Raw genomic sequence first — 72089 nt, forward strand, 5'->3', positions numbered from 1 at the left:
CTTCCCATCGATGCATTTTGTTGATATGCTTGATGAACTTTTCAGCTTGTCATTGAGTAACTTTCTTTTGGTGTTTCTACCACCTAGCCAAAGTACTTTCTACTCTGGAATCACATGCATGCCTCAAAGCTGAAAGGACAATTTACTAGTGGAGTGATGGATCAGTCAATTCTATGCTAAAAATATAAGAATTGATCATCTTCTATTGTCAAATGTTGATGGCCGTACATTCTTAGCAATCACACTACAGTCGTATAAGGTCCTATTGGCCACTTATATTTTTTCATGTGTTGGAATTTAGAAGATGAAGGCTGTTCCCCTTTTCAAATTGGTGTTTATTAATGGCCGTAATGCATTTCCAAAGATGTCATAGAATTTTGTTGTTTCTGTCATATTCAGTCGGTGTTAGTAGTTTGAAATTCACCCAAACATGCTTGAAAAATAGGTGTGCAGTTTGCTGCCTTGGTATGGTCTTCGTACATTGCCAAAGTGTAGTTGTTTTTCTTCCAGGCATTTGGCCCCACGATATAGTGTCATTCACATGGGATTAGATACATGTCTACTAATATAATAGCTCTTTTTGTAATTGCCTCCTTTTAAACTTGATTAGAAATTTTTAACATTACCATGAAATGACTCACAATGTTTGAGAGTGTTTCCAACCTCATCAGACTTCATATGGAGAAAATAGAATTTCATAACCCATTCAAAATTCAGCAGACTTAACAGTTTTCGGGATTTCAGGATCAACGGGATTGTGGCATTTCATTAGATTATATCATGTATGAGGATAGGTGATTGGCATTTAATCAAAAGCACCAAGCCCTATATGTATCCCAGTGTTTGGTGTTGATTGTTGAACCCCTTTGCCATGGCCTTAGCAAAAGTGTACCCTTCACTCAAGTCAAAATCATTGATCACGCATGTTAAGCTTTCTCTACCATATTATAAGGCTTGGATTAAGACGTTTGATCAAAATTGGGCAGTGTTGACTAATATCCCTAGAGAATTGAACTAGAGGCAAAAACTAGACAAGAGGAGAGGAATCTAGATTCTAGATGGTTGAATCTTGAATAATTAATCATTGATGTACAATGGATGCCATATCTATTTTGATTTATGTACAAATATGCATGTTTTCATATCTTCTACAACTAATTTGGCAGTTTGGATGTTTTTTAATATAAATGCAAATATATATATGTATACACACACACAACACACAAGACGCTTCACTTCTGAACATTTTTGGAAAATAACACTTCCGACGCTTTGCTTCCAAAAAACAGACCCGCTTCATCCCTGCTTTGAGCAACATTGCTCAAGGGCAAACCATTAACCTGATGCACTTCCTTTGGCTAAGCTACTGCTATGACAGGGACATATTTTGGTCAAAATCACCCAGACTTTCACCTTGCCCAGTCTGCTTCCTGCCATTGGAGAAGTTGAGGCCTGGTGCATGGTTTGACATACATCCATGTTCAACATCAAAATCTGCTAATGCAATTTAATATAATACATTTAAAAAATACATGATATATTGTAGACTATGATGAGAATGTTAGGATTAGAAAGCAAATGTATTAGGTACCCATCATAACCAGATCCTCCTTTAGTTGAAATTGCACTTTACCCTAGCTGCCCTGTCCCCTATAGAGTGAAAGAGCAGCCTCCTTGTCCATAATTTGAGGCACATTTGGTAATTTGATTTTAGTACTGCTGCTGCTGTTTCTTTCTGTGATTGCCCTATTCTGAAACTGTCAATCACACTTACTTCCACAGGGTTGCTTGAACATTATTAGTAGTGTCTGGACTCGTGCCATCATCTCATACTTCAAGTCATTTTTATGTCATGTATAATCGCTTTTCAGGTGAGGAGCCTTAGCAAATTTAGAGATTCCTGATTATGATCATGTCTGGTGGGTAAATAATTGCAAATAATGACTATTTTGTGTCTTATGCGCTAATACCCTCATTCTGCCAACCAAAGTTTTAACGGTGTGCACTCTCAAAAGTTCTGCTTGTTTTTGCACAAGTTAGCAGATGGATTGCTCTGCTTGAGACAATAACTGTTAAGGTTAAGCCTATATTTCAGAAGTTAATTTTCATCAAATTAAGTTACAGTTTTTGTTCCCAATTTTGATGGGAGGCTTTTCACACGGCGTATATTTATATCACTTATTTTCTTATGTCAACTCATGATGGATAGTAGGTTGAATCTATCGATTGTCAAGTCTGTGGCTAGCTCTGGCTAGTGGAGCTTATGATGCATGGCATTTTACTGTAGACTGTTTAAAGCTTTGTAGCTATTTGATTTTTAAGGTGTACCTCTTTGCATCCAATGTACAATGCTGCAGGTTTTCAGTTTTGTTTAATTTGTTTGCTTTGCTTTGATGCAAGTAAATTGTAATTTATAATTAGATCACTCATGACTTTAAAAATTTGCCCAAAATCACCAGTTCAAAACTGAACATCCTTAAATTTGTTACATCCAGAGTACTTGGAGCACTGACTTATCATATGTATGCAGCTTATGGAGGATTTTCTTTGTTAACCTAGGTTTTAACTTAGGATATCTTGAAGCATGCAACATAAGTGGTTCTGAGCACTTCTATAATCTTCATTTACAGTCAAAATGGCAAACAGAAGTTAGCAAGTGTTGCAAGAGTCAAATTCTTTTTATTATTTCTTTTGTGAGATTCTGGCATTGTATTGTTTTTATTTTTATCTAATAGCCATTTTATTCTAATGCACTGGTGCTCATTTTTCATGGGCCTTAGATGTTACCAGAATATAGATGTCCTATTGCTGTTAATGAAGTCTTCATGCCTGCACAAAACTTTGTGCATTTACGGAACTTCTTGGTAATCCATATCCCAAAGCTCCCATAATTGCCCTAATGGAGTATACATTGCAAACATCCAAAAGGAATCCCTTGAGCAAACAAATATAATAGGATAAGTCAAAGTTTTCCAGGCTTGAGTAAGAGACAAGCCCAGAGTTCTCTAATTGCCAGACCGAGTACCACTCTGAGGAAAGCCAGAATTGCCAAAAAAACACCTTCAAAATCAAAAGTCGAGAATGAAAAACAGCCCACAGAAGCAGACTAACAAAAATCAAAAGGATGTGATGCCCAAACTCCCATCTACAAAACCTAAACATAAAGATATGATATGTCACTAGGTTAGACTTAGGAATATACAGTATTAAATAATTGTTTTTCTGGCTGATGTGTTCTAACTTTTTCTCCATGATAATGCAGAACAAATTATAAGGAACCACGAGGTTCCTATAATGTGGTCACCAAATAGAATTGCAGGTTTTAACTTTTATGGCACTGCTGGAGTTTGCACAACAATAAAGAGTGAGAGAGATTTGTTTTCATGTGGCATACCAGATTCTGACAGTGTACTAAATCCCCATGGATATGTACTACCTTTCAATGAAGGTTATATAAAGGCAATATCTTTGAGTGTACCAGATGCCCCTGTGTACTTTCCACAAGCTTTCAGTTTTCATACGTACCCAGCACATACATTGAAGCAGGGACTTATTAGTCAAAGGAATTGGGACTACATGGTACCACCAGGAAGCAGTCTTCAGAATGTACCTTTTAAACTGCAACCTCAAGGGAATGCCCCGGAACTGCAACTACCTTTCAAACTGCATCCTCAAGGGAATACACAGGAACTTCAACTCCAAGATTTTCAGTACTTCGTTGTGATTGATTTTGAGGCAACTTGTGACGTGGGTACACGTCTTAGTCCACAAGAGATAATTGAATTTCCTTCTGTTCTAGTTAATGGCATGACAGGAAGAATGGAGGGGCATTTTCATACTTACATTAAACCTGTTTATCATCCTATACTGACTGATTTCTGCAAGGATCTTACTGGCATTCAACAAAGCCAGGTGAGTTTGGATAGCTTTTGAGCTTTATCCATGTGCACTTTCTTTTTGAATGCATCAAATATTACTGAATCTTTTGAAGTTCTTTTTTTCTATCTGTTAAGATTTTTGTTTAAAGTCTTTATTTTATGTATGAACCTTGAAGATTTCAGTACAAACTTTTTCTAATATTGTTGGGCAGAATACACATGGTTTCTTTATTCTTTGACATGAATTTCTTTATAATTTTTTCAGAGAGGCTGACTCTTCTGAAGTAACCGGCTGTTCTTCCACAGGATTTTATCGCAAGCTTAATCTGGTCTGTATCCAATTATATATATCCCGTTTGCCCCAAGAAGAGGGGCATGAGACTAAAACAAATTGGAGGACACATTGATGTTTAATGAGGAATTATGATGTATAGAAATTAGACAGTAGGATCAAATAGACAACACAATATTTACTCGAAGATGCAGATATACTGAGCTTCATAAGTACTATGCAGTACAAGAACCCTTTTTAATACAGAAAAAGATGTGACCACTCATTCATTGTGTAAATTAATATTAACAACCATATCCCACTATGTCAAGATCAATTATATTAGCTTACACCCCCTTTAAGATTGACCTGGAAGCAAGGGACATTTCAGTTATCCCCCTTTAATCACAACTTCCTTCATCCCAAGAAGAATGGAATTTGACAAGCTTGGCTTTTGTCAAAACTTATTTAAACAAATATGCAAATATATTAAATATAATAAGTGATGAGTACCAAAGGCTTGGTCAAGATGTCTGCAATTTGGTCCTTAGTGCAGCATTACTCCAAATGAATGATCTAGTCATGGATGAACTGTAATGTAATGCTGATGAACCTCTATGTGCTTGGCCCATTATCTAATGGTACACTGGGTGGTGAGCAAGCAGAATGACATCTTGGTTATTACATTGTACTGAAATTGGCTGCTCCTGACAAAGTCCAAGTTCATCCAATAATTTCTGATCCACACTGCCTTCTGTTTAGTTGTGACAATAACTCTGTATTTGGCCTCCATGGAAGATATAAACCATAGACTATTTATTACTCAAGCAAGCAACAGGCCCTGGGCCAAGAAAATGTGCATAACTTTAAGCAGACTTCTGTTCATCCTGATCTGTATTCCAATCTGAGTTTTGGTGTATCTAACCAAGATAGTCTTACCCCCATAAGAGTGCTGGATGCCAAATTGATTTGTAACCAGTCTTTCAAATTTGTATGTATTTAAAAAAAGCGATATTCAATCTGCTCTAAGTCTAATATATGAGACTGCCTGAAAGCCATACAAAGTGGCAGCTACCTTAAGGGAGGTACATGTAGCAGTATTTAGTTCTAGAATGGAAAGGGGTAGGGAAAGGTTTGCATTCGTCCATGCTTAAACTTTTCACAAGATAAAGAGCTTACTTGGACTGAAATGACAATTCCATCATCAAGTTTCAAATTACGAATGCTGAGAAAATAGTGCAAAATGCCTAATACTTTCACTTCAAATGTACGCATAAGTTTCTTATTCATATCAAGGATCATGGACACAATTCTCATAAGGATAAAACCATCTACATATAGGAAGAATATGAGGATTTCACAATCAACATGTTTTTCATAAAGGTTAGGATCTCATTGAGAACTATTGAAGCAACTAGTAAGGAAGTAGTGATCAATATTCACAAGCAACAAATGCCAATCTTTCATGCCACAAGCAACTCAAGCAACTTTGACTCAATCTTTCATGTCACAAGCAGCTCAAGCAACCCCCTTCATTAGTATGAGCAACAAAAGCATGAAAATCTTAGCAGGAATTAGTTCAAGTAAAACTCAGTGAACTTATGCAGTTTCACACTGACATTAGCATAGCCAATAGTAAATACCCACAACATTGTTGAAAATAATAGCGAGAAAGGGTTCCTTGACTTGTGCCTTACTCAAAAGGAACCACAACGAGTTTCTCCTTCAGCATGCACGAGTTCCTATGAGTTAGGAGCTAATTCCTAAAAAGTAGGACGTGTTCTGAAAAATTAGGTAGTGTTCATGAAGCAGTTAACTAATGTGTCAAAGTGGAAGGCCGAGTTATCAGTCTTCTAGTGCGAGTTAATTGAGGAAAAGAACTTGTGGTTGAGTCTCAAGAGATAGGACAAGTTGCATGAGCAGTTATCTCATGCTAACTCAATCAATCACAAAATCATTCCTTAATTAGAAATTTGCTAAACTTAGCCATTTGAATTGCTTTAAAAGGAGGAGCGAAGACACATTGTTACTCATTGTTTTGTGAGCATGGGCCGGTGAGACAAAGCAATAGGAGTACACACAAGGTTGTGTTGAGCTTGTGAGAAAGAGTGTGCAAAAGAAACTTTTGCACAGAATTATTGTGAGGAAGAGCTCCCTTGGGTAGTGCACATAGAAATAGGAGGAAACTCCCATTTAATAGGAGCACCTATTGTGCAGGGGATTTAGGGAGAAAATCAAGCTACAACTAGCGTGTTTTTCAAGCCTAATCAAGACAGGGAGAAGGGTGTATTCTCTATTGAAAACAAAGTTGTATTGGAAGAGATCATTCCTCAGTTTCTACCAGTAATATTCTCAACAAGCAGATGGTTTTCTCAGTTGTCTTGAATTTTAGTTATTTCTGTTCCTATTGCGCTGCAAAGTTTAGTAGAGAAATTCTGTGTTTATTTGAGAAGCAATTATATTTCAGATTGCTCATATTAGCAGATCAGAATTTCGTGGATTTTCTACAAACATTAAACCTGTTTCAAATGTTTTTCACAATAAAACAGTTATGCCAAAATTCAACCTCATTACCACTATGGGTTATATCAAAATTGGACATGATAAACATAATTTTTGATATCATATCCAACTTTAATGTTTTTTTGTTGTTGTTGTTGACAAATAGATCACATTATATTAACAGAGAAAATTACATAGAGTACAGGAAAACAGGCTTGGGGGGCCATCACCCATCGAGGTTTTCTGCCTCTGGTAGGTGAAACTGGTTTTTTACAAAAGTTTACAATTCAGAACCATTACAGTGCATGAGAAAAACAAAACTAGAGATTAGCAATAGATGGAGGAATAAAGTCACTGTTTAACTAACATTGCAGAGCAAACAAAATTCCAAAACGAACTGTGTTGGAGCGAATGATGAACCTGTTGAACTTAGCTGGCACCGCAAAGGCCAAGATAAACATTAACCTGTTGTGGTTGATCTCGTCCATCGCTGAGAGGGTTAGCATTGGCCGCTCCTGCAGGCAATTCTTCAATGGTGTAGCACCCATGCAGACTGGAATGAGGAGGGGAGAGCTTGGGAGCCGTTGGCTGAGCATCCTCTGGAGGTTCTATTGCTTCCTGCTGTCCTCATGCTGGAGAGGGACGACCACCAGTTGACAAGATGGTGGAAGGGGATACCGAGCCAAGAGGAACAGGGGAGGAGGTCGAAGGGCTGGGGGAGGAGGAAGGGGGGATGTTAGAAGGGAAATTAATGCCTATGTCGCTGGAGAGGCAGCGGAGGGATGTGGTGGTGTGACTATTGATAGTAGAGAGTTTAGCAATCCAGTTAGTTGCCCTGGATTTTTCTCATTCCTGAGCAAGGAGACGATGGGCAAGAAGGTTGCGGAGCGCCTAGAGTGCGTTTCACCCATGGCAAGCCTCCTCGGCTTCTAATTCGATGACCTGGCGCTGGATGTGAGCAGGAATGATGCTGTCATATAGAGCCCATTCTTTGTCAGCAACAGGGGTGGTGGGCAGGTGGCCTCTTCCCCTTCCACGGCCAGCACGACAGACTCTTTCTCGTTTGCGACTCATGATGGAGCAATTGGGATTTGTGTGGGATGTGCAGGAGGCACAACGGTATTAGTGGTTGCAGGAGCAGAGCAGGTAGGCGGGAGAGGCCAGACGTTATGCGAGGAAGCCGGGGAGGGAGGAGGGAAATTCCAGATGGTGAGCATGTTGTGAGGAGTAGATATGCTGTGAGAGACGTTTGAGCAGGCATTGATTCCATGCATGTGGAGTTGCTACGAGAGGCAGATCTTAATGAGGGACGCCAAATGGAGGGCTCTGTCATCCGGTCATTGAGCAAGTGGTGAGACTGATTGAGACACCCGGATCCGGAATATTCAACTTTAATGTTACTGGTACCACAAATGGATTAAACGCGCTAGGGTTGAAGGACGCCAAATGGAGGGCTCTGTCATCCGGTCATTGAGCAAGTGGTGAGACTGATTGAGACACCCGGATCCGGAATATTCAACTTTAATGTTACTGGTACCACAAATAGAGTTTTATTATTTTTGATATAGATATTCTCCTCACAATTTCTGTCAGTATATACAGTGAAACCTCCCTAACAATATGAGTATAACCAGAGTCAACAGTCCAACATCTGGAAGGATTCTGTCAGGCAAGGCTTTAGAACTATTTACATGCAAGGTTTTCAAGATCATTTTTGCTAATGATTGGACATAGTAAACTCCTTGATTTTCTAATGAAGGTCCTTCAGCTGCTTAAGGCATGGATCTTGAGGAATGCCCCAGTTTGCTGCTATAGCAACATGGTTTCTTTCTCAGTGCCGTGCTTGATGCTGTGAGTCCGCTTGGGAACTACTATTATGCCTCTTAAAATTATTTGTTCTTCAATCAAAGCTTTACAAAAAGTACTGAAATCCATAAGAGCAACATTACCAATCAAATCTTCTGTAGTCATTGGAAACAAATAACTCATATGGAGCATGCAGATTTTGGAGAACATGCTTCCCAGTTGCTGTTGAAGTGCATTGAGCTGGGCCAAGTAATCTTCAGTGTGGTCAAATTCATGCAGATCCAATCACATCAGCTGGTTCTCAAACTGAATAACTTATTCCTAATTAGGTTTTGAGAATCTCTTATTAAGAGTGTACCTTATTTTTGAATATGGAACAGAAACTCATTTGACAGATGGATGCCTATGAGGCCTGGAGCTTCATCTGACTTATAAATCCATTTCCTTCTCATTATCTTATTTGGTTTCCATTTTCCTTCTCATTATCTTATTTGGTTTCCATTTTATCACTCTTAGTAATTCACCATAAGTCTGAGGAAGCTTGAAGTTTCATAGGTGTCCATGACACCATGTGTCCAAATGTTATGAACTATGAAGCACATCTTCCGGTTTTTGCTTCCACATTCTAGTTTTGGCATGTAAGCTTAAATTCCAAGTTTATCGACCGCATTATGAAGTCTGAGCAAAGGATCTGCTCCAAAGAGTACTAATAGGGTCCCACGAGTAAAAAATAATATTCTCCCTTTGTACCTGGGAAAAATTCTTCCACCTCAAGGAAGAAATCAGAAGATTTCTTTGGGCTTTCTTTTCATGTTTTTTTCCTATTAACTTTTGATTTTTCTCATTTTCCCCTTTTTTGACTTTTACAATTCCTTCCGATACTTTATGTTGTAAAATGATTTTGTTGGCAGGGGGTGGGGTGGGGTCGGTAGTGAATATTATTTTCAGTTCATTGTTTATGAGTTCAAAAATAACAATTTAAAGAAATCAACCAGTGTATATTTGACGAGGGAGGGATTTGGCTGGGCTTTCTTGCTAGCAAAGTCATCCTTGATGAGAATGCTGGCAGGACGCAATGCAGGGTTCAAGATGGAAAAACAACATGAAGTTTTGCAGATGGGCCGTGGTTAAGACTGTAGAAATGCTAGGTGAGATGATGCCACAACATTCTCAGATATGTTGAACAATATGCAAACTTTTGCAAAGCTGTAAGGGCTATAGTTGCAGACTTGCAGTAGATCTGCACCATGGAAGGCCCAAACAGGCTTCAGATCTTGCTCAGAAGTTATGCCAAATTCTCAGGATTACTTGTAGCAGCTTCCCATGACCTGTCCAAAAAACTAAAATGTTCATACTGAAGAAACTGAGTTAGAGTTCAAAGGAAAATGACTTAAGAAAACATTGACCTGAAAACAAAAATAGTCTTCATAGCTGATTACACAGACTTTTAAACACGTAGAATGTTTGCATATCTTCAACAGGGTCAGGCTAGGGCACAAGTGAATTTATTCGCAAAATCATGCCTTAGTTAACTAAGCTTACAATGGAGGCCTCCTTTTTTGACTTGTTATCTGGAAATTCTGCACATAGAATGTTTGCATATCTTCAACAGGGTAAGGCTACGGCACAAGTGAATTTATGCCCAAAATCGTGCCTTAGTTAACCAAGCTTACAAAGGAGGCCTCCTCTTTCGACTTGTTATCTGGAAATTCTGCTAGGGCCTTAGGATCCTCTTCGCAATGATGAAGCAAATTATCTCCTTTAACGAGCTTTAAGCACCAGGAGCCTGGGCTTGGCAGTCTAACTCCTCAGTTATGATGCCGTGTTAGAAATACAAACTAGACACTAGGATCAAATAGACTCCATACAATATTTAATAAATAACGTGATAAGTACATTTTAGTACAATACTGTTTTATGATACATTGAATGACTTGACACTTGGTAACTATACAATGACATCAATATTTACATTAACTTCCCACTCATTCAAGATTTTATGTATTAGCACTATCAGTTTATTCAATGCTTCATCCACAACAGAGGCACCCTATGCTGATTCCAGAATCCAGATATTAATGTAGTCGCAGAGTATTCAATATTTGGTTGATTGCTTTGCAATACCTATTCTCTTCAGGCCCACCTTAGCTGTATTGTAGAGTTTCATTCCATTCATGCCTGGAAGTAAAAATCTGTCGAAAACTATCTGGTCCTAGTTGCCGTGTGAGGTTTCAGCTTTTTTGGGAAATGAGTATGACTACTAATCTGAAATGCCCTCCAAATATCTCTCATTTTATTTCTGTTTGAAGTGGAAAATTAATACATTGTAATGTTCTTTTAACGCTTAACATGAGAGAAGCATTAAAATAGGAGGTTATAATATTTAGAAGTTATAGCCATTATATTCTCAATGTCCATTTGTTCATAGTTGACGAAGGTGCAGAGCTTTTGGAGGAGACATTAAAAATGAAGCTCAATATAGCTGTGTTCGAATGCTCAGCTGGCAGTTTATTTATTCTCTCAATGATCAAACTTGCAGTAAGTATTACCATGCGGGTAAACAAAAGGTGATCCTTTGGACAGAGGTAGATCTCCTAAATGGGAGGAAGCTCTCATATTCAAGATCAGTGACGTCTTCATATTCTTTGCACCAAGAGAATCAAGGTGTACTTTACAGCACAGCCTGGAAGAGATGTGTTGTGTGGGTGGGTGGGAAAAGCGAAAATGAGAAAAAATTGATGTCTGACAATGTCAAAAATAAACTAGAATAGATCCTTCTTAACTCAGGATCTCTTAAGTGCCAAGAGGTTTGTACCTGCTTTATTTTATCCCTTTCGGTGCTGAATAGATTCAGAGTTAAAATGGAGTCCTGCTAGTTATAGCATTACCCAGCAATGTGTGTGGTTTTGGCAGTTTATGTCCAGTATTTAAAATGGAAGTCTGTGTAAGAAGAGATGGCAATGTTGATGCCTACAATAGATTGCTTCAGATATTGTCTTATACACCAATTTGGTGTTTGGCTTGGCCGTGACCTTGAAATTAGATTATTATTATTATTATGCTACCCATACAGTTGCATTGTTGGTTTATTACTGGGAATTAATGAAAAGGAAGATTTACATACAACATCCTTCACCAACATGAATTTGTCAAGAAATGTAGAGATTGTTCTTGTACATATAATATATTTATAAAGAGCAAACACTTTAGACCATCTAGATTCTAGCCTAACACTTCTAACATACGAAGATCTTTTGAACCTCTAAACTGCCAACTGCTGCCTTTGATGATTTTATTCGAGTTTCTAACTATCTTGATGTGCATGTCATAACATGGATGGTATTCCTCCAAACGTCAACGAGTTACCACCTCTATGACTGCCTGCTCAGCACCCATTAGTTGCATAATCCTCAACCGGTGTTTTTTGTACGGGGGACTACATCTCTTCAGATTTCTTATTCTGCTTTGTGGGCCACTTTAGAAAGTTGCACAAATTTGAGTCCTATTAAAGAAACGGGGATCTTTTATGCTTGTCGCACTCTGAATCACATCAGGCATTCCTAAATTGTTATCACCAAGTAAATAAGCATATCTCCTTTTTCGTCAGACACAGATACATGAGAAAACACAATTCAGACCTTCATTTCATAGGCCTCAAGCAAGGTGCCATAATTTCACCCTATGCTTCCAGCAGAAGGTTGCAAAGTTACACAGGACTAAAGAAGTCGTGATGGTGGGGACAACAGTACAACAACTTATGCTTTACATGATATGGAAAAACTATGCTAGACAAAGTTACAAGCACCGCTTCAGTATTACTATTTCCTAAATAACTAAACTTACAATATCTGACCTAAGCTAATTTTTTCCTTTAGTAACTTCATCACAGAAAAGTAAATATGAATTTCTGTGTAGCTTGCCATTCTATTTGATGCTTTTGTCCTGTTTCTCCTTGGGAGGGCTTGCTTATTGATCCTGGCAAGACTCAGAAAGGACAAAATCGATATGGAAGGTTCTTTAACTATACGAATAGTTAGATATTATGGTCATAATTAGGATTTGAGTGTACTTTTGACATGTAATAAAGGCTTAGATTCTACATAATAAAAGTAACTTAATGATGAGTTAATAAATGTATTTTTTTAAAATATTAGATATTTGGAAGTTACACACTGTACTCTGCTTTCTCCATATGCAATCAATGTAGATCCATCTTAACTTTGGATCTTTCAAGCAATGAGAGTTTTAAAAAATAAATCAAAATACAAATCTCTAGAGATAAGAACTAAGATGGATTTATGCTAGATTTTGTGTGTGCGCGTGTGTAGACTGTAGTGTGTACATGTTTTTGTCTTTATTAATGCTTGGTATTCTTTTTATAATATATATATATATATATATATATATAAAATGGATTTTAATGCTTTGTCTACTTTGATTAATAAGCATGGATGCTAACATGTCATCTATACTGGGTTGTAGAATGCACCTTTCTTCATATAGGGTTGTAGAATTCAGCTTGCTTCTCAGTGCAATCACTCAATAAAAAAACAGTTTATTCTCTCTTGTTCTTGTGTATTTCTCTTTATGATATTATGTGTTAATTTGTTATGTTAGTAGAGCTACATTATGTGTTAATTTGACATGGTATCAAAGCCACATAGTGGAAGTGGGTGAAGGAGCCAAGAGATTGTTGTGCTCAAAGAAGCCGTTGAGGTACTGCAAACACACATGAAACTGATGTTGGATAGAATGGCAAGCTGACCTTTAGAGGTATTTTGTTTCGAAATTCAAGGTGACGTCCTTGAGAGAAATTACGTCCTTGAGAGCAATTATGTTTTATTACTTGATAAATATTTATAAAGTTTCCAAGCAATAACTGTTAAAGTGAATCATGGATTGGAGAAGCATGTGAGATGTAGTAAGTTAGTTGTAGGCTTGGCTACATTTTAGGGGCAGTTCATTGCTGAATTGAGGTCTATTTCGTGGTCAATAAAGTTGCCACGTACTGGTAGCAGAGAGGATCGAGGTTCTTTGAGCATGGTTGCACCTGTCTCTGTTTGTGATAGAGAAGGCTGTATAAGATTGGATGTCCTACAATAGTCTGTAGGAGAAGATGTGTAAGCACAGTGGAGTGAGCCATGGAAGGTCACTAGGGCACATGGGTCATAGGGCCAATAATAAATATGAAGTCAAGGGCACATATTTTCAGAAGATAAATCATCACCAGTAGAGTAGGGAATCATATTGTGCAGGTACAAGAAGAGTTAGGTAAGAGCTGAGATACACAATTGGTCATACTTATCAAACAGATTATATATTTGGGCAGGTCTAAGGAATCCACATGAATTGCTTTATGGATCCAATCAGAGAAATTGACCCAAGAGCCAACCCAAAAAAACATGCATCTAATGTGAGTGAATCGGATGAGGTTGCTTATCAAGCCTTTGTAGAGGAAAGGGTATATGAAGGAGCTACTAGTAACTCTATTTTTTAATTCTCAGATTTTCAAGTGTCTACATTTTAGAATTGGTGGAAGGGTGTTTATCTAAGTATATATGATTTTGGAGTAAATGTTTTTAGCACTTAGATGATCGTTTCGGTGTAGAATGATTTTGAAAGCATAACTATTTTATGAAACTTGATTAACAAAGTAACGAGTGATTGTGTTTGTGATAGAAGTTACTTTTATCACTAGGAGTTTCAGAATGGTCAGTTTAGACTGTTGCTGTTATTGAAATTGATACATCAATGAGGCTCTCAATCACTAAGACATAGTAGTGAATTCAGGGTAGAGATTTCTTTTTAATGAATTGTTGTTTTCAATAAAGATGGAGGAATATGAGTCTCTTCAGGATCACTTACTGAAAATTAAAGATGTATGAAGAAGACATGGTAATAATTATTTTAAAATGCCTACCCCTTTATATGAAATTTTAGTTGAGACCTTGACTATAACCCTTGGACTAAAAGCCTTTTGCAGAAATATAGGTGAAAGAAGCATATTGGGAACAGTGGTGTGAAAAGTAGTCTTAAAAGCACAATTCGAGGGGAAAGGAAAAACATGAATGTTATCTAGAGTGTTGATTTAAAAATTGGTATATTGATTTTGTTGAGTATATATTTAACCATGATTTACGGTCTTGAGTGGCAGAGAAGAATACATAGTTGAAGGAAAGGAATATGAGGTAATCGGTTTGTGTGTGTCTGGTTCATAGGAACTTTTACTTTTTGTTAATTGGAAATTGAAACGTAGTCCACTCATAGATGTTGGCTTTACTAATAATACTAGTTTTATTGTTGACAAAAAGAGAAAATGGTGATTGCTATTGGCATGGAAGAAGCATAGTTTTAAAAAATGGAACTGGGTATCGAACCGGGCCACCTATCAAACTGGGGTTGGAATTGGAACTGGATCAAACTATAGATCAAACCAAATTCAATCATCTGGAATTGAAAAAAGTACATGAAATAATTATTTTTTAATATATATATATATATATAGATTTCAAACTATTAGAGACAAAATATGTAATGTGTGCTCATCTATATACCATGTAAGGGTGCATATATTAAAATGACATCGAGTGCAACACATATCATCAATAAAATACATATCAGTGAGGCTTAAAATGGACTGTAGAGTCCAAAACAATGCTACAACTCAAGCTGGCCTACTACAAATCACTGATCAAACATGATCACTTATCTAACTTTTGCTTGTAACTTCTGATTGTATGGCCTTTTCCCTGCCCTTTGCCTCAAAATTTGCAAACTTTTCAAGCTATTCTGGTGCAGCACATGGGGTTACTTGGTCTTTTATATCAGTGAAGTGTTGTTTCAACCTATTGATACCCCCCTCCCATTGGGTGCTTGCAATATTTGCACAACATTTTTCCATCAACAACATCGTAATGAATCCATGCAGCATCTTTGGCTTTTGGGGACATGGTGGGCGATGAAATTTCAGATTTGAAGGGAAAGATATCTGTAAATAGAAAAAAAATGCAACTTATTAAAATTCAAAGCCTATGATAAATTTGAAAACGAAAGAGACAGATTTAGTCTACAAAGAGAGGCTGTTTTTTACTTAAAAGAAAGGAAAATTAAAACCGCTGGAATTTTAGAAGAGCAAAATCATACTTTGAAATGGAAACCAGCTGCCAAAGCTTCCTCCCAAAGATGCCAACTCCCCTAGACAGCTTGAAGATGAGAATGAACCTCTAAACTTGCTGCTGTTGCTGCAAACCTTAGTGCTGTTTCGAAACTCTCCAAGCTCTCATATGCTGACAAAAACTGGAAATGAGAAGTGAGGAAAAAAGGAGCTCAATGCTGCTTTTATGAGTTTAGGGTGGCAGATTTTGGAGGGAGACTCCCTAAGGTTTCCTTAGAAACCACCTAAAAACACCGCCTGTGGGTCATCGTCCTTGCCATGTGCACCTTTAATGAATTATCCTGGTTTTTAGCGGCACCAGTTGGTTTGGACGGCTTGGTAGTGGTTAGGTACACTTAACTGGTACTAACCGGTCCCAAAATCAAATTCATTGGCTGGTTAGATGCCTGGAACCTCCTGACCGTCCAGTTTGACCAGTTACCAGTTAAAAATCGCTGGTTTCTAAAACTATGGGAAGCAGAGGGTTTGTTTTGACTAGTCGACGGTTATAGGAAAGAACTCGGAGAAAAGAAGTTATGCAATAGATTCAATATGCCTTATCTGCTGATTTTCATGAAGAGAGGAAGATCCTAGAGAGGATCAAGATGTAGTAGTGAAGTGGGTTGATGCTTCCTTAGATGAAAGAGCAAAACTTTGTTATGCTAAGACATCAAGATGAGGAGTTGAGTTTGGGTAACAAGCCAATGGCTACATTGATGGTTGGAAGCCCGACTATTCAGCTAAGGCCAGCTGTCATCTAGTTGGTGAGCCCATGGTCAAACAAAAGGATGGTGACGTGATTTGTCTTTCATCAACCTTACACGGTACAGTGCACTGAATTTTAGAGTGAGCTACACGGTACAGTGCACTTCCAGTTTTAGAGTGAGCTGCAAACATATTGCTTGTCTAAAGATTTTTTGTTTTGGAAGTAGCAAACTTATATAATATGACCACTATGGGAGGGTGTTAGATATGATGGTCGTCATTAGGAGTCAGGCATACTTTAGACATGTAATTGAGATATAGTTAGAGTCTTTACATAAATGATGTAATCATGAGTTAATAATTGTTTTCGTTAAAAGATCACGTGTTTACGGGTTATGTAATCTGTTCTTTCTCCTACCTTGTAATGAGACATTGCATCGCTCGATAACCAAGCAACCTCTTCTTTCTTATTTTTTTTTGTGTCTCTTTGTTTTTGATTTCACATATTACAATTGACAAAATCAATATCGAGCTGTTTTATACCAGCTTAGATCCAAATATCTTAAGATGCAAAAAGATTTGATCCCTCTCGGTGCTTTGTAGATTTGGAGTTAAGATGGATCTAGGTTGGTTTAATTCCCCCTTTAAATAGACTATATTCCACATGAATACCATGGGCAATACTATGGGTTTTCATAAACTCTGGGCTCAAAAACCACTGATAACTTGACCAAGTCAAGTTTACTTTAACTACCCAACAAAAATTAATTAAAAAAATAATAACGTAATTTTTTATTATTATTTTAATATAGGGTTATTTTTATTTCAAATTTACCTTAAATACCCAGCAAAAATTGATTAAAAAAACAATAACGTAGAATTTTTATTTTAACATTGGGTTATTTTTCTTTTATTTATTTTGACATTGTCAAAATGTTTATAGCACTATTTTAAAATTCGGCCGAATCGAATTCGAAACGGCCGAGTTGATCCAAGTCATTGAAGAATTTTATGACTCGGCAGAAAAACCAGTTCGGGAGGCTGAGTCATCACTGACTCGGCCGAGTTATTGCATGACTCGGTCAACCCGGCCGTTTCCGCATCTACTCGGCCGAGTCATTAAATCCGGCCAGTCACCCAAAAAAGCAATGATTTTTCTAATTTTTTTCAACTTTTTAACATTTAGTTGATTGTTGGGGACTCCAAGGTGTTTTCTAAATTGGTGAAGTGCTATTTGGGGCCATTCCCCTCTCCTAGTATTGATATGCTATCCAAATTTCATGGTAATGTTAAATTCTTAAAGTAAAAGTGACACTCTCCTTAATCTTCATTTTCATCCTTTTATTTAAATTTTTAACATTACCATGAAATGACTCAGGACTTTTGAGAGTGGTTCCTTCCTCATTGGATTTCATATGGAGAAAGTAGAATTTTAGATTTCATTCAAAATCCAGCGGACTTATCAATTTTTCAGGATTTCAGGATTGGAGGATTGCAATGTTTCCATTGAATTTTGTTATGTATTAGGGTATGGAACTCTTATTTAATCAAGAGCACGAATCCCTCTATGTACCTTGATGTTAGTGACATTGGTTGTCGAACTCCTCCGGGATTCGCTCCCAAACCAGGAGCTTCTGAAAATGTCGCTCCCGCTCTTGTTTTCGCTCTCGCTCCCCACTTTCGCTCTCGCTCTCAAGTAACACTGAGCTAAATGATGCTGGCAACTCTAGCGGTAGCCAGTGGTACTGGTCATAGACTTTTGTTGTAGAGGCCATTTATAGCTTCCTTGGTTATGTGTTTTTGTTTTGATCTCTATATCATCATCGTGTGTGTATTGGACAGTGCACTGGTGCCATTTTGATATAATGGATATATTCATGAGCCTACTTTGATCATTTGTTGTTTTCCATCTATATTCTAATGCTATGTTTGGAAACATGAATGAAAATCTTTAAAATTATGTGTTTTTATAAAAAATAAATATTCAATGTATTTTTTACAACGACCGAGTTATTGAAATCGAGCTGGCCGAGTCGATACTGAGTCGGAGTCGGAGTCGGAATTTTAAAACATTGATTTATAGGGCATGACATTACAATATCTTTTTATTTTAACATTGGGTTATTTTTATAAGACATGACATTACAATATCTCTTACATACTATGCTGGAGAGCAACTCTTGGCACAATTAAAACAAAATATTTATAAAATATTTTCATTTTGGAATAACAATGCCTTTTTACAAAACCTATTTATAAGTTAATAATATCCATGGCAAAATGGGTTGAATATTCATGGTTATGAATCTTGTTATATTGTGAGTTTATTGTAAATATGAAGTTTTTATGGCTTATTAAACAAATCCATGTTTTTTTTTTAGATTTAATTTAAAAAATGTTATTAAAAAAATTAAAATAAAATATTTATAAAATATTTTGATTTTGAAATGAGTTATGGTTTTTGGGCTAATAATATCCATGGTAAAATGGGATGAATATTCATGGTTATGAATCTTGTTATATTACAAGTTTATTGTAAGTATTAAGTTTTTATGTGTTTATTAATTAAATTTAAATATGGTTACATCATTTGTTACATTGTTTACATCAATACATCTCACCATACCTTCATACTTTTATGAAAATAAAATATTTGAAAAATGTTGACTTACAATCTTTCTTACATTACATCTAACATTTACACATCTCCTCTATACTGTAGAGCACCTCTTAACACAAGAAGTGAGAGCAAACTGCTGACTTTAGATTTAATAAAACTCCAAAAATGGCTCTAGCAAAATACTTCGACAAAACAAAACAAAATGGCTCTGGCAAAATACTTTGACAAAACAAAACACTCCCTAAATTTCGATAATGTTAAGGTCTTAGCTAAAACTCAACATCACACTTGCAGACTGGTAAGTGAGGTCCTAGAGATAGTGATGATTCTTAGGGACCTTAATGTAGAAGATGAGAGCACATTGCCGGCATTAGATTCGAGAGAACTCAAAATATGGCTTTGGTGGAACATTTTGATAAAACAAAACACGCCATTAGTTTGACAATATAAATGCCTTGGCTAAAAGCCTAAAACTCAACATCACGTTTCTAGACTGGTTACGGAGGCCATTGAGATTGAGAAGAGACTTAAGAACTTTGATGTATGGATTTAAGTTGAGCTCTTCCTGAAAACCAGATATTATTTTATGCGGAATAAAATGAATTACACATATTTCTCCTAAATTGGAATTTTTATTTACCTCTTTCTTTTCTCCGTACCCGGGCCTTTACCTCTCCCTTTTGCTTTGATTTTTGACTTCCTCATTTCTACCTTTTACCAAGTTTTCCTTTCTTGCCATTATTGAATATTGCTTTTCAAATTTGTATTTTTCTTGTCCCATAGTATAGATATCATGCACAGACGATGTCAATTTACAATCGTGGGCCAACTGACCCTCCACATGTTTTCCCATTCTATTATTTTAAATACATATACTAACTGTATGAATTCTTTTACAGCATGCATATTGCTGACGATGAGTGATGTAGGATTCACTCCAAACTTCAGGTTCAAAATCCCTTTAGAGTAAACACACTGTATTGAGTAATTGTTGATTGTAAAATCAATATCTCTCCTCTTGGGGAGAGGGAGAGCTTGCCTTCCTATCCGAATCTGTGTAAGAAATGTCCAGAAGACAATGTTATTCTTTTGGTGGGTATTCGTTTTGAAATTTCAAACTGGCTTGGTAGCTTGGAGCAAAATATGTTGTACAGGATACAAATGAATAGAGTTCAGCTATATTCAGTACCACGGTCTCGTAGATATCATGTACAAAATTCAAAAACATATTCTCATATATAATGACAAGTTACTAAGCAGAGAAGGTGTGTTAGAAGCCAGTTTCCAGTATACACAACTTTACACTATTGCTCGGGATTTTAGATCAAACAGAGTACTAAAATCATCTTTGATAAGTGATGTACAAGTTTGTTTGGGATGTCTTAACTTCAATCAAATATTGGATCTCAAATTTGGCTTTACATGATAGTACAAATGGTTTTTATAATGGATTTATTGGTTAAGGGCATCTGTTTCCTTATAATAGGTTACAAGTTCTAATTCAGAGGGCTAGAGTATGTACATCTCTGTAGACTTTAGCAATTAAATCGTTGCGCAAAGGCAGGTCTTTTGTCCCACAAACAAGGGGTCTCATACACCAATTCGGTTTGTAGCTTGGCTGTGATCTTAAAAATAAATTATTATTATTATAGATCATGTAGTCTCTCATTAGTGTATTTTGTAAATAGATTATTGATAATGTCCTGCTGTGTGTATATAAGTGTGAAAGGATGTTATGGTGTTGTTGTCCCATGCATAAGGCTGAAAATATGCTGCAAGGTTTTCCACAGTGATAAAAGCTTGGCAATATTCCAAACACATTTTTTTTTCCTGAACTCTAAATTATGCTGGTTCAATGTGATCTTAAAAAGAGATTATTATTATTATTAATGATCATGCAGTCTCTCATTGGTGTATTTTGTAAATAGATAATGGTAATGTCATGCTGTGTGAAAGGCTGTTATGGTGCTGTTGCCCCATGCATAAGGCTGAAAATATGCTGCATGGTTTTCCACAGTGAAAAGCTTGGCAATATTACAAACATATTTTTTTTTCAACTTTAAATTGTGCTTGTTCTATATGATCGAACTAGATGCAGAACATTAATTCAGGAAAAGAATTGTTAAAACTACTACAGCCCATATTGTTAAAATTGTTTGTTCTTTATTGAGCCTTGCTCTCATTGGTTTGGTACATTGTTGTCCTGTCTTTCAAATCATTTTGTTTCATGACATCCTCTATATCTGCTTACAGCCAAATCCATATTAAGCATATGACTCACTTGGCTGATTTATTGTTGAGCTATTTTCTAGGTCCTTGGAGGAGTTTCTTTGAGTGAAGCTTTGCTAATGCATGATAATTGGTTGGAGGAAAGAGGAGTTAAGAATACGAACTTTGCCGTTGTGACTTGGTCTGATTGGGATTGCAAGGTAATGTTGGAATCTGAGTGCAACTTGAAAGGGATCCGAAAACCTAACTACTTTAACAGGTAGCTCTCTCTGATCCTTGACAGATGGCATTTGGATTCTTCATATATTTTACTGAAGTATTACAGGATTAAGATGTACATGATTTGCCTCTGTTTCCACTTGGAGAATCTTTCATTGATTAGATGTAAGCATGTTTTCTGAATTGGATTCAAACTGACATATGTGATAATCTGTACCATGGTTTACAGATGGATTAATTTGAAGCTTCCTTTTTATGATTCATTTGGTCAACTTCGATGTAATCTCAAGGGGGCTGTGGAGTTTGCTGGGCTTATCTGGGAAGGCCGAGCTCACTCTGGTTTGGATGATGCAAAGAACACTGCTAGACTTCTACTAGATCTTATGAGGCGAGGAATTAAACTAACCATTACTAATTCTATGTTATACGCCTCAGCAAATGGATCAACGCTCTCACTGCCCATACAAGAGCCACCCAAGACCGGCGTGAGTAGAAGCTTGTTATCACAAGGCTCTGGGCAAAGCTTGGATAGTGGTCCATGGTTGAACACAACAGATGTAGAGAAGGACCCAGCGGCACTCTGCTTCTGTGGTGTTCCTAGCAATAAATGTGTAGTCAAGAAACCAGGGCCACGACGTGGAAAGACTTTTTTCGGTTGTGGTAATTGGTCCGTTACAAGAGGTGCCGCGTGTCAGTTTTTTGAATGGGCTGTGCCTGACATACCATTGAATGCTTAGATTCTTAAAACAGACACCTTATCTGGTTTAAAGAGGCAACGATGAGGGATGACACTATTGCAGGTGTATCCTTCCGCCAGGCACTTACGTAATTCAGTTAGGGGGATCTTTAATAGGTAAAAATATTATTTTAGCTGTTAGAATTCGAAGCTGATTGTTTTTACTGTTTTCAACTTCTGGTATTTTAAGGTAAAATTAGTGTTTTCTTATCATCTTCCAGGTCTTGTTAAACCACTTGTTTATTATTTCAAGTTTCAGTGTTTCAGGGTAGGTTGAGTTGGGATGTTTTATGTCAGTCTCTGATCTGGAAAACTAAAATCCAATGCATCCAACTTCTGGTATTTTATGGTAAAGTTAGTGTTTTCTTACCACATGCCGGACATTGTTAAACCGCTTGTTTATTATTTCGAGTTTCAGTATTTCATGGTAGGCTGACTTGGGATGTTTTATTTGAGCCTGATCTGGAGAAGAGCTAAAATCCAGTGCATCCAAAATTGTTAAATTTTTTTAATGATATCAGGAATTGAGCCACGAGCATTAGAAAACCATTTTCAGGCATCCTGCTGGTTTTGGGAGTCCATTGCTGGTTTTGGGAGTCCATTGAGGAGTGTAGGATTTTCTCTGCGAAAATTCACTGATTGCTTACTATTTTGAACACAGATTTTATGATATCAGTTGTACTTCAGACTTCTAAATGAGCCAGGATGCTTACTCTCAAATCATCAAATTGATAAAAGTTTACCGTTTTGTCAACCATGCCATTATAAATTTTAACAAAAGACTATTTTCGGGGTTTCTACTTGGGCACAGCTCTACATTTGATAATTGTAAGTACGGACAAGGAGGGGTGTGTATCTGTCATCTGTGATTATTTATTTAATGTTTTATGTATTGAGATAATTACTTGGCTGTTGAAATTGCAGTCTGTAACTTGTTGGTTACGTAGATGCTTTAAGTGCGCGACATTCTAATATAATGGGGATGTTATAATGAATGACCATTTTCCATATATTTTTGCACTTTGGCAGCAATGTGCCTTACAGTCTAGAGTAATGTGCGCTACATTCTAATATATATATTTTTGGACTTGAGTAGGGCAGGTAGCAATGTGCGTTACATTCTAATATATATATTTTTGGACTTGAGTAGGGCAGGTAGCAATATAAAAAAATTGGAATAATAGTGTTATATGTTAATTGTTAATGGCTGTTTAGTTTAAGTGGTAAGGATGATGGTTTGTGTTTCCATTTACCGGGTTTAAGTCTCTGGAGACATGAGTGGTGATAGTAACAGTGGAAGGATATGTGTCTTGTTGGAGTTTGGGATCCGAGCTCCAATTCCGATGGTCTCCAGATGTCTCGGTTCTGGTGTTTAGGATCCGAGCTCCAATTCAGTTAGTTGCCAGATGTCTTGGTTCTAAGCTGTACTATAAGTTTCTGATATATGTGGCTTGCATGCTGGAGGTTGCTAGTTCCCTTAACTTAAAAATCAAACAATAAAAATATTTTTATCCATTTTTTTCTAATAAAAAATTAGAAAAAAATTATTGCTTTACTAATAAATCAAAAACTTAAGATAAATCTATGTATTCCGATCTGTTTTAGCTTATAATGTTTCTTATTACATTTAAGTAAATCTACCTATACTACCTATATTGGTTTGTTTTAGCTCTAAAGATATTAAAAATTAAAAAATTAAAATTAATTATAATAATAAAATTTTAAATGTAATTAAAAAGAAGGTAAGAAAAACAAAAGTGTAAACTAAAATAAATTGGTATACATTCAATTTGTTTTTTTTACATTTTTTTTTTACAATACAGTTGGGTATTGATTATGTTGCAAAAAAAAGGAGAGAAACAAACTCTTGTTACATTCGATGGGGAATGGATTCAGGTAGAGCGCTGAAAATGGGAGCTGAGTCCTTATTTCTAAACTTGAAACCAATTTTTTATGTATTCCTTTGACTAACTTTGCGTCGAACATACTATCCTAGAAATAAAATAAAGTTGTAAAACATATAAAATTAAAAGATTTCACCAAAACTGGTTGACTGACTTCTCGTGTTGAGGGTGACTGCTTCTTGTTTCGCTGAGTGGAGGTTTTCCCTTGCTGGCTCTGATTGATTGACTTGATATAATCTACAACTTCCTCAAGATGCTTGCATTTGTTTTTGAGCTCTATTATTTCGGCTTTTTGCTTATCTATGTCTCTCTATTTACACATGTTCTCTGTTTTCATTTCTGCCTTGAGATCCTTGAGTGTTTGGTTGAACCTTCCTATCATGAACCTGTTTGCCCTGCATGTTGGACAACTCTCATTTTTTGCAACTCTTTCTATGAGATTACACTCCATTTTGATCCTCTGTCTTGCTGAGTTTTTTGTAGCTTTTTTGTTCTTTTTGAGCGTGCTCTTGCTAAGATTCTTATCCTTTGCTTCTTTGTCCTTGAAATGAGAGTTCGATCTGATGCAGCATGTTGCCTCACAAATACGCAGCTGCGCCCAAACTGGCCAAGAGAAGATACACTGGGCTAGCTTTGATAAAATACTATGAAGCTTGTTTGATGGGATGTCCACTGAGGCTTTTCTAGAAGCTGAATGGATGATGGAGAGGGCGCTATGATGAGGCAGATGAAGGAGTTGATGGAGATTTCAAAAAGAGGGAGACACCCTGATAATATGACACAAAGGAATGATGACACAGGAAAGAATGCTCTGTCGATTCAAGGGAGGGATACACAGGGAGTTATTGGAAACATAATGCTTGTTAGATGACACTGAAATCTTCTTGCTGTTGCAGATTTTGGGGATAGCTGAGAGACTAATGAAGAGCTCGCAGCAGGATGATGGGTGACCCGAATGTATGAAAGTGCCTGGCTGAGAGATTGCTTCACTAATGGCTTGACACAGAAAACTGAAGACTTCTACCTGAGAATTTTTGCTATTCGCTGTGTAGTTATTTAAGCTTGCATTGAGATTACTAGACTTGTAGATGAACGCTAGGATGCATGTCCTGTTGCAGTGTTTGAATATGATCATTCGACTGCAATTTATGAACACATTTGTTTCTTGTAACTTGACACTGATATGACAGATATCGACTCGATTCAGGCAGAAAGTATTTCTGTATTCCTTGGCATGCGAGCTTTGGATATTTTTAGATTTTGTTTGGATTTTTTGCTTATATTCCTGAAGGTACCAATTGAGTGCCTCTGTTAACAAATCTACCTTTTGATCGGTTGGTGTACTCATGTTTTTCTTCCATTTTTTTTTTCTCTTTCATCATGAGGGATGTTGTAAATTATGGGATGGAGATACAATAAATTTCATTGTTTTCCTTTACGCTTCCTGCTTCTCTTTCTGTAGCCTTATTGGCGAGGATATCAACCTCTTTATTATGTTCTCTCAGAACATGTTTGAAGCTGACCCTCCCCAATCCTTTTAAGTTCAATCTTATCCTCTGATATATTCTGTTGATAGCCGTATTATTGGGATTTTTACTATTAATCATTGCTTCAATTACAATTGCAGAGTCTCCTATTATCATAGGATCTCGGATTTCTTGTTTTTTTAAATCCTTGTGCCTAATAAAAGACTATAGGCTTCTGCTTTGTTATCTATGGTTTCTCCTAGGCCCCATTCGTATGTGACTATCTCTTTCCCATCTGGATTACTTATCACTCCACCTGCTCTTGCTTTCCCTTGATTGTTTTTCGATGCCCCATTGAGAAAAAGACTGAAACTATTTTGATTTTTTCCCCACTCTTCAAGTTTTTTTTCGCTCATCCTTAGTTTTCAATTTCTTGCTGTAGGAGCTTTCTTTGATCCTGCTTTCCCAGTGTTTTCCAATATAGCTTTGCCAATCCAATCTCTCTCCTCTTGCTGAAGATTGTTGTGATCCACAACTGACATTCCTTTAGTGTTTATAATTTCTGAGACTAAACCTCATGTTTTTGATAGGATTTTACTTGTTCTTGGCTTTTGTTCTTTGAAGATACTTTTATTTCTAGTTAGCCAAATCTGTCAACACAATACTGCTGGAAGGCATTTCCAAACCCTGATTATTGCATCCTTGTTTTTTTTAGAGTAAGGGTAATTCTTCTCCCATGTTTTATAAAATTATGAGAGAGTTTGTGAAGTTTAAGTTGATTTCCAGCGAGCTTGTAATATGCTTCCAACATTCTCTAGCTATCCTGCATTCCAAGAAGAGATGTTGGATGGACTCTTCCTCTATCAAGCACATGACGCATCTAGATGGGCCCTGAATTCCTTTTTTTTTTGAAGTTATCAGTTGTTAGATTTTTTTCTTTGAGAAGAGTCCATTTAAATGCTTTGATTTTAGGGAGACATTTAGTGTTTCAAACCACTTTCCAGAGACTCCACTCTTGATGGTTTTGCTGTTCTTGAAGTGCTTTGTACCCTGTTTTGACCGTGTATCCTCCTCCTTTTGGATCCCAAACATAATCGTCCTCTTCCTCGATACTTGTGGGCGCTGCCCCTTTGAGGTGATGCTTTAATTTCTCTCATTGTCCTTTTAAGTTTATTGGGATTGTTGGGATTTGCCACTCATGTCAAGTATGCTGATCCCATGCTGAGATTGAATGAAGAGTGCTTAACCCTCTTTCAACCATCCATTTTTGTATGCCAAGGAGGTCTTGTTGAAGATTTAGGGGCTCTTTTCCCATTATTCTGTCATCTTAGATTGCCACCGATTTCCCATTTCCTGGAGTTTTAGATATATGATTCTTGATTGAGGGGATTATTTTCTTTACAAGTTTCCAAACTTTCTTGCAAGGCCTCACAGGAATGATGTCTGTCAGTAACTTTGTTATGGAATGATTCAGGTATTTTGTGGCGAGGACATTTTTCAACCAACTTTCCCTTTCGGTTATTATTCTCTATATTATTTTCATCCCTAGTGCAACATTCATTTGGCCTGGTAAGTGTATAGATAGATCTCCCTGTTCATATGGAAGTGTGAATTGTTCCAACTTTACCAGACTGAATTTTTTATTCTCTTACTTTCCTCCTTACTAAAGAAATTTTTTTATGATTAGTTCCATTTTCTTGTGTGCGCTTGCCAAAGCCAAGAAAATCGCATACTGGTATATTGGAAGAGCTGATAGTAGTGCCTTAATCATAATCACCCTGTCTGTCATATTGAGCCACATCATACCCCATTTTTGTATTTTGTCCTTCATTTTTTCCACTTGTTTGCTCCATACTTCAACTTTCACATTCTTCTTGGCAATTGGAAGTCCTAGGTAGGTAAAGTGCGTCCATCTTGCTTGTGTTGGAATTTCAAGAATTTGTGAGATGTTTTGCATTATTATTGGAGGGGTGTTCCAACCATATATTCTACATTTTGAGTTATTTAAAAGCCCTCCGGAAACCTGTAGAAAGTCATCCAGAACTTTTTAAAATCATCTTGCTATGGCTGAAACGCCGCACTTAGTGTTTCAGCCATTATGATATAAAAAAATGGAGATAGAGGACATCTTTGTTTCAACCTTCTTGAGGAGCTCTGAAAGAATTTGTTGGGTCTTCCATTTATTAATGATGCTATCCAGGGGGTTGAGACAAGCCTGTATGGTTTCGATTATGTCTTGAGAGAACCTAAACTTTTTAAGAATTACTGTTAGATATGCGTGGCTGACTCTATCAAAAGCATTTGCCATATCTAGCTTTACAATAATTCTTTTCTCTTTCCTTTGAATGCTAGTATGTATTGCGTCTTGGACAATAATCACATTGTCAATTATTTTCCGGTTGGGGACAAAGCCGCCCTGGTTTTCACAGATTACTTTAGGGAGAAATCTCTTGATTCTATTGGTAATAATTTTTGTGAGAATTTTGTAGGAGGAATTGTAGAGAGATTGTTTTATATCTGTTGAAAGGGCCAGATATGAGGATTTTGTGTTTCCTCCCATTTTTTTTTGAATACATTTTTTGTCATTCTCATGAAATCTTTTTTTATGATATTCTAGTTCTGCGTATAAAAGGCGATTGTGAACCCATCTGGCCTCGGAGCCTTGTCTGGATGAAGATTCCATATTGTTGTCAACACTTCTTCTTCAAAGATTTCTTTGTTTATTTCTGAATTTTGTTCATCACTTTTTTTTTGATGTGTTGTAGAAAATCCTCATTATTCGCTGGCTATTCATTTGCTGTTAATAGCTCTTTGAAGTGATTATGCGCTGTTTTTTTTAATTCCTCTATTCCCTTTATTTCTTGTCCATCCACTTCAATTTGATCTATCTAGTTTCTAGCTCTTCTAATTTTCGTTGTATTGTGAAAGAAGACAGTGTTTTTATCCCTCTGCTTTCAGCTAAAGGCCTCTGGATTTCAACATGAACTCTTCTTCTTCCTTTCTATTCTGCTTATATATTTCCCAAAATAATTCATTTTCTTTCAGATAATCCTGCTTGTCTTCCTTTTTATTTTCCTTTTCTTTTTGCATGATGTCCATTTTTTTTGCAGCTCTATTTTCCTTTTTTTTTTAAATTTCGTTCTCTCTTGCCCATATTTTTAGCTTTATTCTCAAATTTTTCAATTTTTTTCCCATACATAATGGCGGGGTTTTATAATGTTTTGTGTCCATCCCTCTTTGATTTGATTTTTGAAATCTTCATTGCTGTTCCAGATCAAATTGTATCTAAACGGAAGAGGACTTTGGTTGTCCAGTTTGCCCAAAATAAGTGCTACTGGCTTATGATTTGAAGCTATTGTATGAATAATTTTGGATTTTACAGAGGTGTAATTAGTTGCTATGTTTTCTTGGATTAAAATTCTGTCCAGCCTCTCCTTTATATTGTTCTTACCCACTCTCTTGTTGCTCCATGTGTATTTCCCGTTACTTGGCATGATATCAATTAGATTGTGTTGCTCCATTATTTCTTCCAAAGCTTCTCTTGACGGATCTGTATGATAAGTCCCTCCAATTTTTTTCTATCTTTCTTACCAAGTTTAGATCACCTCCCAAAATTATTTTCCTATTTTGTCTTTCTGTTAGTACTTCTTTTACCGAGTTCCAACATTGTTCTTTTTCTTTATAATGATTTGAAGCATATATGTTTATGAGGCTGTAATTTTCCTTTGTGCTGAGATCCTTTAAATCTGTTTTGATCCAATGCTTGCTGATTTTTTGATTTGTCATTTCCCATTTCCTTTTTTCCCAAAGGGTGCAGATTCCTCCTGAGGCTCCTGTTGCCTCAAGCGCTATTCCTTCATAATTTTTTAACTTTTGTATCATTTTTCCAGTTTCTTGATTGTTTGTTTTGGTCTCTTGGATCATGAAAATGTCCGGCACTTCTTTCGTTAGGATGTCTCTTGCTGCATTTGCTTTGTAGGATGTGCCCAGAGCACGTCAGTTCTAAGAGACCACTATCATTATTTATTGGTTTGTTTGTGCGTGATGCCCATTCCTCTTTGCTGATTCTTCTCAATGTTTCCTATATTTTTCCCAAGGAAGGAGTCCATTGGTTGTTGAGTACCTAGAGCCATCTCTTTGGCCACTGCTTCATCCCTTATTTCCTTGTTGGATTTTCTGTCTGTGTTTTTTTTATGTTCATTGATTTGTATGGTTTCTTTGGATTGGTTTCTAGTTAAGATACGGTCCACTGGTGGGAGGGCGGCCAGGGAGAGGGGAACGAGGGATTGAAGGGACGGTGGAGAGAATAAGGGGGTTAGGAAAATGTGGTGGGGGTCTAGGTGAGGAGGGATCTGTAGTATCTTCTAGTGGCCCAAAGGGTTCGAATTCGTGAGGTGTGAGGGAATGGCAGTGGAGGGAGATGGTGAGGAAGTTTCATTTGATTCTTGGGGCTGCGAAGATGGTGGGGGGAGTTGCTTGTTGGTGGGTTTCTTTCTTTTTACTTGCTCCCATTTATTTTCTTGTTCCTCAACATTTTCACTTTCCTCTTTTTAGAACATCTATTTGCAAAATGACCATATTCGTGACATACTTTGCATTTGAATGGAATCTGCTCATAGTCCAGTTGCTGTATGTGCGTCCATTGGTCAACCTTAATCTTTATTGCTTCTGGGAGTCCTTTTCTTAGATCCACTTCCACGTGTATTTTGGCACATGTATTCATATTGTTCTTCGGCTCACATCTATATATATATTTTCCTATTGCATTTCCTATGGCCTTTACTGATTCATCTCCCCAGCAGTGTAAAGGGAGATGGGGTAATCTGACCCATATTGGCACTGCACTTGGCACATCCATTTTAGGATCGAAATCTTGGGTCCATCGGTTTAGATATAGTCTTCTGGTATCCCTGAAATATGGGCCATTTCTAAAAATCAAATCTCTATTTTCCTTAGTTTCAAAATGAAAGGTGTAGTATCCCTTCCATAGAACCTTATTGTGATTTTCCCATTGATGGTTGAGCTCCAGTTTCTTTTAACCCATCTTTGAATCGATTTGGGGGATGACCATAGCCTAGTGAACTAACCCACTAGACCACATTCAACGAGTGACAAAGCTGCTCTGCGAGGAAGAGCAGGAGGAAGGGATATTTCTGGGATATCATCGAGCTTTTTAACAAACTTGTTTACTGTTGGCCTGATTCTTGGAGGTCCTGTCACTGCTATGAGGGAGGCAAATGCTTTAGCAACTTCTTCATTTCCTTGGAGTCGATCTGATAGAGGATCACCCTCCTCTGAGGGGTCCATGGGCTCTAAAATTCCAGTAGCAGGAGGCTGCTGAGTGGCGGGTGCGTGCAAAGAGGGAACTCGCTAGGTCAAGCAACAGGCTTGCACGCGTAGCCTAGGCAACAAAAGAAATAAAAAAATAAAAAAAATAAAAATGGTGAACTTTATTAATGAGAAAAGGGAGGGTGCCTTTTCACCACTAACTCGGAGAGGTTATAACTATGCTCGTGGGTAATCTAGTTTGCTTTCTCGAAGATTAACATAATCTGTGGGTTTATAGAATATCAGTTCATTATAATTCCATATCAATTTCATAGCAATAAAATGCACCATAATAAATTGTGATTTTTTATAGTCAATGTTATTGTTCCTGATCGAGTGCTTGTTCTTCTTCCCCAGCCAAAATTGTCTCCCATTTGCTCTGTCATTGTTTTCACATCTTAGCCAAAATTTCAAAAAAAGACACCCTAAGTTTGCTTCCTCAACCCCTGAAGTGAGGGGGTGCTTTGCTTAGGGTTTTTTCCTCTTGCATTTATTTCGCAGGATTAATGATCCACACACCATTGCCCATAAAATCCCGCAAGGTGTTGCAATGGGACCTTGGCCAGGAGTGCTTCCAACTTTGCCACATTTTCTAGAGTTTTTACCTGATTTGCTTTTATTTCTAACTAATCCTTGACTTCCACCACCCTTTGAACACCATCCTTTAATCTCTTGCATTTTCTCTACCAAGAGTGCATGAGCCCATGTAAAGAGTTCCACGTCTCCTCCTCCTCGTGCTCCTTTTGGCTGACCTTTCGCTTCAATTGTCTTAATCTGTGCATGCAACAATAATCTTCCTCCTTGGCAACCATTTTTTCTATGAAATGCAACCAAACTCTTTACCAAAAGCTCCCTTGCTTCCCATGCTAAATCGCCGGTTCTGTATGTGATAACATTATGAGAGGGTAAGCTCCAGTACTGGGCATAGATTGTTCGTGTTTTAACCAATTTTCTGAGGGCTAAATTTTCTACGTGCCTAAACTAATTTGCGACTAATCTCATGCATGATCTTTGCTTTCCATCTGTCCCTCCTTAAATCCTCCACGATTATCGTACGTGTTGCTTAAATGGATGGCTTTTCTTGACAGTTTGACTAGGATGGCTCTCAATTCTTCAATCAATTGTTTCCTTAGTAATTTCCATATTTGTCTCTGTGTCAGTGTTGACGGGGAATGCCTTCCCATTGACCCACCTCATGTTTTCATGAATTCTTCAATCAATTGTTGCCTTAGTAATTTCCATCTTTGTCTCTGTGTCTGTGTTGACAGGGAATGCCTTCCCATTGACCCACCTCATGTTTTCATGATAATTATCTTTTTGCCACTTGATTTCGTTTGGGAAATGGTCTGCCACAAGTGGTGTTGCATCAAATTTCACAACAAGGGATCGTCAACCTCCTCCGGGGAGAAGGAAGGTGTGAGAGTGCATAGTTATCCAAGTGGAAGCGAGACTACCAGGTTGGCTTGCGCATATGCTAGGCCATTTAGATCTCGCAATACATGATAGTACCTTACCTCCTCAAATAACCTGCCCAGGGATCTCACCATAGTGATTAGGAACTGTAGTTTAGAGTTTGTAAAGTTCATTTGGAAATTTAGTTTGTCGATGATGATCTTTGAGTCTCCGATTACTCCTATAGCCCCCCTTTTTTTTGTGCAAGAAATTGCATCTCTATACAAAGCATGGTCAATTCTGCTTCTTTGTTTGTCACGGTTCCCATACTGAGTGGAAATTTCAAAGTTATGTTACCTCTTGGGTCCCAAATAATCCCTTTGACTCGAGTTGCTCCAGGGTTTCCTTTGTCACCTTGTCGAGGTGTAACCAATGCTTTCTCGTGCTCTTTCTCCATTTGGTCAATTTCTCCTTGCTTTTCTTAGTAGCCATTCAACTCTAGGTGCTAAAGGCTTTGCAGAGGCTACTTAGGGGGTTTGGAAGGTTTTCAACTACGTTTTTTCTCGGCTACTCAATTTGTGTTTAACTTGGTTGATTGGTCGTTTTGTGCTCATGGCATCTTTAAGGAGCTTGATTTCCTTGGCCGTTATTGAGGAGGGGAGCCTGGATTCATCTGGGAAGATTGCAACGTTGCGGATGAGCCACAAATTCTAGAGCAAGTATTTTGGTAAAGAATTCCATACCCTTTTTAACAGTGGTTTCCCTATCATAGTTAGTATAGGTGTTATATCTATTTTCAAAAATGCCCATTATATCTTGCGAAATTGGAACTGGGGTAAGAAGTCCTTCAAATGCTAGTGTCTGAACCTGTCTTGCCACCTCACATTCAAGGAAGATGTGTTGGGTCATTTCCTCTTGGGCTCGACAAAGCGGGCATAATAAGGGGCCTTAGACATCCCTTCTTTTTAGATTTTCTCCTGTAAGTATTTTATGATGGAAGACTGTCCAACAAAAGAAATTAACCTTCGGTATATCCCCCTTTCTCCAAACATCTTTCTGGCTACTATTTGCGGTAGTGGTGAGGGCTATGTGGAGCTTGTAGCCTTGTTTTATCGAGTAATGCCCCTTTGGTCCCCAACCTCTGCTATTTGTTGCTGTTTTGTTAATTGGTATCCAAATATTATGTAGGGTTTGCAATTTAGTCCATGAAGGTTTTAGTTCCTCAGGAATTGGGAGGTTTCTTCATCTTGTCCAAGTTTGCTCATGGCCTCCATCCCATTCCCCTAGGTCCATGAGTTTTTTGACCCCTACTGAAGATAGGAAAGCCTATAGCTAATTGAATTTTGGCAGTTCTGCAAGGGGGTAAATTCATAATCTTGTTCGTCCAAAGCCTTATTCTGGCACCATTCACAAGGATCCAATCAAGGTGATTACTGATTAGGGGGAAGGATTTTGCACACTTTTTCCAGATCATTGTTCCTTTTGTCACGGGAGTTTGTTGCTCCAAATTTCTGAGTTGACCTTTCCTCAAATATTTCGTAACTATCACTATTTTCCCACCTATAATTATCCTGAGCGTTTTTCCCCTAGTGCCTTGTTGCTAAGTTATAAGTCTCTAATGTTGAACCCCCCCTTTGGAAATTGGGTTTTTGACTTTTCCCCACTTGACCAAGTGCATCTTCCCTTAAATCTCCTTACCCCCTTGCTAGAGGAAATTCCTAATTTGCGACTTTGATTAGAAAATGACTCTCCTTGGAGCTAAGAGAGAAAAACATTGGTATATTGGCAGCGAGGAGACCACTGCTTGAATTAGCACTCTTTTCCCTAGGTAATACCAGGAATGAAGAATGAAGACCAAGAATACTCTGGTTGAAATCCCGATTTTCCTGCTATTCTTGCTAAGGTCCCGTTGCCACATATAATTTGTCCAACACCTACTTGAATCTATTAACCATTATAATAGAGGCTCCTCTGAGCATCAGAGTGTCTTCTGCAAACTGCACATAATTTATTTCCTTAACTCCCTTGGTTACCTCAAGTCTTGGAATATTACCACTTACTCTTTTCTTCTCCAATTTCTGGCTCAGTGTATTAGCCATTAGAGCATATAATAATAGAGAGGGGGTAGCCTTGTCTTATGCCTTTGGAGAGAGGAAAAAAGGCTCATGACCTTCCATTCACCAGAGGGGCTATCCAAGGGTTGCTTATACAGGCTTTGACCTAGTTAACAAAGGAAAATGAGAAACTGAAATGTTCTAAAATTTGAAAGACATAGGAGTGTATTACCCAGTCGAAAGCATTGATCATGTCAATCTTGAGAATAATTCATTTGTCTTTACTTATGTTGTTGGTGTGAATAACTTCTTAAACCAAGATAATTTTATCCAAGATTTGCCTTGTATAAATACTCCTTGGTTTTTAGAGATGCATTTGGTCAAGAACCCCCTTAATCTTCAAGCAATTATTTTGATCACAATTTTATATGAAGTATTGCACAATGAGGTGGGCTTGAATCGTGAGGAGTTAGGGTTTTGATAATTCAGGATTAGGGCCAAGAAGGGTGAGTTTGTGGCTCTGTCCATTCTTTTGTTCCTAAGGGTGTCATTTATCATTCGCCAAAGATTGTCCTTGATTATTTTCTAGCAGGCCTTATCAAAATTGATGGTAAACCCGTTTGGTCCAGGTGCCTTATCCAATTGTAGCTCATGAATAGCCTACTAAATTTATTTGTTCGAAATTTTGTCTGTCAATCCTTTATTGTCTTAATCTATTATTGTTTTGAGAATTCCTTGAACTATGATAATATTGGTAGTGTTCTTCTCCTTGTTGCTCTTGAATTATCCACAGTGCTCTGGGATGCACCATGGCCGCCTTGGAAAGTTGGTTGGCAACCATATTATGCTCCTTGTAAATATGTTGACAAGAAATGTAAGTAAATTGAGATTTTAGGAGCATGACTTCATCCAAAATGTTTCTGAGAGAGTGAAATGACATGCATATATGTTGTTGAACCAGTTTATGATGATTTTGGAGTCCCCAAATATCTAAATACGATTGCATGCATGTGTGAGGGAAAAATGGAGGAGGTGTCTAAGAGAGATTCATAATTGTTTGTCCCCATTCACAATCCCATTTGAATTTTGAAGTGATGATTTTCAGATTTATGCGATATTATACACCCCCCACATCCCTATGCTTGTGCTGCCCCATCAAAATATGCTCAAGATAGGTTGCAATCAATGACTTTAGGTGTCACAACTCAGCCAACAGGTGTGGGATTGTCTTCTGGGATTTCATGGTAGGCAGATACAATTTGGACAATAGATGATGGCCAACGAGCCGCCCTATCTCTGAAAATGATCTCGTTTCTATTGAGCCAAATGGTCCAGCAGGTTATCAACAGAAGACATTGAACTTTTAGGTTCGAGGACCCATCCCTCCATCGATTCCAAGCTTCTAAAACATTGTGTCCATGCCATGTTTTGGGCAAGGATAGTGTAGCTAGAACCTGATCCCATATGTGATTCACCAAAGGGCAGAGCAAAAAAAGATGATCATTTGATTCCTCTGCTTGTTGACAGAGCACACACCAAGAGGGTCCGAAGAAGGATCGTTTCATTAGATTAACCCCTATTGGTATCTTGTTCCTTAAAACATTCCACATGAAAGCTTTAGTTCGAGGGGGTGATTTTAATTTCCACAGACTGCGCCACCGATCCATTAACTCAGGCGGCATGTGGGAAACATGAATGATGGGATAACCGGCTTTGGGAGTGTATGCACCATGCAGAGCAGGGGCCCAAATAAGTTCATCGACTCCATCCTTTATTCGAACATGGGACTCTGTCAACGCGTTAATATATCCATCCCATACTTGTTGCAACCGCTTAAGAATACCCAAAAGCTCACCCGATTTCCATGCTTGTACAAAAACTGAGGTATTCACAAGGTCAACAATATTAGAAATCATGAGGATATCTCTGTTCTTGAGAAATTGAGTAAGGTCATGGGGGAGGCGATACATGTTTCCACAACCCGTCCAGGGGTCGATGCCAATTCGCACAGATAAACCATCTCTAATTATCCAAGTGAGTCCATTTCTGATGGCGGGTAGAGTATGCAATAATATGCGCCAAATCATGGATATCCCAATTTTCTGCCAAGTAGGTAAAAGAATCCAATCCATAATCTGATATGGCCAAATGTATTTGTAGTGAATCACCTCTGTCCAAAGGCTATGGGAGGTAAGGATAAGCCACCCCATATTTGCAACAAGTGCATGAGAAAAAGAGGGTAGGTCTTTCAATCCCCAGCCACCCCATTTCTTTGGAATTGCAATGTGTCTCCAGCCCACCTAGGCAAATGGTTTCCCTTCCTTATAACCATTCCAAAGGAATCCACAACATAGTTTTTGTATTCGGGATATAATTCCTTTAGGAATACATGCAAGAGACATCCAATATATTGGTGTACCCTCCAAGACTGATTTAATAAGGACTAATCGACCAACTCTGGATAAGAAACTGTGATTCCAGTTGAGAAGTCTTTTTTCGATTTTGGCCAAAAGCCATATCCAGTGAGTGATCTTGTAGCTGTTTGGTTTGATCCGGAACCCAAGATATTTGAGCCCATCATCCAGTTCAAGGATATGGAATGGGAACTTTTTTTGAGCAATCCGAGCTTCCTATGGAGTGCAGACTGAGAGGGTGATAGTGGATTTCAATCGGTTGGGTTCCATACATGTGGCCAAAGAGAAGAGCAACAAGATGTCATAGAAAGCAGTGATGTCTCGAATGCCTCCATTGAGAAAGATAAGCATGTCATCAACAAAGAGAAGGTGGGTGAGAATGCATTGGTCTGCTATATTGAGTCCCTGTTGGCACCCCTCTCGTTTGGCCATGGCTATTAATCTGCTAAGTCCCTCCATGACCAACATGAAGAGGAGTGGGGAGAGAGGGAAATCTTGTCTGAGGCCACGTTCTGCATGAAAAAAATAGGAGGCAGATCCATTGATCAGAACAGTGAAGGAGACAGTAGTGATGCAACACATGATCCAATTGATGAAGGTAAGGGGGAAGCCTAAATGGGTAAGAAGCACTCTGAGACAGAGCCATCTCACCCGATCAAAGGCTTTTGATAGGTCAATTTTGAGGATGACACCTTTAATATTTTTTGTCTTAATGGAATGGAGGGCCTCCTGAGCTGTGCCAATAGCTCCATGTATTTGTCTATTATGGAGGAAAGAAAATTGTTCTGGTGATATATGATTTGAGAAAATAGGCTTAATTTGAATGGAAATTATCTTGGCTATGATCTTGTATAGGTAGTTGCATAGTGATATAGGTCTGTAATCATTGAATGATAGAGGGGAGTCAACTTTGGGGATGATAGCAATGAAGGTAGAGTTGATTGCCTTGTACATTCTCCCAGTTATCCTGCAGTCCTCCACCACATTTAGGAGATCCTGTCCAATGGTATCATAAAAGGCCAAGTAAAATTCAATGGTCCATCCGTCTGGTCCCAGACTTTTGTCTCTTTGTGAACCATTTTAGTGTGCTTTCCAATTCTCCCATAGAAACAAGATTTGTAATATCCTCTACCTCTTCCGTTCAACAAACCAAGGGAAGAGACCAGTAGTCCGAACAATTTTGGCAAGAGAGGCAGTGGGGGGAGCCTTGAAAAGTTTCTAGAAATGAGAATTGCCCAGGTGTGCCAATTGTTGAAATGATTTGCGAGTTGACCATCCTCTGAAGGCATGTGCCATATGGTGTTGTTGACTCTTCTTCCCTTGGCATAATTGTGGAAAAACTTGGTATTCTCATCTCCAACCTGTAGCCAAATAGCCCAACTTCTAAGGCGCCATGTTTCTTCCCACTCTTTCAGAATTTTGGATATCTGAGTCTCCAGGTCAATGAGAATTGATTTTGCCTCTGCAGATATGAATCCTCGACCCTGCTCATCTAGGAGATCTGCCAGATTGGATTCAATGGAACTGAGAGTTTGATCATCCCGATCACGTTTATCTTTTTCCCATTTAATAGATAATTTCTTGATTTATAGTAGATTATGACAAAAACCTTTAGCAATGGTTCTCCCCATTGAAGGTGGGTGAGAGCGCCAATAATTCGTGACCAAGTTGATGTAATTGGGGTCCTTTAACCAGGTAGAATTGAATTTTAAAGGGGCCCTGGGCTTCTGAAAAGGACCCAATAGTTCCAGGAAGATGGGAGAATGATCAGATATGCCACCATATCCAACCCATTTTCTATAATTGGATATGGTTCTTACTAGAGGTTACTTGACGAGGAATCTATCCAATTTCTTGGCCAGAGAAACTTCCCCTGTTCTTCAGTTGCACCATGTAGGCAAAGATTTGTTCATGGGAATGTCGATCAAGTGGTGTTTCTCAAGAAGATGATCCATAGTGTTTGATAAGGGATCTACTTGTGCATTACAACCCCATTATTCCCCATATCCAATTGAGAAATTCAAGTCCCCACCCAAAGTAAGATTATCAGTTCTGACTAATGATGAATTGAGGAGGAGATTCTAGACCACAACTCTGTTGTGATAGGGGGCATATACATTGATAATCCTGAAATCCATACCAAACTCTGAGGAGTAGATGTCCATACCAATGAAACCAGATCCTCCCCAGGAGGCAATGAGTTTGATAGTGCGAGGGTTTATGCCCAGGGCAATGCCACCAGATCGCCCAATGACATCAAGAGCATGGAAGGTCCAACCAGGATTTAATGAATTTAGAACAAGAATGACTTGATCAACCAATCCTAGGGTTTCTTGAAGGAAAATTATATCAATAGTCTCAGATTCAAACAGTCTCCTGAGGGCTAGTTTTTTGGGAGGACTAGCCAAAACTCTACAATTAAAGGAGAGCCACTTTATGGGGGTGGCCGAGGAAGGGTGTTTGGTGCTCTAAGTACCCAATCAAGTGTATATTGTCTGCTATGCGCCACTTCCACTCCAACCTACCATATAACTTTTGAAATGTGTGATTGTCGACCCCTGGAGTTCTTGGAAATGCGGGGAGGGGAGGTCAATCCAATCCCGGCTTGCTGATGAGCATGTGGCACTCGGGATCGGAGATTGTATGAATGAGAGAGACTAGAGGTGGTCGAAGGATCTAGGGGGGGGGATGAATGTGCCAATCTAGGGATAGATGGAGGAGTAGTCAAAAAAACAGGTTGATGGAGGTCCAGGGGGCAGGTAATAACAACGGAAGATATGCCCGGTATAGATGCACATTCTGAACAAAACAATTTAATGAAATAGAAGAAACATAGAAAAAAGGTGGAGGAGTACCCGATGAGTGAGCGGCCGCGGCTGTAGCCCTGGATCTTGTCATAGGCGAGGAAGGAGGACGGGGGGAGGCCGAAGTTGGTAGCTGAGTCAATTTGCACTTTGTCGTTAGAGGATCTTTAGACCGAGGTATTTGACCTGCAGAAGATGTGGGTGCAGCAGGAGCATCATCCTCAACTTCCTTGGAAGGAGTGGAAACCAAGCAGATCAGAGGGCATTCTTTATAGAGGTGTCTGACCTTATGACACCTTCAGCACCTGAACGACACACCTTCATAATCCAGAGTTTGTACACGAGTGAATCTCTTCCAATGCAGAGTAATTTTCTCTTCCAAACCCTCTTTGGTATCCATGTATACCAAAATGCGAGCCATAAATCGATTGCCAGAGGTGGTGTAGGTCTTTTCGTAATCCAGAAAGGTCCCAAGCACATTCCCAATGCGAGTGAAAATATCTTCAGACCAAAAATGGAGGGGTAACCCTGGCAGCCTGACCTAGAGTGGCCCAGCACCAACTTGTTCCCGCTCAGGATCGAATAATGGGCTCCAACGCTTGAGAAGAAACGGGGCCATCTCAATATGCCAGTACTTGGAGAGTGCCCAAGAGGTGTATTCCTCCCTTTAAAAGCCAAGCACAAACCATCCCCGAGCCAGAGTAGTAACCTCTGGGAGTTTCTTGAAGATATTTCCCCAAATTTACATGACCCAAAGGCGAAGGCGTACAACAGAATAAGCTCAACCTCTGACTCTTCCTACTAATACCTTGCTAGTTGTATCAACAACTTCCCCCATTTGAACCCCTTCGCCAAAATTTAATGATAAATCCTTGCGGGAAGCCTTAACACACTTCAGTTTTTTGACCTTACCTGTACGCGGCGCGGTCGGATGGTCCTGCAAGGGGTCCTGAGCACCCTGATTCTCCTGCTAAGGTAGAGAGCTGTTGTCCTGGGGGTTTATCGTTGGCGTGACAAAGAAACCTGAAGGTGAAGTGGTGGATCCCTGATCTACCGCAAAATGGGTGAAAGGGATGGAAGATGGAAGGGAGATGCCCGTCGCAGTGTCAAACCCTATAGAGAAGGGGAGTCAAAGGGTACATCGTGAGGCAGAGTAACCGAAGGTAAAGGGTCAAAAGAGGGGGAGGGAAGAATGCAAGAGGCAAGTAGGTGAAGGGTAACCGGAGATAGGGTGGGTAGTCAAGGCCTGGAGAGTCAATAAACAGAGTGGAAAAAGGCAGATTGGACGTAGAAGGGTCGGGGTCGGAACAAGATGGAGGAGAAGCAAAAAAAGACGGAAATGGTGTACCCAGTGCCCGATCAATCATAGCCTCCGGCGGAATGATAGGGCTTGTCCAGATAGGCTCATAGGGGTTAGGGTCCATGGAATAATCCACCACGTCTTCGTCCATGCCCGACATCCTACAGGCAATTTGGAGGACAACGAAAGGTGCGTTTTGTTGACAGCAAACTCGAAGAGCAAATGTCGACCATGATGGTGTAGGTGACAACACAACTGTGAGGATGGAAACGATTACTGTGGAGATTCAGTCTGTGTAGTAGAAACCCTAGCCGCTCTCCCACCATTGATCAGTCCGGAGCTCAAGACAATTAAATTTTGGTGAGTAGTATATGATATAAAATTGTCTTTTTAGTTAAATCATAATTTTAAAAAAAATATTATACATTAGAAGTTTAAGAATCTTGATTATTATAATATAGGAAAAAAATGTAATACATGGCTATTTATATATTGAATTTAAAATTTAGGAAATCATATTACGAAGTAGTATGTTTGAAAGTGAATGTACTTTTTTCTTTTTGTTGGTTAAGTGGTTTTGAATCAATGATCTTAACACCAAGAAGTGCTTTAATAATACAACCCAATCACCATCTATTCAAAGTTGCTTGTGAAAAAATTGAATGTACTTTGAAGTGATGTAATAATAACAATATCTAAATGAGCTAAGCTACTAATTTTTATGAAAATATGCCAATATTTTGAATGGTCAATAATGTAGAATATTAAACTTATTATATAACAAATATTATTGAATTAAAAGATCAAATAATTTTTTTGTTTTTTTAAAGGTGTATGAAATTTTAAAGGTGTATGAAGCCATCCTGAAATTTAAAGTTAATAAAGCATATCTCTTCCTTAGAATATATAGATGGCAATTTGTTGGCTCAAACCATTCTTGTAGTAGTGGTTGGTGACCTTGATGGGCTCAATTGAGCTTAAGCGTAAACTATGGTCTTCTTGATGGTTCAATTGATCGAGCTAGTTTTTATTTGGAAAAATTTCATCCCCCCCTCAAGCACTAAAGCAAGAATGATGTTGTTGGTACCTTGCCAACCCTAGTTGGCCCCCGAGGAGCAAACATGTCACAAGTGAGATTTGAACTTGGTGGAGAGGATAACAACTCCTCTTAACCACCCAAACTAAACACAATTCACTTATTGTCTTATTTTTTCCTCGACAAAAGTCATAATTTTTATGTGAGTTGAAATGCAATTACATATCATACATGCTAATAACATTAGAGAAAAATCACGAAGGTTGTCTCTTTTAACATAAAAAATTGAGGCTTGCAATCACTTTTCATAAATCTCTATCCTATTATATATCAACGAAAAATTATTGTAGGAAAATCTTAATGCTTCAATAACTTGGTAATCATCCATGACAATACTTCGATAAGCAAAACAATTTCATGCTAAGCATTGATTCCAACTATTATGGAGCTTTTACAACTTATTTTTCTTTTCTATGTGGTTCATGAACTCTAGAGATTAGTGACCACTACATCCATGGAATATTTGTACCAGGAAAATCCACCTGAAGGGATCACTTCCTTAGAGCTCAACCACGAAACCTGACCCTGTGAGTGTCAAGAGAATTGGACCCATGGCCTCTCAATAGAAAAGGTGATTTAATTATGGATACTTGACCAATTATGCTAGCCCCGTGGATCTCTTTTAAATGTGGTTTACAGGCCCTAGAGATTGGTAACTGCTATGTCCTTGGAATATTTGTAGCAGGCCAATCCACCTGAAGTGGTCACTTCTTGTCGACTCAACCATTGAGCTTGACCCCGAGAGTGTTGAGAGAATTGAACCTATGACCTCTCAATAGAAAAAGTGATTTAACGATGAGTACTCAACCAATTGAGATAACCCTTGGGGTTGGAGCTTTTAGACCTTACACTGTATCATGAATAGAAAATAAAATTTTGAGATGTTGTGAAGATACTGGGTTTATATCCCATGTATTAAAATGATGCTTTGAGTGTAGATATTTATATTGTTGGTTTCTACTACAACTCAAGTGTCATTATTGAGTTGGATTCCCTCTTTTGATAAGGAATCAATATCAATATTGAGCTCTTTCTAGACACAAAATAAAGAAATATTAAATATTATCATCATTCTTTTCACTCTTTGAAGGATATGAATTTCCCATTCATCTAGTTAATAACCATTGAGGAATTTCCAAACACTTGGAACTTGGTCACACCTTTATTTATTGACCATTTCAAAAGACACATCAAATTTGTTTGAAATTCCTTTCCCATGAATTGGTTGTATACCTTGGTTGATACCATCAAAGTGTCCTTAGGCTCTTGAATTATAATAGGGTCACGAGTCAATTTTCTTAGAATTTGAATCTTTAGAGCAACTTGAAAACTTTAAAATATTGTGTTTAGTTTTGATGCACATTAAAATGTGAGAATAAATTTGTCTTCAAAGACTAACATTTTCAACAAGACAAATGTTGCAACATATGATCAAAGGAAGTGCCTTGCACTATTTTCATTCTTTTTTTCTATTTCCAATCTTTGAAGCTTTCTACTAGTCTCCCATTGCTAGCCACACTTGACTCTTATCATAGAATCCATCTTTTCCCATACCTTGCAGGTATTTGTAAATGATACTAAAATGAGATTTACAGCTGTTAGCTTTAGAGGTTACTCCAAAAGTGTTTCCACCATGCATGGGAGTGCATAATGTGATGTGAGTTGCATAGTGTGTTGATTACTCTTGGCTATTCCATGATGGAAATATACATTGGAGATAACATACTTATGGATTTCTATGCCTTTTTTGGTACTTGTGTGGCACGTTCCTTTGGAGACCTATGTAGCATGGTGGCTTTCTTCATTGTGCACACTCGGAGAGTTTAGTTGCTTTCTTAGAAAATGATTCACTTTGGAGGAGCATTATGCATCTTGGAGAAGGGTGCTAATCCCTATATGGCATGGGGACAATTGGTTTCTTGCATGGAGGATTGTACTTGAATTAATGATCAATGAGTTGAGCAATGATCATGTAAATGTGGTGGACCTAGAGGTACACACGGCTTAGGAGAAACCATTGGACCCTTCTAAAGGATAATTTAGCGTTGGATCCTTGCTTATTGGATGTGAATTCCTTGGCGTTTAAATGTATCACATGTATTTGGAACGATTCACATGTGGGCCTCTCTAATGAATAGTTAGGTTGTTGTGGTGGATCAGGTTATTTAAATTGTAGGCCTCTCTCACTTTTCATATAAATATAGGATAATGTTTTCATCACTTAATCATTGCTCACTCATGTAAACACATACTTGTGTTAGAGATGTGAGGGTTAGGTAGAACTAGTCTCCTTGTACTCTTATTCATTTATATTTGTTGCCTTTGTCTTGAATGCTAAGGTTCTTGGAGTAAGTTCAAGGGAAGTGTAACATCCCTAAATATCACTCCCAACCATAAGATGAGTAACTATGAATAGGGATATCAACTTCTAGGCCTAAGAGCTCATATACCCCCACAATAACACTAAGTCAACCTCCATACAAGGATTGGATTTAAATTAAGAAACATGTGTGATAATTAAAATGTGATAGAATTACACATGCATGGTCTAACATATATTCATGGAAACTAAATTTACATAACCAAAATCAATCTTATTCATACATAACATGTAAGATGCATAGTTTTTCATAAAAAATAACACATTTTGCATATTTGTAAGTTCAAGGGAAGTGTAACATCCCTACATATCACTCCCAACCATAAGATGAGTAGCTATGAATAGGGATTTCAACTTCTGGGCCTAAGAGCTCATATACCCCCACAATAACACTAAGTCAACCTCCATACAAGGATTGGATTTAAATTAAGAAACATGTGTGATAATTAAAATGTGATAGAATTACACAAGCATGGTCTAACGTATATTCATGGAAACTAAATTTACATCACCAAAATCAATCTTATTCATACATAACATGTAAGATGCATAATTTTTCATTAAAAAAAACACATTTTGAATATTGTAAATAATGATAAGGCACTTATCTTTTAGTTGAAGATTTTTTGTTGTTGGGAAATTAGTTGTGTAACATCAATTTTAAATCCAATCATAGGTTTCTAGTATTTATTTTACTCCCAAATTAGATATGAGGTCACCATGGGAAAGGAAAAAAGCTACACACTTCTCTCTTTTTAGCCCAACCCTTATGCTTTTAAGATTAGAGAACATGCTCAATACATATCATTACAAGCATGTCATCCAATGATCAAATAACCATGCCACCCTCTTCCATTTCCCCATACAACACAAGAACAATCTTCTCTATATGTGCCCAACGATCTCTCATAGATATTCTTCCTTCCAATGATATCTAGTGTGGGTAAAAATATCCCAATTCACTATATGCATTCTAGGATTTTTTTGCAAGATTGATACTTGGATATTAAACATCCAAAGAATAGGAAATGCATGGTGGGTAAAGGGTTACTAAATGTTTTTGCCCCTATGCTCACCTACAACCATCTTTTATCCAAATTATGCAATTTCCTCTTAACGGTATTGATTCAGTTACTTTCCATGGTGATAATGGATAGTAATGTTAATAATGAACACATCATGAGTGATCTACAACATGAATGTGAAGGGGATTTAATGAATTCTATAGTGAATGTCAATGAGAGGATTAATGGAAATGAGTGCTAATATTACTTCTAATAATGTGTAAGATTCTTACACTTCTCATTTTGATTGTATTTAGCCCAGGCTTCCATAACTAAGTGAAAATACTTAACCACCAATATGCATTCAATGATTGGTTTACTAAGTTAAAGAAGGTGGATTGCTTATTTAAGGGACATAGTGGAAAATAAACGAGTTCTAAGGTTGGCACTTGGCAATAGAATATTTACTTTCCCATAAGCCTGGGAACAAGTGGGATACAATGCATTGACAAAATATGTGAGAGGAACATCCATTTTAACGTGGTGGCTTCTATATCATGCATAATGGCTCTCATTTCAGTGGCTAAGGCGAGAGGGTCATCTTCCTTCAATTCTAAATTAAACAACTTGATCATTAATTGAAAAACTTCAAGCTCAGAGTGTGAGTCATATAATTCTTTCATCTTCTTTAAAGGAACAAAAGCATCTATAAATGGTGTAATATGATGACTCACCTCTTCATTGATTGATGCTAAAATCAAGGCATAGGCCTTGTTGTTCTTGTTTCCCATATGGCGATCTCTTTTTCTGAAGTGGACTTCTCAAGATGATTGTTTCCTTTTCCTTCACAAACTCCTTTCCACAACTCAATAAAAATCAACATATGTTTTATCTTCCTAGACCACTCATGGTAGTTCTCTTTCTCAGAAAGAGCTACTCCATCTACAAAGATGAATGAATGCATCGTTACAAAAGACTATATACCTTTGATTTAAAAAAAAACACATTCTTGATATCTTCTATTTAAGTAAAACACTAGTTTAATATGTAAATGGATTTTTTTTCAATAATTTAGTATTTTAATGTGGCGTACTTTCTATGCATATAATATATTACCACTCATAATATCTCACCACTCATATATAACATATCACCACTCATCACATATATCAACGTATGCACTTTCCATATCATACCAAACTTCATGCCATTCATATATCATCCAATATATATATTGTATATCATATGACCAATGCACAAGATATATATACCTTGGCTCATGGTTTATCACGGTCTTCACATAGAGAAATCAATGCACAGAGGATAGTTTACAATCTTCACATAATTCAACACAAAGAATTACATACATCATGTAACTCACTGCAGAGACCAACACAGGAGTAATCACACACAGATTTAAAAAAGCATACGGTCTTCAAAAGCAGTAAACAAAGAGCTCAACTCACATATTTCAATGTATTCTTCATGGATTTCAGGCATTCAAAAAAGAATTAACATAGAGCATGAAGCATGAATACAACCATTCTAAGACATCCCATTAAAAAAAGGAACTCGTGGCATACCATCCACACACAATCAACATTTTGATTCACGATATGTGGGAGTTATGGAATATAATACACGGTTTATATCAAATGAATTTATTTGCGAGGTGCGAGATATATATTGAGAAAAAAATGATATAATATATTGAGCATATAATAGGGGTAAAGGGTTTTAATATGTTGTGTATAAAAAATGGAGCGCAAATTTAATGAAAAATAGAAAGGTGTATACAAAATGTTAATGGAAAAATGGATACCTACAATATTTATTGAAAGTAGGGGTATTTTAAATTGGGAAGGTTAATTTGGTTCGTATTAGTAGGGGATTAAATAAAGTGTTTTTTAAATGTATTTTTCAATCTGTAAACAAACTACGAGTTTTGTTTAGTATGCCACAAATGCACGTGCTATGTCAGAGGTTCATTCAATGAAGCCCCCATGGTCCATACAACCACTACACCGTACACCTTCAACGCAGAGCTTCAAAACAATCAAGACAAAAAACTGTTATGCACACTAGCACCATATTTAACAATTGTCCATATGAATCCCATTACATTGTGTTTCTAACAACCTTCAGTTCAATGCAGAGAATAGGAACGTTTTGACCAAACACATAGAAAATAGGGACATTATATAGCATAGAATGGAAAGAGTTACTACAAAAAGAGGCTAATCTAGGCTTGCGCTCTAATACCATGTCAGGCCAGGTTTGTAACTGCAAATGATCTTTTTTGAGATTTGCATTAAGCGATTATTGATATATACATTGAAGGGATAATCCTGGAATTCAAATTCCAATGTCTCTTCGCCTTATTTTCCTATTTACAATGTTTACATAATTTCCTAATCCCAAAGACTAGACGTCAGCACCAATGTACTCTTGGTATCAATTTTTGGGGTGAAGTTAGGGAATCCTAAGCCATATTTGGTGACACCAACAAGATAAAATATCTATCATTTGTTCCAAATCTAAAATGTTAGTAGAATAGTGACAACAACAAGAAGTATCCTAAACAAGACATTTTAAAGCAAACCTTAAATTTGAAGACATCTTCTAGGAAATTACATTTAACTAATTCCTATATCAGAGTAAGAAGATCCTCACAAGGAAGTAGTAATATGAAACCATCAATAGACTTGAGGTATGACACATTGATATTTGAGGTTTACTTCAAGATTACTTAAGTTAAATTTGAATGGTTTCTTGGGCCGCAAAAGGGAAAAATATGGCATGAATAAGTATGAAAACACATACTCTGATCATGGCGAAATAAACTTGATAAATGATAATCTGAGACTGATTTGATACTAAGATGCATGCATATATATAATTGGAGGATATTATGATACTTGTCAGAATTTTATATTACCATGTATGGTCATGTGGCTAAGTGTATTGTAAAGGTATTAATATATATGAGAATTTCCAGTGATTGGTTGATCCTTCAATCTAGAGTTTGTGATACTGGTTTTTCTTTGTGGCATTGAACGCACAACTGTTAAATATATGACACTGCCTTGTGTGAGCACAATATGAGATTAAATACTCATATCAATGAATGTAGTTGTTGATCAAATTCATAATCAAATATGTCTACCCACTTTGTTCATGAATGATTAGAAAGAAGATAGTATATTTCCATGTTATGTCGAGTGTACTACAAATGTTTATTTGTACTATTATTGTTTCGAAGAATAGAGAATTACTGAAGCAACCATATATTTCTATGAGCATATGATAATGCTACAATATCCTAGTTTAAGTATGTTTACATGCCTTATTTTTTCTAGAGCTGATAATGAGATGCATTGTTTGTGGACAAAGTTTATGAGAGAATGTTGATGTATGCATATTATTATTATTATGGTTTGACAACTTAATGTTATTGATGGGTATAAAGTATTGTTGATAGCTCAATGTCTATGAAGAGTAGGGAGTATGGTTGAGAAGTTAGAGTTGTTGAGGTATAATGACCAGAGATCATTGGGCGCTACTACATTGTCCATCTAGGGTTTACTATTGATGTTGAGCATAAGAAAATTTGATTGTGACAATGGAATTGACTGATTTTATGCTACTGGGGTATGATTTTTTGAGTAGAAGCAAAGTTTCTCTCATTGACAATAGAGACAAAGTTGTTGTGATGCTACTGGTTTGTTGAATACTACTGGATTGACCAACTAGGGTTTGATCCTTGTGCAAAGAGAGTTGGTGTTATTTTCTAACGTCCTTGTGCCAAAGTTATAGATGTAGTGGGTTGTTTTGTTTCATTTTATATATTAATATTGAGCATAGGTGGATCCAATTTGAAAATATATGAAATGTGATCCATGGTGGTGAATTGAAGGTTAGAACCTTCAAGGAAAGTGGTGGCTTGTTGAGAAAAGTGGTTGGGTGGTGTAAGGAGAAGAGTGGAGTCTCCTTTAGGCTATAACCTAAGAACAATTCAAGGCGACAGGGTGGTGCTAGGGTAGGTCGGAGTATGTGCAGGTTGTTGGACCATCCTTTTAGTTGGAGTTGATAAAACTAGGGCATTGGAGCATCCTTCCACTTGGAGCTGTAAATTAGGGTATTGGAGCATCCTTTAAATTCGAGCCGATAAATAAAGGGGTTGGAGCCTCCTTCCATTTGTTTTTGAAGAACCTTGGAAGTTGGAGCTTCGTGTTGATGCAATCTTAAGATCTATATTAAAATCATTTTGTGGTTTTTCTCCCAGAAGGGATTCCACCTAAAAATATGTTCTGTATTGTCTTGGATGGTGTGCTTGCTGAATGTTGTTACTAATTTATATTTTGAAGTAATGCTAATGATAATTAATTTTTTGTGAATTCAAAATTAACTAAGTGAAATAGTTATTCAACCCCTCTCAATATTTTCAACAATTGGTATCAATGCAGGTTCCTTCATTTGCAACCTAATAGCTGGAAGGAAGATCTTAGAAGTGCAAAAATGGAAAGTCATAGAAGAAGACATCCAATCGATCAAAGGAAGTCTCTAGTATTACAATAGTCTCAAATTTTGTTATGGATAATGAAGAGAATCAAGTTGGTCCAACTCCCAAGTTTGAAGAAACCAAATATGATATGGGAATCCATAATGGAAGGCTATTTGAAATCTCATGGATATGATGTATGACACTCTATTTTTTGGAGACACATCTACAAATGAATCTAGAAGGTACAATAAAAAAGAAATGAATTTCATTCTAATATCTCTACCAGACTTTGTGAAAGCCAAAGTGGATCAATGCTCATCAGCCAAAGCCCTTTGGAAGAAGCTTCACAATATCTACTCAAGGAAGCATGCAGATCAAGAAGAAGATGATCATGATCACGATTCAAGTAAAGTAGATTATCAAGTTGAAGAATTTGATAATGATGAAGAAGAAGCATTCATGGAATTGGAGAGAGAATTGATCAATGCCTTAAGTGATCTTAGAAAAATAGAGAAGGAAAATTGTAAACTTGAATAAGAAATTTCTCTCTTAAGACTTCAAGTGTAGGAAGCATAAAAGAAAGATAAAACTTGTCAAGTCAACTAGAGTAATATATTGATAAGTACAAGGGGAAAGTTATTCAAAATAAAAGTGAACTTGGTTCAACTCCATATGAAATAAACAAGATCAAGGAATGGTAGAAGGAGAAAATGAAAGATGTCAAAAGGAAAAATCATCTCATTAATGAGAAGGATCGAGAAATTGCTAAGTAAAAAATGAAGGAAAAAGAAGCAGGTAAAGCTCCATGTAATGAAGGCACAAGCTCCAAGCCCCTGTAGATTAAAATTGGCAAGAATACTAATAAAAATATCCCTCAAAGGCCAAATCGAAGTGAAGGATAAAAGAATATTGAAAGCGATGCTACTCTAAGAAGTCATGTTGGGGTAATCAAGGACACGAAACAACAAAGGATTGAACCTCCTCCAAGAAAGAATGTCTTCAGTAGATCATCAAGGAAAGCCATTCCACCCATGTACCCTAGCATGTCTAATGGTTACTATTTTTCACGTACTAAATTTGGGAATATGGCTAGGGATTGAAAAAATTATGACATAGATGATTATCAAAGACATTATCGAAACCCTAGAAGAAGGGTTGCATGAACACAAGATAGATATTCTAATGGCTTTGTCAACATAGATTATTTTTTACTGGCTCCATATTTCAGGGATCATGTAGAATGTTTCAAATTCCATAACTATGGACATATAGCTCATGATTGCAGATATATGATGAAATATTCCATGAAGGAGAAATTTAATATCAGGTACAAGAATATTTGGAGAAGAAAGAAAAAGAAAGAGGATTAGGTGGATGAAAAATTCCTAGAGGTTATGCTCTCAAGTTTTGTAAATTTGAAAGGTCACGATGAATCTACAATGGGAGATGTCAAGTTTCAAGATGATCTAGCTACAAAGTTGGTTCATACATTATTTTGAAAAATCCAGCTTGATGACTCCCTATCTTGTGAATGTTGAAGAGGGGGAGTCTAAGTAGCAGTGGTTGCAATTTTGAAGATCTATCCTTCAACAATGTTGAAGAAGTTGTCAGAGCATTAATTAGCATTGGGAAGATTAGTCGACTTTTTTTTTAGTGGAGTAGTAGCTTTAGAAATAAAGTCATGGATAGTTTGCAAAGACTCTTTTTCTTTGTCTCAAAGGTAAAACGATTTAGTAATCTTATTGGTAGGTGAAATTAGCTAATGGAAGGCATAACATGTCAGAGGGAAAGTAACAGTCAAAGGAAAAAAGGAATATTGTAGGAATCTATATGAAGATATTTCATCAAGGGGAGTAACCCTTTTCCATTGATGTCAAAGGGGGAGAAAAATTAGGAAAGGAAGATGAAAAGTATGGAGACAAGGGCAACAATAGTCGTAGGGGGAGTATGTCTATTTCCATCAATGAAAAAGGGGTATATTGTTGAATGGTGTTGTCATTAATGCCAACATCATTTTTGAACACTATTAATCTTCATCTATGGATTGCATTGATTGGAACCTCCACTAGTCAAGAACCCCTAGAAGGATGACGAGCTCCGGTGTTGTGGTCATGAAGCCCCACCTTTGATGGAGAGAATGATAGGGAAGATCATTTTGTTTGCAAGAAATGCCACCTTTATTTGATTCTCCTTGTCATTTTTATTCTAATGTTAGGTGGGATGACTCACAAGTCCTCGGGGTTGAGGAGATATACTTAATCAAATTTTGTGCCCCGATAGTGTGGTTAAGGACCCCAAAATGAATTGATGATATCGACTTGATGTTTTAGTCAAGATTTGGGATTAAAGATGGAATTAATATAAAATAATTTCTACGAGAAGTTTCCCTAGTTGGTCCTTCCTTAAGACTTGATTAAAAATACTTTAAGTTGGCCCTAAGGGTGTTTAGTCTTTGGCTCCAAGTAATTTAATTTTGAATTTAAAATTTCAAATTTTGTACAGTCGGATTTGTATATTCTTGGGCATGTCGCCCCCCCATTGAGCCCCTTAATCCACTATATATTTGAGGCTCATCTCCCTCCAAGATACACAAGAATCAAGCATGTCTTTTGTATATCTTCTCAGGTCAGGTGCATTAAATCTCAATCTGAAGTAGGTAGAAAGTTCAAGGGTTTTGGGCATTAATTTTTTACATTTTCTTTGTTGGCTATTTGCAGGAATGTAGAAAGAATTTTCATTGGGATAAGGACACCTTCTGAGGTTGTGTTGTTGCTGCAAAAAACTGTTGGAAACTAGATCACTACTGATGGGGGTAGGGTGAATTAGTAGTGAAGGCACTTATAATTTTTTCTCCAAATTAATATTCTTTAATCATGCATAAACAATAACACAAAGGAATAGATTAGAGCATCAAACATAAACATGAAACCATGAAAGCATTCAACATAAAAGACATTGATATTTTTGGTGGAAAAGCCTCTCCAAGGAAAAAAACCACCTGTTTTTTCTACATTGCTCAAATATTCATTATGCTAAGCAAAATATTTATATAGAGTTACAACTAGATACTATCAAATGGATATCTCTTTCTCATGCGGATCTACGGAGTACCATCCACTAGAAGCCACCATGACTAACAATCCTCGCCCGGTTACTCCTGAACTATCAAACAACTTTGCAAATTGTTATCTACTGGAAGCCACCATGACCAATGAGCCTCACCCAGTTTCTTCCGAACTATCCAACTACCATTGGATTGAGAAAACTGCTCACTTATATTGAATTCACTAGAGTCCTCCAACTCCACTCCTTTATGTGGTTCTCATTTCATACATTTTCAGACTGGAACCAAGAACTGCTCAACATGAACACCACAACAAAATATATTCAAAGCACATAATGAAAACCCAAAACTACACCACAAAATACATCATAATCTCACCACACACTGCATAAAATAATATGATCAATACATCAACTAAGACCCTCTTTCATAAAGTAAAACTGCTCTCAAATGAATATTGCACATAAATAATAAACTGGAGAATATACTAGGAGAAAATAATCTCCAAATACTCCTGGAATCAAACTCTATTTCATCTCTTCACTTGCTATAGAAAATATTGGCTGAAACATACTTCAACTAACAACTGCAACACCTACAAACCACTTTAGAAAACATGCATCACACAAATCTCACAATTTGCACACGATCCTCTAATCTCTCACTCACTCAACACATCAAAAGAATCAACCATACGCTCATTGATATTTCTCCAATATATGGATGAACTGAGGTGGTCAACTCAATAATTACCAAGAACTACTGGGCTTCACAAACTCTGTTCATACACTTGATTTGATCTGGATTCAGCTCGTTAACTAGATCATACCACAAACTCCACTTTATGAAAGATATTCTTCACTTTAACCATATTCTATAAGTTCAATAACCTTTTTTCGGAACTTTACGTGATGAGGATCGAACAAGACAAGACGGAAAAACAAATAAACAATCCACGTGAGCAGGGAATGCAGAGAAAAACACACTTTAGACCACAATCACAAGAACAACACTAGCTCATATCAACTGGCCACATGCGTAGGATTGCTTCTCAGCCGCATGCACAAGCTTGTCCCCATGCAATTGGGATAGAGGATAAGAAAACTCAAACCAATTTAGTCTAGATCTCTGCCAAACTTCTTGGACACCTTCATCAACTCCAAAACACACCTCCAAGCCTCTATGACAAGTCTGCAACTGATGACATCAACCAAGAACCTCTGCAACAAGTCAATGACATGAAGACCCTATTCTGCCAAACTCCTCATCATGACCAACACCTCCAGCTCCTCAAACAATTACAACAACCTTTCCAAACACCTCCAACACCTATAGTAACATCTCCAGTGCCTGTAGTAGCATCTCCAACTCCTGTAGCAGTAGCATAAAATCATCCAACTGCCTCCAACACCTATAGAGGAACCTCCAACAAAATTAGTAGTAGCATCACCTATAACAAACCAACACAACATGTCTTGAAGCCATCTCTACTTAGCCTCCCATTCCTGCACTAGGTCATGTCATAACCATGTTGACATCAATGCCAACCAACAAGACCACCAAGCCAAACACTCATCAAACTCATCACACATCATGAGGAGGACTACCAACAACATCAGGTTGACATAAGGCATATGATGAACAATACCAAGACCCTATTGACATCAATGACAACACAAAAACCCTCTAAAAAATTTCCTACACTTGAATTTTGGAGCCTCCTTGTGATATTATGATCTGTCATCTCAATTTGTTCATTTTCACTTCATGATTGGTTAATGATTTTATAAGGTTCAAGTCTTCTTCTGAGGTTTTAAATATTGAAGCCACTTTCCCACACATGCTTAGATTTTGATGCTTTCAAAGGCACACTTTATTATAACAAGCTTAGTAGTCCATGTCTATCCTTTGGAGACAAGCATTGTGTAATCTTTGATGTTAGTGTCTGCACAATCCTTGGTAACAATGATTGTGCAGTCCTTAATGGCAGGAATTGCGTAACTCAGATATTGGGTGGTTCATAATGAAAGTGCTTGCGTAGTTGACAGGGATAAAGACTGTGCAATCCATGTGGATAGTCAATGCATAATTTTAGCTAACAATCTCCCCCACTCTTAATTGAAAATGTACCATCGTTTGGGTGAGTTTTATCAACTGTCACTTTTGCACGCTTTTGCTTTCATAAGCCTCACTGTCACTTTTGCAACTATCACTTTTGTCACTTTCTTTCTTTCACTTTTGCAACTGTCACTTTTTCTTTCTTTAGCTTCCACAAGTGTCTTTCTTGCTTATTCTTACTATCGCGAGTGTCCCTTTTGATTGTTTTCATTCCTGCATGTGTTTCAATTTTGTGCACCACTAGAGGCAGCTCTAGCGCACTCTTATACATTAGTTAATATTATATATCATAAGAATAGGTGCTAGAAACTCTCCCATAGCTTAGTAAAATTTTTGGTTGCAGTGGACACTTGTGTCATAACTTGTGTCTAAGTGTCACAAAGCTATGTTTCAACTGTCGCACTTAGAAATAAGTGTCACTTTGTTGTCATTTCAAGGTATGCATGTGGATTTTGAGTACTATGAATTCTCTTGGTTGGTGTTTTATTGTGTACATGTGTTTGAATCTATTTTAGAACTTGTTTATATCACGTGTTCTCTTTTGTTCCATTGATCCAACACACAACCATTTTTGGAGATCCCCTTTTCCTAACATCTTGCACATATGAATTCCTAGCCAGTGGATGAATACATTGCAAATTCTTAGCTAGTAAGGATGCATCCCTTTCCTCTTACAATTATGCATTGTGCCATCCCGAGGACAACCTCCTTCACAAGCACAGTCTCTCAAGTCTCTATTGCTTACCCTTGCTCACCACACTAAATAATGACTCCTACTTTGCGTCAACTGTACATTACATAGTTCTGTTGGATAGTGGGAATATAAAGATAACATACACAATACAAAATTATATTTCCCCTTCATGATGACGTGGGCATCATTGTCCTTAAGGTACAATGATCTAACTTTCAGCTACTTACACCAGTCCACTGCACAATCATTTCATCAAGGGACCCTCCTATTGTGCATTGTGTGTTTTTAATGGGTAGTAGGTCCACCTCTAGGTCACTTCATCCATTAACTACACAATCCTTGGAGCCTTCCCCTCAATCACTATGCATTCCGTAGTTATAATGGCTAGTACTGTCTCCCCTGCTTATTGAAACCCCTCACTACATAAAAACATTTCATTCCTTGCCTCCTAATGTGCATTGCATAGTTCTAGTGGATAGTGAGGTCATCCCTCAATCCTTATGAAGCTCCACTATGCAATTCCTAGTTTCTCTCTCTCTCAAAACCCTTTCCCATTGTCCCATCACAGTCAACATTTCCCATGAGTAAGAAAAGGTAGAATATATGGTTTTCAGATTGATGTTGGCTTATCATGAGTGGACTTCATTTGTAGGTGTTATCATCTCAACATGGTAGGGTGATTCTCAAGGGAGGTTATCAAGGATAGGTTATAAGAAGGTATTTGTGAATAAGAAGCAAAAGGAGGAACCATCATGAAGAACATGAAGGAATATTGGACCAAGACCAAGAGGTGGCAATTCAAGCTGACTTGGAAGGTTTTGATACTCACCTAGGCCCTTTAGAGGGTGAAGATGAAGAACAATCAAAGTTCTATAATGAATAATTCAAAGTCATAGAATCAAGGAGAAGAGATTGGCATTGATGAATAAAGTCTCATGTTATCATCGCCAAATCATGGCTTCTCAAAGTGTCATTACAAGGTCATGTGTGTCAATGTATTTTGTCACATCACTTGTGGAATGTAATTATGTAATTTCCAAAAATGAGAAAATGTAAAATGTGTGGAAGCCCAAGGGTCCCACCTGGAATGTGAAAAGTCACTAGTAAGTAATAAAGTCATGTAGAATCTCAAAGGTCACATAAAAATTCGAAAAGCCACATAGAAGCTCAACAGTAATGAGGGAAGGTCAAGATTTGCAAGGGAGGTGGAAATTCACCCCATTTGTTATAAATAAACCCTCATAGCTTAGGCAAAGGGACTTTAGACTTTGGACTTTTCACCTTGGCTTCTCTAGCTTGGCATAAGAGAGAATATCTTTCTTTGGAGGAGCAAGTGGTGACTTAATGTTCCACTATTGGGGCTAGTGTTGCAACACTGTAATTGTGTATCTTAGGAATTTCACTTAATATATGAAGCTCTCAGAGCTGACACACTTTCATGCATATGTCGTGAATGATTGTGAGACTCTTCTTTCATTGTTTTCGGTGTGTGTTTATGCTAATGCACACTAATGAAAATGAACTATTTTGTTGGCTTTAGTATGAATATTGTTGAATCTCTATTGTTACTTGTTTTTATAATCATTGTCATCTTGTTAACTACTTTGTAGGTTAATCAATGATTCTTTCCATGCTCTTGTGTGTGTCTTTTAGGATAGTACTATTAACTTTCTAGGCCCACTCTCCCTTTTCCTTTCTATGAAAGTACCTTATATACATTGCAATTGTATTCCTAACCATGTCAACATTATTGTTTCAAATATTGTTTGTATAATCTCTTATGTTTATAGTCGTAGCGAAGGAAAATTCCTAAGGATAATGGAAACTAGCCTTATTTCCCAGTTGGGGATTCTACTCCAAACAATGTGAGATCTAGTCAAGACTTCATACCAAGGATATTCCCCATGTTGGAAGACTTCCAACATCATCAAAATGAGCCCTCTAAGTGCCATGATGTTAGGTCCCTATAATACTAGTGTAGCTTCCATATTGTTTTTTTTAACAAAGCCAGTTACTGGTTTTTCTATTCCAAAAAGAAAGAAGGGAGCTTGCTCCCATTACATCAAAGCATACTGGAGGTAGGAAAACATGAAGCAAAAGAGAGGGAGTGCAGTCCCTAAATTCCACACCTGACCTCCATGGATTCTAATATTTCCTATAGCATTTTCCTTATATATTCAAACAAACTGATGCAACACGAATTTACATTTACAGTGCATATAAAAATTTTAGAGACAAAAACATACAGTTATATAGAGGCTTGAGCTTTATTCTTATAATATTTGTTGACTGATAGCTCCTGTTGCGAGTGAGGCCAAATTTTGCTACTTTGATAGTTGGATTTTTCATATTGTTATTTTTAGTGTAGCCCACTTATTGTTATTGTTGTGCCCATGTAACCCCCATATTATCATTGTTGTGCCCCATAAAATCCAACTATTGTTATTGTTTTTCCCTTACATTATTATTGTTATATAGGCTCTGATTATATTGTCACCCCTTAGACTCCTATATATAATGTTGTAACCCTAGAGACAACCTCTGGATGAGAAGAGGTCATTGCCTAGGACATCTATTCAAAACATAATAAATATTGCTTGTTGTCCCATTATGATTATTCAAAGATGATTTTCATTGGTAATGCAGAGGAAAACTTCTTGAAATAGAAATACTTCTTAGCATGGCCTCACTAACTATGAAAATTGATAGAAAGAAAATGAAAGGTTTAGAACATAAGGATGCAACTACATAATATTTTATTTAAACCATAGTAGGATGCATGAGAGACTTAGAGAATGTATGTATGTGTGGAAAAATGGAGCGCAATTTTAAGGTAATTTGATTAAAATTTACAGGTACTATGAACAAAGAAAATGAGTTCCTTCTCTTTTTCAACTTGAGCCACATCTAGAGCCATAACATGTTCAACTGTAGGAAGCTTCAACTTCTTCCTCAATACTTGAATCTCCAATTCCGCCCTCTGTAAAAGTTCCTCATTCTGGGTATGCAAAATTATAGAATTGGAATTTTCTAATTTTAATTGATTTATTACCTTTCCCAATAAAGCTTCTTCTTTATTTTATGCGAATGGTGCCTTGCTTAAATTACTATAAATAAGTTCCTCGGTTTTCCTGTGCAGATTTATTTTGTCAGGAAATGGAACATCCCTTGCATCCACAGTTAAGTTTACAGTTTTGAATCTTGCTGCAGAAGAAACTGTCAAAGCAAAAGGATGATAAAAATAAAGTTTGATTTGATTTCTTTCTAAATCCATGGCTGACAGTAATTCGGTATGATACTCTAGTACTGATTGAGCTTCAAACTGAGAAGCCACATTTTCCATAATATTCTTATTCTTCTCTTCAACATGTTCATATGACTCCTTCTAGGTAGTAATAAAGGTATGTTCATCTCCTTCGGGAATATGATAAGGTTTGCATCTCAATTCTCCTAACTATAATTGAAAACCAATTGAAGAAGAGGAACTTTCTACCACAGGCTCAGATTCCTTTCCCTTTCCATGTAATTTTAATTTCTGAAACTGTGGTTGGCTTATTCATCTAGATCAATGACCTCTTCAATTCCTTTCTTACATCCTTTCTCTGCAGGGTGGGGAGTTTCAACCTTCATCCTCTTTTGTGCTTCAAATTGACCACCATTAGCCAATTTTTCTATCTCAGGCCTTGATTCATGAATGTATGGAGAATAGGAATTCTTCACCCTTCTTCTTGAAATAATTTTATGAGGATCATAGTACCATTTGTATCCTTTCTTAAAGTACATGTATTGAAGCATTTTATCAATTTCCTCTATAGATTATCTATTATTTACAATAAAATGCCAAACAATTTTAGGCAACTTGAACAAATACCCTTTCTTTGATCGTACAAAATGAATTTGATCTAATTAAAAAAATTTCTTATGAATTCCAATGCAAATAATCTCATTGGTACAAAATATGAGAGTTTATAAGGGGCAACCTCTACTCCATACAATCTAATTTCAACATAATATTCAAACTGAAACCAATCTCCTACTTTGACATCTTTGTTGAGCTATAAAAAGGACTGGGATTTTGACAAGAGGCATGGTGGAATAGATTTATTTATGATAAAATATACAACTGACATAAAAGAGGCAATGGAATATGGAAAACCCTCATAGTTAGTGTGACTTCGTACAATTTCGATCAAATTCACCACTGATTGTTTTCTTTTATGAGAACCCATTATGTTCAAGCCCAAAAGTATGAATCTTTCTACATGAACGTAGAGGAATACATAAACCAAAATAGATGGGAATCTCAAAAAACCAGTAAGATTCAGGTTTGACAATTGAGAATTCACTAAAATCTAACAAAAAGTTGGTATATCAAGAGTCACTTTAGGTTGCATGATCAAATTAAACATTCCTAGAACTACATGATCAATAGTAGAAGTATTTTCTTTCCCCAAAATCTTGGAAATTACTTGCAAAATTGGTTGAACATCTTCAACAAAACTACCTAGTGTAAACACAGTTAGTTATAGAGATAAAATGTGTCCAACTGGCATAAGATGGAAAGACAATTTGGCATAATCTCCTCTGGACAAGTTTGGAAACTAGATACCAGGGTTTCTTTAGAAAAAGAAGTATAACACTCAGAGTGTGGAAAATCAAGGGCTTGCTGAATTAATAGGGCAAAAAAATGGAAAATATTCTGCCCCAGTGAATTCATCACAAAACATTTCTAGGGATAAAGATAAGAAGTCAGCCAAGTGATAAATTCTGGGAAGAAAACATCTTGAGGGACAATTGCAGAAACTAATCCTGACTTTACAACTATAAAATATACAGAGGAATCTATTTGACCAACGAGAATGTGCATTTCCATTAGGTTTAATGTGCAGACAAGGGTCGTGAATATCACTTTTAGTGTCCATAAGAGGAACATGGGTTGCAGAACCCATCATAGAGATATTCTTTGACATTTTTGAACAATTGAACAAGTGTAGATGATGGATAAATACCTGGTAATCTTAAGCTAATGTTGGACTTTGAAATTGACAAGTTGGGAATCGTAGGTGTACTTTGGTACTCTCCAACTACAACATTAGATAAACAAATTATGAGCTTAAAAACGAGGTTTTATGGGTAAACAGGGAAAAAAAAAGGGAAAAATGAAATTTAATGTGGATGGGACAAATGTACGACATGATATTGTACTAGTAACATGCGGATGATGACGTGGGGAGGATGACATGCGGTGTCGGGTGACATGGTATTAATCTCGCTCACCTATCAAAAGATGCTCGCTTGCCGTAGAATCCAATGAAATCTGCTTATCGCCCACGAGAGCACTCACAGTGGTAAGCGATCCCACTCGCTGGTGGTGTTGTAGACGATGACCATTGATCACAAAAAGGTTGTTTTCCACCATACTGTCTACGGGGGCACCAACATTGATAACCTCTGCACTGTTTGTGTTGTCATATTTCTCCAATGGGGTAGGCCCAATGGCACACGACATCGCGCTTTAAACTTTCCCAATCATTAACCTTTTCTTTTCACAGGTGGGTCCCACTGAAGACACAAAGTTTTATTTAAGTCTGCACAACCTTCGACTCGACTTTAATCCCATTTATTGAAAATAACCCACCATCCAAATAATTTTGATTTTTCTTTTATGGGAATTTATTTATTTATTTATTTTTTTTTTTTTTATGTTTTTGAGATATATGATTTTTTCTTTTGCATTTTGAACATAATGAAAGTCGAGCTACAACATTTGGCTCCACCCGGGATATTGTTTGGGAACAAAACACTAAGAACCACATATTAGTGCCTTCACCTTGAGCATGGAGTCACATTATAGCTTAAAACATTACAATGAGAAGCTCATCAGATACTTGCAATTATCATACCAATATTTAGAATGGAAGAATTAATAAGAGTTCAATGTTGGAAATAATGTTTCAAATACTTCCCATTCACAGGTAGCTGCAGTAGTTTTCCATCTAAATTTTCCAGAATGAAAGCATTGTTTGATTTGGATTTTGCTATCTTGAAAGGACCAAACCACAGAGGATAAAATTTACCACGCTTACCCTTATCTTCCCTTCTGTTGTAGCCAACAACAACCCCCCTTCTTATTTGGTGTTATTACTAATAACAAATAAGTGGGGACCCTTAGTCAAAAATTTTAAAAATAAACTAGTGCTTATATTCCCTTTTTCAATAAAACTTACCATCTTAAACTTAGGAGAAAACCCTTAAAAAATTAAAAAAGCCTAAGTTTTATGATAAAGTAGCATTATTCCTTGGGAAATATCGCATCACAAAAGGATCATGAATACCCCCTTGCAAGCCGAATTCCAAAATTGCGAAATCGTGATACGGGACTACGGACATATATCGCATCGCATGTGTCAAAAACTGCTTACATTAAAAAACTTTAAATTGCAGATATGCGACGACACATATCGCAAATTGCAGGAAACAGATTAACGAAAATTTTCATATGCCAAGCTCCTGCGATATCGCGATATTGCGATAGAGCAATCTTGTGATAACAAATGGCAATGCGATAACACGATTATGCGATAATGCGATATTTTAAGTTTGCGATATAGCAAGCAAGCGATGTCGTGATTCTGCGATGTTGCGATCTGCGATATTACGAAGCAGATCGCAAAATCGCTTGACCGCAGATCTTACAGGCTCATTGTTCAAAAAAGTAGTTTCCATAAACTGAGACCTGGTTATGCGCTTTAATGCCAATTAATGCGTTAGTTGCCAGTAATTAATGGAATAGGGTTTCGTGCTTATCAAAAAACCATTTCAGGTAAGGTGGTGTAGTTTATATGTCTTCGGCATTTAAAGCTTTCCTATCACCTTTCCTTATCATTATTCTCACTTCACTTGTAAATTACAGGAACGGAGAATAGAGAACGATACAAAGCAGTACGCAAGATACTATGGGAAAGAAAGGCAAAGCCCCGAGCTCTGAAGAGAAGGAAATGGCGCCCTTGTATACAGACACCGGCAATAGCCAAGATGCTGGTATTGCTACCTGGGAAGGCATGTACAATCTACTTGAGGAAGAGAATCCTAGAGTAATGGAGGTCGAGGCTACTGCAGGCTCACATAGTTCCTCCGAAGCATCCCTTACAGAGCTAGCTTGTTCGTTCTTACACCGAATAGCGGCGAGGCCCAAAATTCTTCCATACATAGACATGGTTAAATGGATACTGGACAACATGGATATCAGAAACAGACAATTTAAGATTCAGGGTCAAGGACTCATTGGCTCATTCGTTGCACAAGATTTGAGGCTCTTGTATCATTTACCAGAGCCACAAGCCACTTATAAAAAACAGTTCATGGAGAAATTTAAAAGAAAATCAAGACCTAGCAGAAACCACCAAAGACTGGTCGAGGAGGGACGAACCGCTAAAGAAGGACAAACATGGTATGTATAGTACTGGTTCTCTCACCTCCACGTATTACTTTGCTGCTGCAATGCTATGTAGACTTTTTGGAATGCCAGACATTAACAAATTTTCATCTGAATGGCTACCATTATTGGATGCTGCCACAGATGCTACTATTATGGATTGGGCTAAAATATTCTCTGATAACCTAGTCACGGCCATTGTAAATTATCAGTCTAAAAGAACTGTTTCTCAGAGAATTTATCCCCCTTTTTACTTATCTGCTTATGTGATGGATGCGATATGTTATGTTTCTAAGTTTCCTGTGATGGGTTGGAAATGGACGACTCAAGACCCCTTACCCATTCATATCTATCATAAAGAATTGTGGAACTCTAAGTTCACTCCACACTTCTACAAGATTTGTCATGGAATCATGTTGCCCCTGTACAAAATTTTATATGATAAGAATGCTCCAAGATGTTCTCCTGAAGCAGAAGTAGACATACTCCCCATCGCAAGATGGTTCGAGGAAGAACTGTTTACATATATCAGCGTATTCGAAAGTTCTGCTTCCCCTCACATCTTACCTTTGTATGTCCCTGATAAACTCATGGCATGAGAAATTGCTTATCAAACCTGCGGAGAAAGAGGTTTGACTAAAGTTTTGAAAGATAAAAAGAAGGCTATTTGGCCACAATTTCCAGTATCCTGTGGGGCCTTTTCACTATTTGATGGAGGCCATGCATTCACAGAAGTAAACAACATAACATGTTTACAATTATTCAAAATTTCAGCAAGACCGTTCGACCCTTAGGATATTGCTAAGAATTTTACTACTGCACTCAAGATAAAGGTGTTTTCTGGAAAAGATGATCTTTTTGATGACATATTCCAACAGAAAAACACACTTGAAGAAATTTTGCTTTCGGCCCAAATGCGATTCTCTCCAGCAGAATTTCAAGAGTTTAGGATATGCAGGAGATGCACAAGGATGACCCTAAAATTACAGAATTCATCACAGAATCCATTTCCTTGAATGATCAACTACTACAGCAATAGGAAGCATTGTGCCAAAGAATATGGCAATGGAACTCTTACTGTGAAATAAGCGATAAAATCACTAATCAAGTTGTAGATTTATGAAATGATTATGATTTAATTAATAAACGAGTTACTGAGTATTTGACTTGGCAAGAAACAGAGGAGGGGAAAAGAGCAGGCGCACCAAGGATCAACGACAATCACAAAGAAATGCTCTTTAATAAATGGAATGCACAACTCAGAGAAGTAGAACAAGTAGCAGAAGAAGCGACCATGGCATCAAACAACATTATTGATTGTATAAATGAAAATTTGCATAGAGCAAACCTGATCTCAGAGACCACTCCAGGGTATCTACCTAAGGCACAGCAACTACAGACAGACTGGAGACAGAAGGCTCAAGAAAAGGCAGGATCAATCCAAAGGTTAACCAAGTTGAATTGGGATTCTTACTAGATGTACTTGGTAAAACCACACAGCCAGTGCATGACTCTCAAGTGCATCATCAATTCTGCCGAGAAGATGGTGCCAACTCTCACCGATTCTGTTTTCTCAGCATAGCTAAAATCGGAAGTCGGCCAGCCGACTCTTCTCAAATAGATGATGAACAAGTGAAATTTCAAGGATCAAATACATAGTTAGTTAGTAATTTTATTTTTTAGTTTTAATTTAGTTTTATTTTTGCCCAAAGTAAGGACGGTCATTTAAACCGCATCCTACATTTTTGTAATAAGTTATTTTTAGGTTTAGTTAAGTAATATTTAAACCCTTCTCATGCATTTAGAGAAGGGTCCTGAAATTTGTCAAAAACGTATCCCCAGAACATGCACTTCTGTACCTTCTGAGGAGGTTTTAATGAATGAATGGAACAAGATTTATTGATATCTGTATTTAATATCTGCTATTGATGTTGCACTTCTGTACTCTTAGTGGATGTTGGATTAAGAAGAGATAAATCATTATCACTTGAAGCTCATGAGTAGGACTAGTTATAAATGGTACTTCTATCTCTTAACTATTTCTGCCTTTGTGTTAAAAGTGATATTCAAGTTCAGTTGTTTATATATTGATGTGTGAATGCTTGAGTTATCATTTGGCACTTTTGTACAATGATAGCTATTTATTTATGCTTAATGTATGAATAGCTTATTATGCGATATGTTTTTCACAACTGTTCCGCCTAACTTTTTATACGAAGTGGTCCATCTTTATTGAATTCTCTTCTCATAGCAGTTGAATGATCTTTATTACTAATTGTTATTTGAAATCATTTTAGATCGCATAACAGAAGTATTACACCCCGGGTTAGTGTATAATTAGATGTTTCTGTTTATTAGAATAAAATTTGCATGATTTTAGATTAGAGTTAGAATTAGAGCATCTCACTTAGGAACTTTTAGAAGAGAAATATCAATTCTTCACACACACACACACATAAATTGGGAAACTGGTCCCATATCCCCAGTCGTGCCCACTACACCAAACGGAAAAGGAGCTGCTAACTAAGGTCCGGACCGGGTGGGTATCCCCCTTGTTGTAGACCCGATTTTCGGGGCTTCAACATATTTGGTGCTAGAAGGAGGGCCTCGAACTATGAATGGCAAGTAAATCCAAATATAAATACCATTTTGAGAGTAAATCTCCCTCACCATCTCCCCCGACTTCTCCATTGCATTTAGAATCTGTAAATCTAGAGCCAGAAGTCGCTGGAGCAACAACCGCTGCTACAAACCCTGACATTTTAGAACAATCTACTATTGAACCTCCTGAAGTTGAATCTTTGATTCACAAACTTCAGCGATTTTCTATATCTCCTCAGAAATCTGATAAATCTCAAGGCAACGTGACTTTGCAATATAACCCTGCTCATCCTCTTACCAGATTAAAGAGTGAAAAGTTTGGTGTTCAGCCAACCGAGTTACCTCTACCTACAAGGAAGAGAGCAAGGAAATCTCCTAAAGGGTCCGATAGTGAGACTCTTTCATCATCATCATCCATCTCAACCTCTTCACCGCGAAGTCAACCATCCACCCCTCCACTTCAGATCATTGTCCATCAGTCCATCAGCACTACCACATCTTCTTCTCAATCATCTGGAGTCATAATATCCTCATCTTCTCAACCGCAGGGATCATCTTCTGCAATTTCCTCTGTTAGCAGTTCAGTAATGGCTCAATCTCCATGGAATAACCCAGGGGCAGTCTTAATGCCTGCACCCTTGAGTCAGCTACCAACCCATCCTGAAAAATGGCTGCCTAAGTTTAACCCTGAGGCAGGCATGCTAGCAGAAGAACATATAAATAAATTTATGCTATCCATAAATCTTAATGGAGTTACCAATGAAGACGCTGTTGTTTTACTTTTTCCTTATACTCTACAAGGAACAACGAGATCATGGTATTTCTCATTACCGTCTGGATCTATTACTAGTTGGAAGATTTTCCAAGAACAATTCTTGATTAAATTTGGTGATGATAGGTCTACGACAACACTGATCAACGACCTGTCTAACCTTAGGGCCGAGTCAAAAGAACCTATCAAAGATTTCAATTTACGTTTCAATAAAATCTTAAATAAAATCCCTGCTACTTCCTAGCCTAGCGAAGAAGTGCGAAGTGAATGGTACATTACTGCTTTACCATCAAACATAACAATCTTTGTTGATAGGGCTAACAAAACAACTTTAGTTGAAAATATGAAAGAAGCAATAGCAGTAGAGAAACGTATTATAGCCCTAGAAAAGAAAAACGCTATAGAAGAATGAAAATCCAAGAAGGTTTTTTTCAAGGAAGACCCCAAGAAAAAACAAGTGAAAGATCCATTCGATTTAGAAGGATTGCAAAAAGTTTTGAAGACCATGTCTAATGAGATGGTCAACATTAAGAAACAGGTGGCAGAAACTTCTTCTAAAAAGCCATACAGACCTTTTAAAAGAAACCCTACGACCGATTCCAAACCCCCTAACGCTATTACGAGTGCTGAATCTGAAGAAGAAGAAGAGGAAATCGCTACTGAAGAACATACTGATGAAGAAGAAGTTGTAGAATTACAAGGTATGTGGGATTTCATCCTCCCAGACGAAGAGGATCAAGAGGCATCCCCGGTTAGTACTCGCAGCAGAAATCAACTTGATCCTCCTCAACCTACACCTAAGCCAAAGAGCGCAAGCTCAATGACTAAGGATAAAGTCGCAGCCAAGAAAACATCACCTAAAGCGACTCAAACCAGCCCAGTCCAAACAGACCCATCAACTCCATCTAAAACGCTGATCGTTTCGGATGAAATGGAGTATAATATCATAGAAGACATGAAAAAGACTAGGGCCAATATTACTTTTTTCGAATTGAGCAAGTTAAAACACCAGCAAAAGGTACTTTTGAAAGAATTGCATGCTGTACCAGTTGCACCTTTACCAGCCGCTGTAATCTCTCAAGCTTCCCATGACATGGGAAGACCTCCAACTAATGTGATGAATAAAGTTGATCCAAACGATATCGCCTTAATTGGAGGAAGATCGAGATCTCATACTCCCCCATTTCTTCTTACTTATGAAATTTTCAATAAAAATGTGCATAATTTCTTAGTGGATTCTGGAGCTTCATCGAATATTTTACCAAGATAAATATGTGAAAAATTGAACGTTCAACCACAGAAATCGCTGTACACATAGTTCAATTAGATTGATCGCAAGTCGAAGTGATTGGCGAATTAAATCAAGTCACCATAAGGCTGTCATCCAACCCAAAGGTATGTCAAGTAATCGATATTTTAGTTGTTGATATTCCGGAATTTTATGGCTTAATTCTTTGCAGAGATTGGTCAGAAAAGCTTCATGGATACTTTGCAACTGACTGGTCGCACATGTGGCTCCCTTACAATGGTAAACCAAATCAGATAAAAGTTGAGTGGGAAAGACATCAGAAATACATAGTAACAGAACTCGAGGGAGAAAATGAACCAGTAGCATATAATTCTAACATCATTGGCAACTACTCAGTAGATTCTTTCCTAGGAAATTTTAATGCTCAAAATTCACCTTACTTAGAACATTCTATTTTATCTCAAGTAGAAAATTTCTCTCAAACAGATAGTTCTAGATGTATCAATTATATAGATAGTCTTGTAAATAAATCTTTATTTTGGAAATTATTTTTTTGATGGTTCTAAGTCTAACGAAGGAGCCGGAGCAGGATGCGTGTTAATAAGTCCAGAGGGAGATAAGCCTATGCTAACTTGTAGACTTGAATTTGATTGCACGAACAACACAGTAGAATACGAAGCTTTAGTCTAAGGGTTATACAAAGCAATCGGATTAGACATCAAATATCTTCAAGTTTTCGGATATTCTGAAATTGTAATCAGACAGATACGTAATACTATACATTGTCTATCATGTCATTTAAAAAATTACCAATCTTTAGTCCAAGATCTGACTGAACACTTTATAGCATTTAATATTTCATCAATTCCCAGACTCTAGAATGCTAGTGCAGACCTCTTAGCCAACGTAGCTTCCAAACTCATTCCTTCAAAAGATTTTAGCCCTGATCGATTTTCAATTGAATTAGTTTTTAAACCATATATTCGTGATAACATTACTAATTGGAGGATTTTCAACGACGATCCTGATATTGTGAGTTTCCTCACATCTGAAGGATCCTACACCAATCAAATAATTGACGAAGACCAACATGACCGATGATTACAACAAGATAGCACTAATAATGCTATACCAAAGTCAGTAGTCAAGTTAGAAGATCTTTATGATTTGAAAGATCGGTTTAAAAGATCTACCAATTGAAAACTCCAAAGCTCAACTTTGAATTATGAATTAGTAAATCTAGGAACTAATACCAAACCACAGAATATCAATCTAGACCTTGGTCTAGCTCCTGAAGAAAAATTAGTGTATATTCGTCACTTGAGACAATACAAAAGTGTCTTTGCTTGGAATTACGATGAACTCAAAATGTACAACACATCCATCATCCAACATACTATTCCAATGATAGACAATGAAAAACCTGTCCAACAAAAGTTGAGAAAGATCCATCCTAATTTAGAAAACCAGATCAAATCTGAACTCAATAAGTTATTGAAAGCCAAGATAATTTTTCTCATTCGACATTCCAAATGGGTTTCCAATATGGTCCCTGTTAGAAAGAAAAACAGAGACATTAGAATCTGTATTGAATTTTGAAATCTTAACAAAGCCTGCCAAAAGGACAATTTTCCTTTACCTCCCATGGAACAAATACTGCAGGCGGTTGCGGGCTCAGAATTGATGTCCTTCTTGGATGGATTCTCAAGATACAATCAAGTGTTGGTACATCCCGATGATCAATTAAAAACCACATTCAAAACTAAATGGGGCACATACGCATATCAAAAGATGCCATTTGGTCTGATTAATGCTGGTGCCACATTTCAGAGAGCTATGGACATCGCATTCAAAGGGTTAGTTAATAAATCAGTGGTAATCTATTTGGATGATATAACTGTATATTCCAAGAAACGAAATAATCATCTTAGAGATTTAAAACAAATCTTCCAACATTGTCAAAAGTATGGGATTTCACTTAACCCGAAAAAATCCTTTTTTGCATTAAGTGAAGGAAAACTTCTCGAATTCATAGTGTCAAAATCTAGAATTCACATTGATCCTGACAGAATCAAGGATATTTCCGCAGTACCCCTACCTCACAACAAGAAAACCATGCAATCTTTTCTTGGCCAGATAAATTTTGTAAAGAGATTTGTTCCAGATTTTTCAAGAATTGTGTCTCCTTTACAAGCAATGATTAAAAAGAACTCAAACTTTAAATGGGGCCAAGATGAACATGAGGCATCCAATCTGATCAAACAAGCAATCATTAATGCTCCATCTTTAGCAACTCCAAATTTTCCAATCCTTTTATTTGATATACATTTTCCTCTGATAGATCATACACTGTGATAATCACTCAAGTAAATCAAGAAAAGGCAGAATCCCCAATTGCTTTTTTCAATTCCAATTTACAAGGGGCTGCATTGAATTATTCAGATGTGGAGAAACAAGCTTATGCTGTTTTCAAAGCAATTAAATATTTCAAACCTTTTCTACTCAAAACACATACAAAAATCATAGTACCGTTTCCTGCGGTAAGAAATCTTCTAGTACAGAAGGATGTGGGGGAGAAAAGAGCCAATTGGGTTACTGCCTTACATGAATATGACGTATAAATCAAACCAGAAAATATTGTAAAAGGTCAAGGCTTTTGCAAAATGCTGGCAGGAGCATCGTTGATGTCCGAAATTCCATTTGCAGAGATACAAATGTACGAGGTAAGCCTAAACGATGTTGAGTCATTATACGTTGATATCATTTATTATCTAAAGAATGGATACGCTCCTTCAAACCTCAATCATACCAAGAAAAGAGCTCTAAGGTTGAAAGCCAAACAATATCAGCTTGTGAATGATGTTCTTTTTAGAATAAATTATGTTTCTGTTCTCCTTAGATGTCTTGAGAAATCTGAAGCTGAAAAAGTCTTGCAGGAACTCCGCGATGGTCCAGCAGGCGGACACTACGCAGGAGATGCAATTGCTCATAAAATCTTACGCGCAGGCTATTACTGGCCCACATTGTTCAAAGAATCACATAACTATGTGAGGAAATGATAAGTCTGTCAAACCGCTGCTGGGAGACAAAAGAAACCATCCTTGCCACTGCAACCAGTTAACATTGAGCAACCTTTCGATCAGTGGGGATTGGACATAATAGGTGAGATCGTTCCTCACTCTTCTAAGCAGCATAGATATATCCTTACAACAACAGATTACTTTACTAAATGGGTAGAAGCAGTTCCACTCAAGACGGCTAATAATGAAAATATCATCGACTTCATAGATCAGTTCATAATCACCAAGTTTGGGTTGCCTTCTGCTTTATTGTTTGATAATGCATCATATTTTTCTAGTAATGCAATGACTGAATTTTCACTCAAAATAGGTTTCAAACTCAAATACTCTGCCAATTATTACCCACAAGGGAATGGGTTAGTTGAATCTACAAATAAGAATTTAATCAGAATCATTAAACAAACCATTGACCAAAATCATAAAAATTGGCATAAGTCTTTGATATACGCTTTATGGGTAGATAGAATAACGCAGAAAGCCTCAATCGGCACTTCTCCCTTTAATTTAGTTTATGGGAAAGAAGTGGTTCTTCCAACTCATTTGGCAATTCCCTCTTTAGCCTTGGTTCAATATATTGATGAAACACCAACTTCTTCCTTACAACTAAGGCAACAGGAAATAATCAAGTTAGAAGAACAACGAGAACAGACCAAGATAACTCACGCTCATCATCAAGCCTTAGTAAAAGCCTCTTTTGATTCCAATATGATATCTGGAAAAGATTTTCAGATGGGAGATCTAGTTTTAAAATGGAACAAGGCTCATGAAGAAAAAGGGAAACATACAAAATTTCAACGAATGTGGCTTGGCCCTTTTCAAATCATAGAAGTCATAGGTCCGTCTACATTTATGTTACAAGATTTAACAGGAAAAATAGATTCTTTACCTATTAACGGTTAGATTCTCAAAAAATATTTTCCATAGGAGATCAATCTTCTATTTTGTAGAATAGTTGTTTTAGTTTCATAATAAAACCGGTTGTAAATGGTTACATTCGGGATTCATGAAAAAGACATAAATTCTATTTTAGATTTTGTTTTTCACTTGTATAAATAGAATTCTTTTTAGAAAATGGATCATTATTATTGAAAGATATAGTTAAAAGTCTAGGCCTAGAAATGATACTAGTTTCAACTGTATAAATTTTGATAAAAAACGAATTTTACTAAAGAAATTGTTTTGCATCAGGCCAATGAAAGGTATCAAAAATAAAACGAAGATTCTATGTAGAAAAGCTCTTTCCAAAAAGCTCTATTATTGTCGTCCAGAGCCATATTAAGGAAACAATGACTTCCTCCCCACCTAGGAAGC

General features: G+C 37.2%; 1 protein-coding gene across 1 annotated transcript; it reads left to right on the forward strand.

Moving 5' to 3' along the window:
- The first annotated feature begins 3247 nt into the window (after window positions 1–3247).
- LOC149163617 (uncharacterized) lies at window positions 3248–22488 on the forward strand. Its single transcript, XM_089431788.1, has 3 exons — window positions 3248–3912; window positions 21248–21423; window positions 21613–22488. The coding sequence occupies exons 1-3, from the start codon at window positions 3295–3297 to the stop codon at window positions 22118–22120; spliced, it is 1302 nt and encodes a 433-aa protein (XP_089287914.1). The 5' UTR covers window positions 3248–3294; the 3' UTR covers window positions 22121–22488.
- The last annotated feature ends 49601 nt before the right edge of the window (window positions 22489–72089 follow it).

Source organism: Pinus tabuliformis, chromosome 5_1, assembly GCF_031772625.1.
Source record: "Pinus tabuliformis cultivar Carrire ecotype Pingquan chromosome 5_1, CPIR1, whole genome shotgun sequence".
Lineage (NCBI taxonomy): Eukaryota > Viridiplantae > Streptophyta > Pinopsida > Pinales > Pinaceae > Pinus > Pinus tabuliformis.

Excerpts from the sequence above, each read along its gene's own strand:
- LOC149163617 (XM_089431788.1), top strand. The coding sequence starts at position 3,295 with ATGTGGTCACCAAATAGAATTGCAGGTTTTAACTTTTATGGCACTGCT. Across the intron at positions 3,913-21,247 it reads CTGGCATTCAACAAAGCCAG|GTCCTTGGAGGAGTTTCTTT; the intron begins GTGAGTTTGGAT and ends GCTATTTTCTAG. Across the intron at positions 21,424-21,612 it reads AAACCTAACTACTTTAACAG|ATGGATTAATTTGAAGCTTC; the intron begins GTAGCTCTCTCT and ends CATGGTTTACAG.